This window comes from Lytechinus variegatus, chromosome 1 (genome assembly GCF_018143015.1).
Source record: "Lytechinus variegatus isolate NC3 chromosome 1, Lvar_3.0, whole genome shotgun sequence".
Lineage (NCBI taxonomy): Eukaryota > Metazoa > Echinodermata > Echinoidea > Temnopleuroida > Toxopneustidae > Lytechinus > Lytechinus variegatus.
Genome location: NC_054740.1, coordinates 17,534,295 through 17,606,383, shown reverse-complemented (window position 1 = coordinate 17,606,383; position 72,089 = coordinate 17,534,295). Strand labels below are relative to the sequence as shown.

At 36.5% G+C, this 72,089-nt stretch overlaps 2 protein-coding genes across 4 annotated transcripts in view; one reads left to right on the top strand and one right to left on the bottom strand.

Annotated features, from left to right (window-relative positions):
* LOC121406124 (methyltransferase-like protein 27) overlaps positions 1-4,788 on the top strand; it is a 14,284-nt gene extending 9,496 nt beyond the window's left edge. The window contains exons 4-6 of the mRNA XM_041597148.1: positions 1,559-1,697; positions 3,116-3,211; positions 4,091-4,788. Coding sequence (XP_041453082.1) covers positions 1,559-1,697; positions 3,116-3,211; positions 4,091-4,308 — 453 coding nt within the window. The 3' untranslated portion in view covers positions 4,309-4,788. The remainder of the gene's footprint in view (positions 1-1,558; positions 1,698-3,115; positions 3,212-4,090) is intronic.
* Positions 4,789-12,551: 7,763 nt separating this feature from the next.
* LOC121407665 (sodium- and chloride-dependent glycine transporter 1-like) lies at positions 12,552-66,095 on the bottom strand. Of its 3 annotated transcripts, none has more exons than XM_041598866.1 (15): positions 65,546-66,095; positions 37,275-37,353; positions 35,114-35,309; positions 33,305-33,436; positions 23,728-23,947; positions 20,097-20,232; positions 19,459-19,593; positions 18,841-18,944; positions 18,345-18,469; positions 17,884-17,996; positions 17,609-17,740; positions 16,473-16,572; positions 15,744-15,871; positions 14,982-15,155; positions 12,552-14,201 (listed from the first exon to the last, which is right to left on the bottom strand). In XM_041598866.1, exons 2-15 carry the CDS (start codon positions 37,284-37,286, stop codon positions 14,064-14,066), a joined length of 1,845 nt encoding a protein of 614 aa, XP_041454800.1. In that variant the 5' UTR covers positions 37,287-37,353; positions 65,546-66,095; the 3' UTR covers positions 12,552-14,063. The 3 variants fall into 3 exon arrangements, with proteins under 3 accessions (XP_041454800.1, XP_041454785.1, XP_041454791.1); XM_041598851.1 differs by lacking the exon at positions 65,546-66,095 and adding an exon at positions 44,332-45,912; XM_041598857.1 differs by lacking the exon at positions 65,546-66,095 and adding an exon at positions 41,998-43,235.
* Between the last annotated feature and the right edge of the window lie 5,994 nt (positions 66,096-72,089).

Sequence of the window (72,089 nt, the reverse complement as noted above, 5' to 3'; positions counted from 1 at the left end):
GAACATAATTTATGTTCGTCAGTCCGAAAAACGAAATAAGGCTCGTTGTTCCGAAGGTTCGATAATCAGAAAACGATTTGGTTCGTTGTTCCGAAGGTTCGTTAATCCTAAAACGAAACAAGGTTCATTGTTCCGAAGGTTCGTTAATACGAAAACAAAATAAGGTTCTTTATTCCGAATGTTTGTTAATCCGAAAAAAAAAATCAGTGGCGAAGCCGCGAAAACCGGGAGGCTAAGCGTGGTGGGGGGGGGGCACCGTTGCTTTTCAATCGAGGATGGGGAGGCAAAAAGAAGGGCGGTGGAGAAAAGTAGAGTAAAGTAAAGCACAGCCTTTTTAAAGTGATTTCTGATTATGGTAAAATACATATATAGGCTTTAGAGAGAATGTAACGAGCGAGCGGTTTGGAAATTTTTTCAAAGCTGATGCTGTAAAACTCCTTTGGAGGCACTAGCGTGAATCGAAAGCTCAAACTTTTGGACATTTCAAATGAAAATAAAAAATTCTGAGCATCATTAAAAAGAAGTGCATCTAACTGAAGAATTAACATGAGCGCGAAGTGCGAGCTGATAGGACTGCGTTTAGTGACTCATGAATAGGATACATCGAATAATGCGAGTGCGAAGCGCGAGCTAAAAAGATATTCCAACCTGAAAACAAGACATTCGAAGCCTTTTGTAACCAGAAACGGCGAGTACTTTACTAAACAATTACTCATAACAATTACCCCCAAATTGGGATTTTGTTATCTAAAATGTAAAAGCTTCGGAATTACGAATGCATGCGGTATCTTTCGTGCGCATTATTGTTGGTCCTGAAAAGGACCACCCAAAGTTGTGACATTTTAAGTTGCCTTATATTTCACGAACCAGTTACATGCATAACTCAGTGACATTCAAATTAAGAAGTCGATGATGTCCCTTACTCAGTTTTGTTTTTTATTGTTTCAATACAGTATTTCGATTTTTACAGATTAATGACCGAATGAAATGCTGAAACAATGATGGTTAATACCACATACCCAGGGGGGGGGGGGATAAAACTTTGTTTCACATGAAAATGAGTAGAAAGTTAGAATATTTCATATTTCATGTAAATTTTATTCATTCTTTCCTTTGTATTTTGCATGTCCGGAATCTATAATGTATAAACGTACCGTATTTGGGGGGGGTTCTTGGTTGATTTCATATAACTTTGCGAAAAAACGGTCAATTATTACAAACTGTTATTTTTCTTTCTTCCTCTCTCTCTTCCCTTTTCTTTCTTTCTTTCTTTCTTTCTTTCTTTATTCATTAAATTTATTTCAAATGTGGTTGTCATTATTGATTTTTCATTTCTTTATCAGATTAATTGATCTTATTTTATTTATTATCAATTTCATTGATTGATTGATTCATTCATTTTTTTCCATTTCCTTTCCCTGTACAATGCCATTTATGATTTAGGATGATTTGTTGATATATCTCCCCTTCCTTGATTTAGGATGATTTGTTGATATATCTCCCCTTCCTTGATTTAGGATGATTTGTCGATATATCTCCCCTTCCTTTTGTTCCATAGCTATTCAAGGAAGGATACCAAAATATCCATGGAGTGGATATGTCTGCTGGTATGCTGAAAATGTGCAAGAAGAAGAATGTCTACTCGAAGCTGGTTCGGGCCAGGTTTAGTCCAAGCGAACCTCTTGAGTACGTTAATGGTAAACATGTTAATAATAATATAAGTTTTCCCCGCTTAATTTCATATAGTAGTTTATTAATGTGCATTTAACTTCACGCGTTATCTTCTTCCGGGATATATTGGTCATTCACGATTTCATTTCGATTCCTTGCAACATTTTTATTCAGATTGCAACCATAATTATTTTTGTCTCGCCTGCATAGCAGAGCGAGACTATAGGAGCCGCTTTTCCGACGGCAACGGGGCGGCGTCGTCAACATTAAAATCTTAACAAAGGTTAAGTTTTGGGAATGTCATCATAATTTAGAAAGTATATGGACCTAGTTCGTGAAACTTGTACATAAGGATACTCAAATATTACCAAACTTCCTGCCTCATGCAGTTTCAGGTCTGAGGACTAAAAAGTCAAAGGTCATTTAGGGTCAATGAACTTAGACCATGTTGGGGGAATCAACTATCGAAATCTTATCCAAGGCTAAGTTTTTGAAATGTTGTCATAACTTCGAAAGTATATGAACCTAACTTCATAAAACTTAGACGCAAGGGTAATAGTGTACCACTGAAGATCCTGCCTGAGTTTCAGGTCACATGATTAAGGTCAAAGGTCACTTAGGGTCAACGAACTTTGGCCATGTTGGGGTTATTTGAGGGATTGTCATCATAACCGGTGTGACCGGTGTGTTGGCTCAGTTGGTAGAGCGTCCGTCTCACAACCGGGAGGTCGGGGGTTCAAACCCCGGCCGCTTCAGACCGAAAGACGTTAAAAGATGGGAGTTGCTGCTACCCTGTTTGGCGTTCAACGATTAAAGGGATAGAGCCTCGTCGATCTGGCGCTACACAGTGGCTGCCGGGCCCACGATCAATTTTCGGAGTATTTCATATCATGTCTATTTCGAACAATAAATAAATTATGGATGGATAACTTTGAAAATTTATGGATCTAGTTCATGAATCTTGGACATATAAGAGCAGCAATGTATCCCTGAATACCCTGTGTGCGTTTCAGGGATATGGCCAAGATCAAAGGTTATTTAAAGGTCAATGAACTCTGGCCGTGTTGGTAGTATAGTTGTGTTGAATTGGCATCATAACTTAGGAAGTTTCTGGATCTAACTCATGAATCATCGACATAAGGGTAATCAAGTATGAATGATTGTTATGCACATGTCTTATAGGTCACATGGTCATGGTCAAAGGTCGATCATTTTGGGTCAATGGACATAATGTTTTGTAATCATATTAGTGTTTTATCCTGTGAATAATTATTCATCAGCTGTTTTCAAAGGCAGCACTGCTGCTATATCGAATAGCGTATATAATGCAGGCGAGACTGCCAGAGACGTTCCGCCTGTTTGTATTCTCAGTCGTTTCTTTATCTAAATTTCTCCTCCTGACCACACATGGGTCACAATTTAATTCATATATTTTTCCATTCAGGCTATTTTGATGTAGTCATGTCCTGCGGAACATTCGTCCCCGGTGCTCATTTGAACCAGACATGTCTCCCAGAGATATTTCGCCTCCTAAAACCCGGTAAGGTCGATGAATTCATGTATCAAGGGCCTAAACGAAATACCATTCTTACAACACTTCCAAAAAATGATAATAACAGTGCTCTGTATTATCAGTTAAAATGAAAATTGTATCATAAATGATATCAGTTAGAATTTAGAGGCGCTGGAGGGTGGGACCTATTCTACAATATTCAACGTTTCCATTTCACCCGTACCCCCAGCCTCCCCGCCACCATCAGCACCTCACAACAAGACTTAAACTACAATAAGTTGATAAATGATTATTATTTGGTACAAATTATTTCATGCTAGTATTTTACTGATATATACTGGTTATCTAAAAGTAGGTGAAAAGTGTAAATGTGTATAGTTTGAATAAATAGATCAGTATAAGACTGAACTAGCTAACCACCAACCATTACCAAAAAAAAAATGAGATGAAAATTGCATCATTGGCGCTGAAAGAGTTCTGTGCCTGATTCTGACGATAAATATTAATATAATCCTAGCATGGGTCTAAAAAAAACTTGTTTGGCAACACAGGATATGAAAATATTTCATTTTTGGGTCTATTATTCAAATAAAATCAAATTGATCTTCGAACGTGCTCAAAATGCCCCAACTATAATCAAATATTTTCTGAATGTTTTTTGCTTACTAATCTATGATAATAAAATCAGTAAGGTAATGATATATATACGTATAACGCATACATTAAACACTGAAAAATAATTTTTAGGTTATATAATCCCGTGTGCCCCGGTAAATATGGAAATATATCAATAGATATACGGGTGTATAATTGATTATCAGAATAACGATAACTACAGTAAATGTTTAATTACACAGAGTTGTGTGTTTACTCTCCTCATATCCTTTGTGTATATAAATTCATTAGGTGGATACATGGTGATTGCGACTCGACAGAAAGCTTTTGAAGAAGAGCTTGGAGGCCTGGAACTAAAAAGTACTTTACCACATCTTGTCGAAGAGGGAGTTCTGGCAAAACTGTCGCATGATGTGATAAGATACACAACAGAAATTAACATTGATATTCCTGGCGTCATATTGTCATACATTTTACTACCAACAGAGAAAGAGAAAAATACCAAATGAGAGGTGCCAAAGGAGTTATTGACTACTCTTTCTACAATTATAACATATAGATAATATATGAATAGTTCATATGATTGATAATGATAGTAGTGCTGAATAGTACTTTATTTTATGAAAAAAATCACTTGGTAAGCCTGACTACTACTATATACCTCAAACAATAATTCTACCACTGCACATTTTAGATTGTCTAGCTGTATCACATAATATTGTCGACAGAATATCTTTTCATTATGTACAGAAAATGTCAGTAAAACAAAAATGATTAACGAAATTCATACAATTATAGAGTGAGTCAGAAAATATTGTGGACAGATGTTACTACTTCTTTCACAAATTGTTTAATTCTTCACCCAGCCATGCCGCCACTTGGCGCAACTTAGATTTGACTACCTTCCGTAGATTGTCTCGCCGCCAATCATACATGCACAGAACCATATGAGAACGGCACCAGAAAATAATGAAAGAACTGATGGTAAAATAATAATAATAATAATAACAATAATAATAATAGCTGGATTTATAAAGCGCTTTTTGCCAGAGGATACAAACCGCTGCTATTATTACCCCGGCTTTAGCTCGAGCTACCGTCACCGGCACTCATTGCATGCAATGAATTACTCCTCACCTGGATCGAGCGCAGCACAGTGTGGATAAATTTCTTGCTGAAGAAACCCATGACCTCTGTTTTAAAGGCAAGAGTCGGAACCACTAGACCACGACGCACCCACATCTACACTGTAAAAACTGAGGTGTTAAAACTGACACCAATTGGTGAAAATAGAGGACCACATCCTGAGGTGCTAAAATTACACGCTAGAGATTAAACATATCACTAAAGAGTTTAAATGTAACAACAAAGGGTGTTGTAATAACACCTATAGGTGTAAAACTAACACCACCAATTCAACACAGGTGTAAAATAACTGGTGTGGTCCTCTATGTACACCGCTTAACACAGTGCTGTGTAGCCGCACATATCAATAAGTCAATGATAACTTCATACAATAATGACTTCAAGCTGATATGAAATTATGGGATTCAGTGTATCAGACTTTTCTCTGTATGATGTGGCAATGTGAGACTAACCAGAGAATTATAATATATTATCTTTTAATATTCAGCGGACTTTTGGGATACGCAGTCATTGGAAACGACATTTTTTGGGAAGTATTATACGTCACTTTCCATAGTTATCTTAATGTTTGTACTAATTTTTATTTTCTTTCAATTTTCCTGACAGTTTCAACAATATCTGACAAGTAAAGAGAGAAACAAGTTGGAAGTTGCTTAAAAGGGGTCTAATGCACAAATCAAACAATTATTATATAGGGCCTACTTTATTAACTACATTTCCAAAATACTGTTATTCACTTTGTCCTATCAATGAAAATATTGGGGGGGCAAACATATCGTTTTGCCCCCCCAATAATTCCGCATGTGCTTAAAATAAAATAAGATTGTAATGTTACACAGATATCAGCAAGCGAGATTGAGATACACAACTCGTTCTTCGTCCAAAATCGTGCTCAAAATGTCCACTTTTCAGATTGGAATATCAAAAAATTTCAGCTCGCGCTTCGCGCTCGCATCATTTCTGAAACAAAAACCCATACTTTCCATGATTAAATAGGTGAATATGGTCCCGTTTTCAGTTCTAAACCTCAAAAGAACTCCCACTTCGATTTGCAATAATCTTTTGTTGGATATATATCTTGTTATCGTCCATTAAACTCATTTTTTTCATATCGAAATATCAAAATTTTCAGCTCGCGCTTCGCGCTCGCATTAATCTGCTGGTGAGATATATATATATGTGTGTGTGTGTGTGTATACATATATATATATGTACACATATATATATATATATATAGGCAGATGTGTGTGTGTGTGTGAGTTTATTTGTTTTGTGTGATCGAGCGCCTTAGGAAAATTGATTCATGATTTTGCCCCCCCAATCTGAAAATGGATCGACGCCCCTGCCCACCTCAAATCCGTGACGTCTTCTCATGGTTGTGGTGTTAAAAGCGTTGTGATTCCATAGGTATGTACACAGGACTTGATGATTTTTTATGCTTTTTAGATTAGGCATTTTACTTACTTCACGTATATAAGCACATACATAATTGTAAATATAAATATATTTGTCTCCAAGCTTGGATTGATGATTCTACAACTTTGGACTATTTCATTTCCCGCCTGTTCAGTGCGGCTTTCTTCCCTAAATTTGTATCCTGAAAAAAAAAATCGATTTCTTAATCTGGAAATGAAAAAAAATCTACGCAACCCCCCCCCCCCCACCACCATCATCATCATCGTCGTCGTTTTTTGTCATCTCTATCCCTACCCTCATCACCACCATCGTCTTCATCATCATCATATCATTATCACTATCATCATTATCACAATCATCATCGCCTTCATTGTCAAAATATTCTACCATGCACAACCAATATACTTGATCCGCTAAATGATATACAAATCTAGATTTGCTACACAATTTTTGTCTGAAGGACTTTTTATTGTTCAAAATGGCTTGACTTTCTTAACTACTATGCTCGTAATATTAAAGACAATCAGAACAAAAACAAAAAAGAAAACGTCAACAAAATCATAATAGAATATCATCAAAATATCAAAGCAATACACTACCTAAAACACATGTATAAATTGTCACTTGGAAAATAAAATGCGTTGTGTCAACTGGGTACAGAAACCCAAAACACGTATTTTGAGGCTGTCTATTACCTACTGGAAAAAAAAAAAGATTTATTTTGTTCACCACAAAAAAAAAAACGTCACAATATACATACAAGATAATCAACTTGTATATGGACGGCAACGTCGCTTATAAAGCGTTTAAATATGAAAAGCCCATCATGTATAAGTACTATCATATTTCTACGACCATTATCCCTTACAGTTGTCATTCTTTTAATAAGAAACAATAAGTAATAAAGATGTTTTTTATATAAAAGGCTGCTCCATATGGACTATTATAGTAACACAAAGGGTACAATTACGAGAAAAACTTGTCGAAACAAAATTACAACTCTGCATCCGACTATACTTCTCACAATCATATCATTTTGAATAAATCGATACTATTCATTCTATTTCAAATGATGGCGCTCTTACACTTATGAAATATCATTAAAATAGTACTTGTCACTATCCCTGGTTTTCAATAAGTTTGGTGCTCTTTTAGATAGTCTTACATCATTTTGATCAGATTGGGAAAGAATTCTAAAGACTGTCTAATGTAAAAATGTGATGGTAAAAATGAAGGTGGATATAAATGTGAATTGATTGTGAACAAGGGGCTTCGTCCTTCGTATGCCTTTAATAGATACATATTAATGACAAAAAAATGAAACATGGAAACACAACATAAATGGGGGTGGGTAACATATGACATTGGTAAGAGCAATAAACATAAAATAGAAGATCGGACTTTGGAAGAACACGCATATCTTGCCAACCAGTTCTAACATGGAATAAATCTAAATAAAAATCAACCTTTGGTTTCCGTTTACATTAGATATATTACTGAAATAAGCAAAGTACCGGTATTTGAAAATAAACTTTGAGGCGATGACAATTTGTCTATGTCTCATGTGCATGAGTCAGTGACAGTGTTGAAGCCTAAGAGTGAACTTTGCTATATCGACATAGAACCTAGACAAGGACCTTGTTATCATTCACAAGATGTCAGCAGCATTGGCATTGATGTGACCATCTATGGTCAGATCAACGAACGTAGAGGACCTCTACATTCGTTAGGTCAGATTAATACTAAAATGTGAAATGTTATGTAAGATTGATAGTCTGAGGCATGTCGAGTAAGCTGTGGTAAATAAATTCTACATCAAAGTTTGATCCAAATATTGTTTAAAGTGTTCAAAATTCAAGTCTAATTACTATCAAAGGTTAAAACAACAACGAAACTTGCTAAATTCATGGACATTCTTTACAACTATATAATGGTGAGAAAAATAAAATAAAAAGATAAGTATTATAGTTGATATTCTGCCTCCATTGCTCAAAACAAAATTAGAAATAATACATAGATTAAAAGATGAATTCTTATACAGCCTACGTCTTCTTGCTTATCCCCATCTGTAGCACAAACTTGTAGAAATATTTACAGAAAAACAAACAATATATGTAAAATATAATCATAATAATAATGGGCGTTTGCTCTACATCTTACAGGAAGAATGTTTCAAAGGAATCTAAAACTAAGTAGGTTGTTGATTACAAAGCAACAATTAAAAAAAAATTACTTCACGTGATCTCCAGGGAATTTGATTCTTTTTTATAAATTTCTCTCATTATACAATAGAGATCATCATCAATTAAATTTTCATCAAAATATACACAAAATATTCTACCATAAATATATGTAACAAAACAAAATCTGCATGTTCTAAAAGAAGGGTCATGAATTGTGATCAAGATGGGTCTTACCGTATACAATGGAATAGTTTATTTAAGCATAATATGAAAAATATACTGCATGTTAATGCAAAACAATGATACCATACATTGTGAAGAGCCAGGATGAGTAAATAATTCTATTAAATAAAACATAACGGGAATGGATTAACATATCAAAATACTTTGGATGCCCCGTGTTCATTATCAGGTTGAGTTACAATAAAAATTTATACAAGGGATTACTTTTATATGGGTGCATGAATTTAACTAGACAAAATTAAATCATAACTGTGATCATATTTTCAGAAGATGAAGTTCTTATAACACCATTAAGTCGCTAGACACCTTTGAAAATGCTTCCATTTACCGTTGGACAAGAGACTAATGATAATGCCCTAATCAAAGCACTAATCTCTTTCTTTGGCATTCCATATTATGTTATCTTGAAAGACAGTGACATGAAGTATATCAAGTACATTTCCAAATGGTCACATGTCATGCTGTTATATAAACATGTTGGCTTTCAAAATTAATTAAGTTGACATGACACTTGATCTTGAAATAATGAAGTATACCATCAAAGTCATATAAGGTGTCATTGTTACGAAATAGCTCGTGAACAAAATAATTGGTTCAAGTTTTATCACATTTTTCCCTTGCTGGGGGGGGGGGGTGGAATCTGAACTAGACCTATTTGAAACAAAAACCCAGCTTCTTACGGATTCTAACTTATTTCAGATCATTCATTCTCTACTTTGAGTAACATAATATAGATCCTATATCCTTGCACATCATTCAGCTTATCTAATTTCAAAGAATAAAAACTATTATTAAGTCTAGTCATTGCCATGCTTTGGCCATTGCAACCAGAGATTTCCAGTAAATAATAAAAGTCAAGAAATCATCATACACGACTTTTTCACTACACAAATTTACATTGATGGCACATCTTCATCTAAAAGCGCATATTCAATATCAAACAAATAACACTACTTTCTATCTTTTGACAAGTGATCACGACAGGCACGATTATAAGATACATCAAATAATTTAAAGACTTAAACAAGTAGGGGAGACCGGGGTTAGTTGGAACATGGGGTAAGTTGAAACATTGTGATTTTCTTTAACGCCTGTAAAATAAATTTATGCAATACTGCCCTCAATTTATTGCAATAATATTTCAACACTGTTGTATTAGCAATAAATTGAGGGCAGTATTGCATAAATTTATTTTACAGGCGTTAAAGAAAATTACAATGTTTCAACTTACCCCATGTTCCAACTAACCCCGGTCTCCCCTACTCTTTCTTACTTTTCATTTGCATAGAAACAAATGGAAATTTTCAGACTAGTGTTATTGAGAAAGGAGGAAAAATAAGAATCACACTCACAAAGACGTATTTTAGGGATGAAACAGAGTAAGGTGATAAAAGAAGTAATATCAGAACCTCTCCAAGAATTCTAATGTATGTCATGGATTAACAAAGTGACATGTCGACTGTGAATATGCTTTTTATGATGCATTTTGCTGCTGCCATAAATAGCAAAGTACTGATTTGAAAACTCAGATACAAATATGTATGGGGTGTATGTTTGAGACAAGAACCAGTCTACATTCACCCATTACATACTTTGAATAAAACTGGTTTAAAATCATCCTCCTTAATTCCCCTTTTCATTCTTGAAAATATGACATAAATGAAAATTTGACTTAAAAATTGATAGTACTACCCTGCATAAAAATTAAATCTATATTTACCAGCCTAAATCACCCTGTTTATCATTAATATTCCATTTTGTATATAAATCACCTTGTGATAACAAATCATATTACATAATCTGTTTACAATAGGGCTTTCTGAATGACAATATATCATAACATGATCACCAGTCTTATCATCAATAGAAGTGACAGAAATATCAGTTGCCCAAAAATAAAATATCTCTTTAAATAGAAATTGCTTCAGAGATTTGCGACTGTGTACGTAAAAAGATTTCTTCAAAATCACATAGTGATCATAATTTAAGAGTAATCTTTTCCCGTGAAATCTGCTCTTGGTTTTTTTTACCATTTTTCTTTATGTGAACGAGTACAAGACCATGATCTTGAGATCCAGAAGTTATATTGATTGAGCAATATTTTTCACTATAAACTAGAAGTGATATAAGAATGTGATATTGTAATAAATCATCTCGAGGTAGAAGCGAAAGCTCTATTACTTTAGTAAGCCATGTATAATTTCATAATTATGAACAATTACTGGAAGTTCATATTTATAAAATGTTTTCATGATTACTCTTCTTTGGTGTATCAATCTCCAATTTTAAAGAAAACAAGTAATATCATTTTTAAACTTATGTATCATTACTGTGGCACTTATCAATATATAACAATAAGTTCAGCAAAATCGAATTTCTAAAATAGAAGTTTCTGATTGCACAAGTTATTAGGTATCACAAAAGGCACCTACCAAAACAACTATTTACCTTATCATTACACACATTTTTAAAATGCATTTCTCAGGACATTCAGGATAAAAATCTCCTATGCTCATTGTAGAGTAATGCCACCCATACGTATGGTGGACATCTATTGGCAAAAAGTTCCCCCACTCATTACTACTAAAATTACTACTGCTTTAGTAAAAATTAATAATAGTAAAAAAAGTTTGCATAGAAACCAATGTTTCCACCTCATATGTTTTTACAAGATAACTGAGTTGTACATACGGTATTGTAGGCCTACATTGATTACAAAATGGGGAAGTCAGACAAAGTCAAAATAACAGCATAGTAAACAAATAAGTTTTTACATAACCTGATAAAATATACATATGGACAATAAATATAAAGCAATAATAACTTCTTGTTAATAATAGGGTACTAAATTTAAACCATGGTTTTATATATGTGGTTTAAAGTATGGAAAGCCATATGTGAAAATCTGTCTTGCTGTTATATTGGTATTTATTTACCTGTGGTGGTATTCTGAAAATTGTCTTAAATGTTCTTGTAACTCAGCAAGACAACAGCTCGCTAAAATTGTCTCTGATCAGTATTCTGAAAATTGTTTTATATCTGTAAGGACATCCCAAAGTTTATCTCTGACACACCCAATATTTTATCATCAACCAATCATAAAGCTTGTCATATGCTTAGATCAACCAATAGAAGCGTCTCTTCTGAAAAGTAATTGAGCGCATTGTTGATATGAGGCGTAATTTTCTTGCGCCCCTGATGCTTATGAGGTTCTGTGTTAAAAATAATTGTGGCTGTTCTCAAAGACATATGTTTTCTCTGAAAAGATTCATCATCTCGAATACTTAATGTAAATGCTGACAAGTCTACCAATCCATCGTTATAATGTCTTTGAAATGTCTCCTTTTGTAAAACATGATGTTCTTGCAGGATGCAGCAAGAAATTATCATTGTTGACTGAGAAATATCAATGCAACATTAAGTTACAATAGCCCCCTACCTCTTGTAATTTTTTTTTGTATTTTGCAAGGAAGTTAACAGACCGCAAAGATAAGAGAATTTTCAGAATACTTTTTATCTTGATATGTTATCTTGCACACAGATATATTTATGCGCCGTTTTTAACTTTACGCATAATTCTAGCTCTGACATCATACCCGCTCACCGAAAGACAAGAATTTTCAGAATACAGATTTCATTGTAACTCTGAAGATACAAGAATATTTATCTTAAAACAATTTTCAGAATACGACCCCAGATTTCTGGCTTTTATCAAAAAATATACACATAAATCAAATTTAGATCTAGGTATTTAATTTTTTTTAAAATGTAATCTATTTTAACTAGAAATATTATTTTGGTAATACATGGCTATCCATAGTTGAAGCGCAGATTCAAACCATGGTTGAACTAGTCTCTGAATGTATAAGTAGTGTGATAAGACATGAGTGGACTCAAATCAAACTTTAATGAGCCTTTGGTCAGAGTTAGTACTTTATCTCTCCCCTTATAACTCCATTCTCAATAGGTGATCTCAATCACGATTAATCCATTAATAAATATCCCCGGAAGAATCATTCTTTGTAATGGAAGTAGTGAAGAATAAAATAAAATATTTTTGTATCATGGCTCTATAATTGTACTGTATAACTGTCATATCCAAACATGAATAATTCAAATGAAAAACAAATCAAAACACTATCCCCCCCAAAAAAAAAATAGCCTGAACTCAAGTGTGGTAATATAGAATACATATATAACATTATGAAATTCTATACTATTATAAACAGAAGCTGTCTATCGAAATTGTCACAAATTGCCATGTATTTACAGTCAAAATAAATGTTGAGAACTTTCTCTCTATTCAATTATAGGAATCGTTCATTGCATTTCAACTCCTTTATTAGGATTTTACAGAAAAGTGGAGTGAGTGAAAAGCTAGTTTGACACAAGTCAGCAAAGAGTATATCTTTAATGTTGAACAAAACTCAAAGGCATTATTTTCCTCTTCTCATTTTTTCATCTATCTCTTATTACAAATTAAATCCTTTGAACCAATGACAGTTACATTACTCTTTATTATTTGTACCCTTCCCTAACATCTCAGTCATCAGGAGTAAAAGATCACTGTACCATTGTTCCTGAGAGCATTGATTTCTTACAACTTCTCAAAGACTACTTCAATTATTTCCCAGTTAGAAGTCTTTTCCCAAACACAACACAATAACATTCATTTCACCTTTTCATCACATAGCTTTTAAGCTGATCTGCTGCAAAGTTATCTCCACCTAATAAGAAACCAATCTTTGGCATGCAATATGGAGTAATTCATTCCTTGATATTTTGCAAAGCAGGAGTGCAAAGCTCCCATTCTATCCTTCAAAATTCCTTAAAAAGCTGATTCATACTCCGCATCTATATCTTAAAAATGAGAGATCAGTATGGTCCCTTTCTATTCTACTAACCGAGAGATTAGCATTCCCAGTTGATTATTTACAAATCGAGAGATAATAGCCTCCCTTGTATAATTACCAATCAAAGAGATTAAATACTCTTTTGTATAATTACATATGGCGAGATTAACATTCTCTTTCATATACAAACAGGCAAGATGAATTATTCCCATCTTGATATGATTTGAACGGAGACAATTCTCATTCCCTCTTCAAATCACTGCCACAAACGACAAAAAAAAAGAAGAAAAAATCCAAAGAGCATAACTTCAGCTTCTAAATTCTAACACACAAACAACATTCCTGTCTTTTCTTACAAGTCTCACTTTTAATCTTCTTCTAGGTATCGGCAAGAAGAAAGATACTACTCCTTTCATAGTCTTCTTACGCATACATCCCGTTGGTTTTGAGGGAGTCTAGCTCAACATCTTTCTCATATGCCAGTGGTAGATGGGTCTTGGCTTGAAACTGTTTCTCTTTGTTTTCCCATTCAGGTGTTGGCTTGAGAAGAAACAGAAAACGCTGCAAAAAGATGGGAAATTCGAACAAAAATGCCAACTTACAATATGATACATTTAGATATGCTTTATTTAGAGATTTATATTGTTGACATAAGATCTGCTGTTACATTTGACAAAAAGTTTCAAATGTAAATATCTTATGAAGTACAAATGAATATCCAACATATACATATTCAATTCCCATAGAAAAATAGTAAATTTACTTAAAGCGTTAAATATATATAATTAGATCACGCAAACCTTCAGACTTGAAAAATGGTAACAGAATTCTATTGTACTATATGATTACTTTGTAATTTCAAATGTGAAGAAAAGGTGTCTTGTATATCATCTTGCAATGTGCATGCCCATTTTTACTGATAACATTACAATCTTTAACATTACTTATGACTATGTTATCATTAATACTATCACTGCTATAATAATTACATTATCATCATCATTATGATAACTTGAATTTTGTTATCATCATTATCATATCAAATTACCTTTATCATCAGTATGTAATTGTAATATAAGTTGTAACAGAATCATAACAGAATGGTGGTGGTGGTAGTAGTAGTACTACCACTACTACTATCATTATCATCATTAGTAATATCATTATCATCAACATCATTTCATTGACTTCATATCACTGATCATTTTATTGGTATGATAAAAGTTTAATGCAAAAATCATGACGATTATTTTGTCATATCAGTTAAGGATAAATAGACTATTACTCTACAACCCCATCCATTACTGTGTTTTTTGAAAAATAGGAATGGCCATTTCTTACCTGAGCATAATTTTCTCCTTCTGAAGCAAAGCATAGCTTGATGACCATCACAAGCGGGATGGTCAGTAGAGGTACAACGGCCATTAGCCAGCCAAGCACCTCACTCCACTTAGGGTAGACATAGTCCCCAAAGTAGACAGGAACGTAGTTGATCATTCCAAACACTGTTATGAACTATGGAAGGTAGAATGAGAAGGGAAGGGAAGTTATTATACAAGAAAGATAAAACAATATTTATCATTTACCATCCAACAGTGCTTTTCAGGATGGTATCTGCACCATCATGCAATCTTTAACAAGATGTCGCTAAGGTAAGCACATAATACACCCACCTGTAACACGGAAAAATGGAGTTATTGGTCAAGCAAGAAAAGTGGAAGATGGCGACTTGACATTTGACCTTCTGACCTCAAAATCAAAGGCATTCCTCGGATCCATGCTAGTATCATACAGACCAAACTATATATGTCTAGGTTAAGTTAACCTGAAGTTTTCATGTTTACAAAGACTTCAGAAGGGTAAGATGACAGCATGTCACCATGACCTAGACCTCAAAAATCAATAAGCTTCCTGGGATTCATCCTAGTATCACACACCAAATTATATGAGCCATTAAAAGAATTAATCTTTTGATGGTGATAACTTCTTCAAATATTGCATCAATCATTTATAAAGCACAAACATGTTTCCAATCTGTCCATGTTGCATAAAGTTGAATCTTTCATGTTTTCTTTTTTCATTAGCTCTGAAAGGAATAGTTACCAGTATAATGGCAGGAGTAATGACGAGCCAACAACTTGAATACCAGTAAAGGAGTGGTGTCAGAACAGGTTGCATCCACTTGTACTCGGCAACCATACGTCTGATATCACCCATGAAACGACACACACCTAAAACATCCAAACATTATAGAGAAAATTGTGTTTCTTTCCAATAAAAAGGTTGATATAAAGATGATAAAACAAAATTTGAAAACATTGGTTACGAGGTGAAATTGATCAGGGGTGATCACAAGCCTATCAAACAAAAGTTAGGTGGCGAGTAGCCAGAAAAAAGGGACTTATAGAACTTGTGTGTTAGCAAAACCTACGTCATGAAAATAGGCAAAGTTGTTTCCAATATTTTAAAAACATTATATCACAATCGAAAACTGTGAATAAACAATTGTTCTTAATGTCTTATTGCTTCATTTGATGATATTTGGTAATGAGCAAGCTAAACTGGTTTTATTGGATTGCTGGGTCATGTATACACCAGCTCATTTTATATAAGAAGAATTGGACTAAAGAGTGCTAGTCAGTTGAAAGCGTCTCGCTTGTTTGGATTACTTTTCAGCACAGTCTGCTCGCCGGTAAATTTTCACTAGTCTTTTAAGGTAATTTTGATTTATAATACCAGTTTGTCAACTGTGACAAGCTTGTTTTTATTATGTCTGAGAACCACTAAATACTTACACTCTAATTTATGCAATGATCAAGAACAATAACCTACCATAGAAATAAACAACAGCCAAACACTCAAAACAGCCCACCAACATGAGGGATATCCAACAGCTGTACCAGTTTATCAACTCAAACATATAAATTCCACCCTAGATAAAAAGAGAGAGATAGAGATTATATTGTAAGTAAATGACAATGTCATTGTAATTACGGCCATTTTATTATGTTATGTTGGAAATGAAAATAAACAAATTTGAGAGAGAGAGAACAGTGTGATTACATTTTGTTCATCAAGGAGTTGAACAAAATCATTATATCAAACATGGTAAATTATTCATAATTCTGTTGAAGAAATAAAGAATTTCCTTACATTAATTTCCTAGAGTATCAGGTTGATTAGACATAGACATTTTCAATTATGAAATCCTTTCAGAGGACAAACAGGTACATTCATCTTGGTAATTGTCAAATGCAAATTGGAATGAATGCATCCTCTTGAAATAAGCAATTTTCACTAATTTTTAGCATGCTTCCTCCAATATGTTCAGACAAGGTGTTCTATAAACCAAGTAACAAACCTGATGTGTTTTCGCCTGCCCCCCCTCCCCATAAATTTCCCTGTAAAAGTCCCCCCCCCTTTCGGGAAAATCCAAGTGACTGACCACTTAGTTGTGGCTATTTCACAAAGACTTACCACCAAGGTAATTGCCATGGTAACAGGGATTAACAGCCAATCAAAATCAAGAAGGTTTCCATGGTTCTTACAATAATGGCAAGTTATGAAGCCATATGAAATTAGAGGGAAATTCTAAAATAGAAGCTGCTCAAGATTGAAAAATAATTTGTTGGCTTCCCTGGGTTTTTTTTTTTTCTGGATCATGAAAAAAGGTGTGTGTCATGCTAATGACTGTTACTAATGACTTATTCTATTGACCAGCCATGGTTTGAGATAAGGATGGTTTATCAAATAACAAAGATCCATATCAATATCTTATAAAACAAATAATTCACATCCTTTTGCTAGGGCATTAGAATATTAGAATAACAACCCAAATTGTTACCTTTGAAACCGTCCAAATTGCCCTTTACTATGCCTGAGGCATGTTGGAAGTGTTCCATAGGTACCTCAGGGTATATTTCTTACTAATGCCCCGGATGATGTGCAATATTTGTATTATACCATACCTGAGAAGCCATGGGAAGTCCAAGAAGAAAGAAGAACACACAGACTATAAGGGCCACTAAGGTGCCATGTTTTCTCAAATGATTCGGGAAGTAATCAACCAGTCCACTCACAACAGTCTCCACCATCCCGAACTGTTGACAAACAAAATAAAACAATTTAATGTAAATAACGCTCAGGCAATACAAAAATTCATCATCATGTGTTTTATAGTATATTACCTACATACCTGTACAAGTACACTTATATACACAAAACTGTGGCATAGTATTATTACCTGTGTATCAAGTCCGACAAGGAAGAACATGAAGAAGAAGAGAATAGCCCAGAGAGGGGCAACAGGCATCTGGGAAATTGCTTCCGGATAAGTCTCAAAAACAAGACCTGGACCTGAAAAACAAATGGTCACAATCAAAATCAAGTGATTTATATACTCATATCACTTTGTATTATGTTTGAATGAAAATGAAATAAAGAATTGAACTGAACTGTATTGCATTGTTTAATCAATTTTCTCCTAAATTGGCATCTAAATGAATTTGCTATTATATAGAGAGAAGTTTAAACAGTTCATATTTAATAATCTGCATTTTTGTCATGTCTAATTGAATTTAGGTGTTACAAGCTGATGCAAAAAAAAGTTGTGATGAAGTTGTTTACATGAAAATGGGGCACATCATTGAATCATACACGTTACATTGATCAATGCACATAAGATAAAATCAGGAGAACACTAACCTTTGACTGCGACTTGATCAATTGAGATGCCAGTCTTATAGGACATGAATCCCAGCGTTGAGAAGACTACGAATCCCGCATAAAAACTACTCAAACAGTTGATTATGGGGATACAGATTGCATCACTGTAGCGGAAAATTGGATTGTGGTTAAGATAGAAGCATTTATTTCAACCCAATAAATGTTGGTTTTTAAAGTATAACCATGTCATATACTGTTGATACCAAAAACTAAAACAAAAAATAATTGACTGTAAGAACAGATCAAATGACAATGAAATCTTTCTGATTATAGTTAAGATTAATTACAGTTTGAAGTTGTTTTGTCAGTAGCACATTTAAACAATAATATATTCAACAGTGCATATATAAGACAATTAGATATTGACTATATATAGATTGTTTCCAGATTCAAATTAATTCATTTCACATCCTTTAAAACAAAATAAAATATGCATAAAGAATAAAATAGATGGATGAGATTATAATAAACTTACACAATACAATTGTTGTTGAACTTGTTGTAGCTAGAGAAAGTAAGAACTCCACCCCAAGCAGGTCCAAGAGAGTAGAAGATCTGTGTTGCTGCTGCACCCCAAACCTTCAGAGAGGAGTGAGATGGAAATTATATATATAACACCTCTATAAACCATATAGTGCCCTACATTACTGTGTATATATTGTAGTTTCAATTTCTTTAATTTTTCTCAAAACTAATATTTTCTTTAAAAATCTACATACTTAAAAACACAACCTAACCTCTAAAACCAATTCACCACCTCTCCCAAAGCAATTATGAGCCAAGATTGAAGTCGTACTTTTATTGCAAAAAAAAAAGATATTTCAATGCATATAAAAATCTTTATTCTCCCCCTTAGTAACTGATCAGATCATTAGTCATTCCTATATTTAGAGGAGTTACTTATTGCTTTAATCTAGAAAGTATCCAGAATGTAGTCAACGTATCAAGAAATTATGAAAAAATATTTTAAAACTATAATCAAATAGTTGATACAATATACACACAGAGAAAGGAAAGACATCAATAAAACCAACTGAGAACTTCTAAAACAAATATCTACATGTAAAGAATTGTGCAAAATGGATGGACTTACTCGAGTCTCCTTGAGTTTCTCCCAGCGAGGTGATAGGTAGTAGTTGATACCAATATCTGCTCCTGGTAGAGTCACGCCTCGGATGAGAAGGATTGTGAGAATCACATAGGGAAAGGTTGCAGTAAAGTATACCACCTGTTATTAAAGGGGAATTGGAAAAGGGGAAAAAATAAATGTATCATTCTATATATTCAGTAATTTCATATGCAATATATATTTCAGTTTAAGTATGATTTTTGTGTGAAATAGTTTCATACATAGCCCAGTCTCCAAAATAGAATTCGGTATTTCAGTTTTGAAATTTAAAATAATTGCTTTTTTATGAATTCACAAAAGTCTGTTCATATATCTATTTATCTCTTCATTTATTCTCTAAAATCAGTAAATCTTGTACAGACAGAAAAAAATACAAATATGAAGTGAGATAATACATTGAAAAGGTGAATACCATACAACATAACTTTCATATCTAAATTGAAATCATGTCTCTTCTTACAGTATCACTTCTTGACATTTCAACACTCATCCAAACTCTCTTACTATTTCTTTCTTTTGTCCTTGTGCAACTTGGAATAGAACTTTCTACATATATGCCACCATATACATATTATCATTATTATTATGGGTTGAATCAGTACCTTGCCAGAGCTCTTCACACTTTTGCAGATGCAGCAGAAGATGACAATCCAGGAGAAGAGAAGGCATACAACAAGCTCCCATTTCATAGCGCCCATGTCATCTAGATTGTGACCATCAACACCTAATACATAGTTGCTGAAAGTAAAGCCAAACAAAATATAATTAATATATACCCATATTTACCAATTACTCTTTGTTTAACTAGATCAGCAGCTGACCCAGGATAATATTTTCATTTTCCTTCCATGTTTGGAAACTTTGAGTGCCTGGCTGCAATTACTTACTGCCTGTTATGCCTCCTGGCATGTAGGGCAGCGACAAAAGCTCTCCCGTCTGTCAGAGGTTAGACATTTCACCCTCCATTGGTCCTCCGCCTGGCTACAATAGACCCAAAACTAATCAGATCACAGCACTCCTCCTTTTTATGATACTTCTTCAAACAGATCTTAGGTTAAGAAACCAAACAAGAATAAGAAATTTTCAGCAGGTATATGATATGACCGCAGTGACCTTTAGGACCTAACTTTTTACCTCAATCAGTGTTGTTCTAAAACTAATCAGTTCACCGATCCTCCAATATGCAAGTTGATTCGTCATAAACTTTTTCAGTTATCACAAGGATAATTAACAAGAAAGAGTGTCGCTAGGGCAAGGACATAATACGCCCGCCTGTAATGCGGAAATTGGAGTTATTGGTGAAGCAAGAAAAGTGACAGCTGGCAACTTGACCTTTGATCTTTTGACCTAAAAATCAATAGGCTTCCTGGGACCCATGCTAGTACCATACAAACCAAATTATATGAGCCTAGGTTAAGTTATACTAAAGTATTCGCGTTTACAAGGACTTCAAAAGGGTAAGATGTAAACATGTCACTGTGACCTTCACCTTGACTTTTTGACCTCAAAATAAATAGGCTTCCTGGGATCCATGCTACACACAGTATCATTCACATGTAATTATATGAGCCTAGGTTTAGCTATACTGAAGTATTGGCATTTACAAGGACTGCAGAAGGATAAGATGAAAACATGTCAATGTGACCTTTGACCTTCTGACCTCAAAATAAGTAGGCTTCCTGGGATCCATGCTAGTATCATACACACCAAATTATATGAGCCTAGGTTAAGTCAAACTGAAGTTATCGCATTTACAAGGAAAAGTTAACGGACAAAGAGACAATAATAATACGTCCTGTCTAGGATGGGTGTATAATAAAAATAGGATGACCTCAAATCATAATGCTTCTTAGTCTAAACGAGTTTCCACTAAACTAGTTCCCAGTAAACCAGTTTTAGGAAGGTAGTGAGAACAGTGTCCTTCTACAATCAGGAGCAAAGCAAAGGCATGATAAATATGAACTAAAATTACATTAAGGTAATAAAATATCCCCAACCCCAGAGTGAATCAATCGTCAACCTTGCGCACCCAGGGTGAATAAAATGTCACGCTTGCACTATTGTTAACCGACCCGACAGCCGAGTTTGTACTCAATAAATCAGTTGCCTAAGCTTCTTCAAATCCATTTCATGTGAAAAATGGTGAAAATGATTTTTATCTCTTTCAGATTTTATCTTTCCTCATGTGGGAATTTCAGTTGATACATGTATATAGTTTACAACGATGCAAGAAATTCATGCATAGGATATGAAATACAGTAGCCGCTTTCAATCTTTCTATCTACAATACACGTCATTAAAATATTTGCATTTTAATTAAATTTACTGCACCAGCAGAATTCACATAAACAAGCTGGAGATAAGAATCACCTAAAAATGAACAAATTATTTCTATCATCCTCTCTTTCTGCATATATTTTTTTGGTCTCCGTTTCTCTCCTCTCAAGCTCTCCCCATGTAATCTTTGTAATCTCATCTTGTAAATCCTAAGTACCCCTGCATTGATTCATGTGCATCTTTTAGTCTGCAGGCACAGACCCTGATTGAAACTTTGACGAGCAAGTGTCTCCACAAAAGACTAGCACATACAAAACTTGCCGTTTCAATAATCAGCGAGAGGGCCTTGAAAGCATGAGTAGGCTGCACATTCAGACACTTAACTCGAGTGAAGGGTTTGCACAGCATCTTGCCTTACTGGTCTTCCTTTATCTCACTCTATCTGTTTCCCCATAGCCCTCCCTCAACCACATCCCGTGTGTCTCTCAAATATCTCTACCTTCTTCTTCTTCCGTCTCTCTATGTCTCTACTATCTCTGTCTGACTCTCATCTTATTCTATTTGTCTCTCACCTCTCTCTATCTCATCTTCTTCTATCTCTCTCATCTTTGCCTGTCTATCTGTATCCCTCCTCTCTCTTCTTCTTCTGTCTCTCTGATCTCTCTTCTTCTTTGTTGTCTACCTCATCTATGTTTATCTGCCTCTTTTCTCTCTGTCTATTCTTTTTCTATCTCTCTCATTTCTGCCTATATGTATGTTTTTCGTTTTATGTCCGAAATCATAAACAAGTGGAATGCCTCTGGCAGTCTCGCTTGCATAACGCAAATCGATATAGCAGCAGTGCTTATTTGAAAAACAGCTAATGAATAATTATTCACAGAAGAAAATACTAATATGATAAAGAAATATTATGTCCATTGACATGTGCAAAGCAATCATTCATACTTGATTACCCTTATGTCGATGTTTTATGAGCAAGTACCATAAACTTCCTAAGTTATGATACCAATTCAACACATACTCCAAACACAGCAAGAGTTTATTGACCTTTAAATGACCGTTGATCTTGGCCATGTTCCTGAAACACACACACAGGGTATTCAGGGATACATTGCTGCTCTTATGTCCAAGTTTCATGAACTAAATAAATAGACTTTTAAAGTAATAATGACAATTCCACAAATACCCCCCAACATTATCAAAGTTCGTTGACCCTAAATGACCTTTGACCTTGATCATGTGACCTGAATCTAGCACAAGATGTTCAAGGATAATTGATTGCTCTTATGTCCAAGTTTCATGAACTAGATCCATAAAACTTCAGTTATGATGATGATTCCTCAAATAACCCCAATATAGCCAAAGTTTGTTGACCCTAAGTGACCTTTGACCTTGATCATGTGACGTGAAACTGACGCAGAATGTTCAGTGATACACTATTACCCTTATGTTTAAGTTTTATGAACTAGGTCCATATACTTTCTAAGTTATGATGACATTTCAAAAACTTAACCTTAGGTTAAGATTTTAATGTTGACGAAGCCGCCGTCGCTGCCACCGTCGGAAAAGCGGCGCCTATCTCTGCTATGCCGGCGAGACAACAAACACATAAACAATAATTTAACAGCTCTGTTCTTCCGTGGGGTCCAATATAATGTCTTTCTCCTGTCTCTATTATGTCTATATGTCACTCCAAACTCTTTCTCTCTCCTCTTCTTCTTATTCTCTTGTCTATGTCTGCCTTTCTCATTTATCTTTCTCCTCTTGTCTATCGGTCTCTCCCATTTTCTTTTCTCTTCTAATTCTCTCTTATCATATCTGCTTGTCTATCTGTCTCCCTCATCTCTCTCTCTTCTCCTTCTGCATCTCTCATTTTTTTCGCCATCCCCTTCCCCTCACTCTATAAATATCTAAATGAAAAAAATATATATTACTCCTCCTCTTTTATTTACGTACTAGTAAAACTCCTGGGATGGGCGCTTGGTATCATTCAAACCCATATCCATGGCAACGGATGAGTTTTCCTGACATGCGTCCGTGTTCCACGTGTTGTTGCATGATTTCCATGGCACCTCAGATGTGAACGAACGCACGAAGAAAAGTGTAGTCCACGCCATGATGATGTTGTAGTAGATGGCCACCATGCCTGAGATCATCACCATAGCCCATCCGATACCTACAAAATGAGAAATTCAGAGTAATTATAATAACCTCCGATATTGCTTACAAAAATAGGTGTCACTGTCTAACATAGGCGGATCCAGGGGGGGGCCGCCCTCCCCCCCCTATTGGCAGAGCAAAAATAAAAAATAAAAAATGGGGACAGAAAAAGAAGGGGAAAGAGAAGATGAGGAAGACGAGTGAATAAAATAAGATTAGGGGAAACCCGGAAAATAATAAAAATTTCTTTCATGTTATCATATAAAATTTTCGCTCGCGCGTCGCGCTGGCATTGCCTTTAGATGTTTTACATATTTGGAAAAGGGAATTGCATCTTTTATCCGATGAACAAGATGCACTGGCCAAAAACTGGGGAAGTAGTTTGATCTACAAACATCTGAGATTTGGGCCATAATATGCGGCTACAATGGCAACATAATTTCTGACAAATGCGAGAAATATATCTTGCCCATCCTTGACTCAAGAATTAGTCCATTCATGAGAATAAGTTAAAAACTGAGGAAATAGTTTGAACCGCAAGATTTTCTCTTATTTTTGCCTGAAGTTGAAATACCGTTACATCACAACACAATTTCCGAAACATGCTGAGATGTGTCTTGCATATCTTTACCCCACTGAAGACCCATTTTAGTTCTAAATTACATGAGAATTGGTTAAAAACTGAGGTAGTAGTTCGAATGGCAAGATTTGCAACGGACTACCCGCCCGACCGACCACCTTATACTGGACGTTGATTCCTATATACCATGGACCTATCACAAATAGGTCCATGTATATACCTACCCCCTTCAAACTTCGTTTGGCGGGGTATAATTACTTAAAGAGAAGAACGAATTTTTCGGGCCATCTTTTTACGTGTCAGAGTATGTTCTGCATATTATGGATAGAAAAGGTGCATAATACTACCTTCTCCGGCTTCCCCTATGGGCAATTCCATAAAATGATGAACCTTTTTTTTTTACATCCGACCCCCATTTTTCTAAAGTCTTACTTCATTTAATAATGGTCATTTGACAGCATTACAGACTGTCAAAAGAACAAAAAAATCAGAGACAGAAAATCTCATGAAGGTCCCAACTATAGGGGGTCGGACGTAAATATTTTATGGAATTGCCCCTATGCATAGAAATACCTTACCATTTTAAGTCTACAGTCACCGCAAAATGTCATAAATATTTGATAACATCAATTTTCCCAGACAAATGAGCAAATTTATACAAGGCGTTGCAAAGATTGTGAGAATATTTATTGAAATAGAAAAAAAATGAAAGTTCCTTCTTGCTTCCAGTCGTGAGGAGAAATTGATTTCATGAATTTTAATGGACAGGATTGATATCAGTGGGCATTACCGATAAGAAAACAAGACAGCGTAACGAAGAACAGCAGAAATTGGGCGTGACAGTCATATCGGGAGGGGTGTTATTAAAACAATGAAAGAGAAAAGTTGTCAAATTTGGGGGAGCGTTTCATCAGCAATATTGTAATCTAACCAGTTGTCAGATGTGACAATTTCTCTTGGTTATGATTTACCGAGAAGCATCGTAAGTGTCGGATATAAATAATACGTCCTTTCACGAAACGCTTCCTTGATCATAATGTGTTTTATCTACTTGTGTATATTACGAAAAATTCGTGACTGATAGACAGCAGGACTAGACCGATTTAACATCGGTCATTGCCATGACCTGATATGATGCCATGCGGCAAATTGTCTAAAGGCCTGGTCACACCGCCCGAGCGTTGTTGGAGCGGTCGTGGAGCGGTAGGGAAAGAGGATCGAATTTCGCTCTAAAAATTGGGGAAAAAATCGAAAACAAAAAAACAACAATCGAAATCGAAAATGGTAAACGGTAGCGAGCGGTGATGATTTTTTTTCTCTCCGCTCCACGACCGCTCCAACAACGCTCGGGCGGTGTGACCATGCCTTAAAGGCCTGGTCACACCGCCCGAGCGTTGTTGTAGGGAAAGAGGGTCGAATTTCGCTCTCAAAATTGGGCGGAAAATCGAAAACAAAAAAACAATCGAAATCGAAAATGGTGAAAGGTAGCGAGCGGTGATGATTTTTTTCTCTCCGCTCCACGACCGCTCCAACAACGCTCGGGCGGTGTGACCAAGCCTTAACAAAATTACGGAAGGCAGGAGATTTATCGTTAGGGCAGCAATTCAAAGAACAGATTTAAATCAGGATAAGAACGGGGGGGGGGGGGTGATGTTATAGGTTTGTAATTTTTTTTTAATTATTATTTATGGTTAGCTTTTAGATTGGAGGGACATCGCCGGAGCAAATGTTATGGAACGCCAGATATAACCTGGACTATAGAAAACTTTTGTTGGCTCCAAACCTACAATAGGTTTTGAATTATTATTATCGAGATGAATCGCTATTTAGTCTCAATCTTTCAAATTTGCAAGGGATATTTATAAATGAATGATCTTTGAAGAAAATCAACCTTATTGTTGACGATTAGTTTAATATTTCTGTCACAATATTATTGTTATCAATACAGCAACACTTTCAGAAACATCAGTTTTGAGGGAAAAGTCGGGGTATTTCGTTTGGCCCTTTAAAACTCGAGTCGTTTGTTATGTCAAGTGTATGCCTAACATTAGGATCACTTTTACCATGGACCTATTAGGTCCATGCTTTTACTCACATTTGTGAATAAACTTAGCACTGTCGTGTATTACGATCCAAGTTAGGAATCAGCTTAGTGAAACAGACCCTGGGGTCATTTCATAATTCTGTTCTTAAGTCACGAATAACTTAGGCTGCGTTTATGCGACCTCGACCCAGAATCGTGATTTGAATCACCATTTGAATCATGATTCAAAACAGCAGCATGAATCACGATCCGACAGAATCAGCGTTTATACGACCATCTTTCTAACGCTGTTTCTCCCTGAATTCGGGCCGATCCAGTGCGCATCACAGTGCGCAGTTTGACCCAGGAAGTATAGGTCAACATTTTCGCACGTGTTTCTAACTTCACGTCGGCTGCTAGATTTTTGCTGCCGCCGGAGCTAACGCGCGATCGTTTGTGCAAGTGCAACGCTTACTCGGCTTCCGAAGTAAAAATTCTTTTACTTCCAGAATTCCGTGTATTGTACCTCGTATTGTTTTTGATCGGGAACCAGAAGGGGTCTTCATCCTCCCTCCCACCTCCCGATCGATTTTTCTTGTCTATGATGGTCCTGTACTGGGCACGAATTCTGTTAATTTTGTCTCGACAGGCGGTGCCACATCTCCGTTGAAATCCCTCCCTCGCAAGCGCCGCTGAAAGGGATCGTCTTATTTCTGTGAATCCCGGTAAGGGATGCTTGTGCTTCAGGCTGAGCCCAAAGCACAAGCAGAGCCCCGAGTTCATCGTCAGTCCAATTTGTACCTTTGGAACTTGAAGAAATGATGGATGAAAACAATGAAATATACAAATGACGCTACAGTACAACCCCGGGGTACAATACACAGAATGATAATTCCTAAATGCTGGCAATACTGCTACACGAAAATTAACCTGCACGAAACACAGCGCGCGCCTTTGAGTCGAACCCGGAAGCACGACACAATGACGTCATAGAATCATGATTCAAATCACGATATCGTTCATACGACCTTTTTCGTTCGTGATTCTACAGAAACGTCTTTCCAAACGCCCCTTTTTTCGTGTTTCATGTTTGTGATTCTAATCATGATTATATTCAATTTCGACTAAACGCAATCGTGATTCTGCAGAATCGTGATTTGAATCATGATTCTAATCATGATTCTAGGGTAAAAAAGTGTCGAATAAACGCACCCTTAGTCTAGTTTTCAAATGAATTCTATTATCCGTAGTATCGTAATATGACGGAGAATAGAATTTGTGTCAATTGAAATCGTCTAGGGGTGCGTTTATTCGACACTTTTTTACCCTAGAATCATGATTAGAATCATGATTCAAATCACGATTCTGCAGAATCACGATTGCGTTTAGTCGAAAGTGGAAATAAACGTCTTTCAAATCACAAACATGAAACACGGAAAAAGGGGCGTTTGGAAAGACGTTTCTGTAGAATCACGAACGAAAAGGGTCGTATAAACGATATCGTGATTTGAATCATGATTCTATGACGTCATTGTGTCGTGCTTCTTCCGGGTTCGACTCAAAGGCGCGCGCTGTGTTTCGTGCAGGTTAATTTTCGTGTAGCAGATTGCCAGTGTACTAGTACCGGTATATGCCAATTGTCATGTGCATTTAGGAATTATCATTCTGTGTATTGTACCCCGGGGTTGTACTGTAGCGTCATTTGTATATTTCACTCAGGGTGACCAGATTTCACAAAATGAAATACGGGACAATTGACAAACGAAGATCAACAAAGATTCTGAGAATCCATAGTATAATTATAAGACTTTTGAAAAAAATATAAAGAATTAGAAGGGAAGGTGAACGAAAGAATGAAGGAGAGAAAGAAAAGAGATGATTGGGAAGGAAAGAAAATAAAGGAAAACAGAAAAAATAACAGAAAGTTAGAATAAAAGGATGAAAGAAATAATAAAAGAGATAAAAAAAAGGTTTCCGTCATTCTTTGAAATGAATATAGAAAGAAAGAAAGGAAGGAAGGGAAGATTAATAAATGTCTCGCAAAATAAAGGAGATAATTAAAGGGGAAAGGTGAGAAAAAGAAGGAGGAAAGAAAGAATGAAGGAAATAAACATGTTTCCTTCATTCTTTGAAAGAAAGAAACAAAAGAAAGAAAATAAAAATAAGGGAAAAGAATAAGAAGGGAAAAATGAAGAAAGGAATAAAGAATGGAAGGGAAGAATGAAGGGGAAGAGAACGAAAAAATAGAAAATAATGGAAGGAGAGAAAGAACGAAAAGAAACAGGAGACGAAGAGAGAAGGAAGCCAAGGTAATTATAAGGAAAGAAAGAATGAAGGAAATAAAAAAGTATATTGGATAAAGAAGGAAAGAAAGAAAAATGAACAGAGAGAGAGAGAAAAGAAAATGTCGAGGAAAGAAAGATAGGAAATAAAGATAGATGGAACAAAAAAGGGCAAGCAGAAAGGATAGGGTATATATAAAATAAAGAAAAGGGAAAAGTTCAAACTTCAAGTAAACAAAAAATCCAATCATCTAATAAAAATTTTATTTTAACTTTATTTGGTGTTTTTTTAAATGTATTTTTAAAATTTTAAACATAAAATGTTTTAGAAATGAATAAAATTTCAAAGTGAAACATATTGTCAAACTTAAAAATTAGATGAAACATCGCGGCATCGTGCACACCAAGACTCAAAACGAAAGCTGAAACAACTAGATCTATGAAAAGTCAATAACATTTTCCTCCGATTACATCTCCAAATCATTAAACTGAGAATCCATAAGAATTTCCCGCCGATTTTGTGATTATTTTGGTGGAAAAACTGTTTATCATGTGAGGTGTTTGCACCATTGAGAATTTGCTTCGATCATCCATGCCTAGCTAGTAGCCTGCCACACACAGGCAGGAGGCCAGTTCGTTTGCAATGTATTAGCAAGAAATCATCGCAGAACTTGCAAAAGTTTACAGTTATCGATTTAATTGTTGTCCCTGCTTCGTCAGCTGTTGGTTATTTAATGAAAATTCGTCACTTTTAAATGTATTAACTACATTTTGTTCAATATTCTGAAATACGGGACAATCCCGGGAAATACGGGCGTCTGGTCACCTGATTTCACTGTTTTCATCAATCATGTCTTCAAGTTCCAAAGGCACAAATTGGACTGACGACGCACTCAGGGCTCTGCTTGTGCTTTGGGCTCAGCCTGAAGCACAAGCATCCCTTACCGGGATTCACAGAAATATAAGACGATCTACGAGTCCCTTTCAGCGGCGCTTGCGAGGGAGGGATTTCAACGGAGATGTGGCACCGCCTGTCGAGACAAAATTAACAGAATTCGTGCCCAGTACTACGGCTACCGAACACCATTTTTGATGAACCGACAAGATTGAATACAAGTAAACAAAAACAATACGAGGTACAATACACGGAATTCTGGAAGTAAAAGATTTATTTTTCGGAAGCCGAGTTGCACTTGCACAAACGATCGCGCGTTAGCTCCGGTGGCAGCAAAAATCTAGCAGCCGACGTGAAGTTAGAAACACGCGCGAAAATGTTGACCTATACTTCCTGGGTCAAACTGCGCACTGTGATGCGCACTGGATCGGCCCGAATTCAGGGTGAAACAGCGTTAGAAAGATGGTCGTATAAACGCTGATTCTGTCGGATCGTGATTCATGTTGCTGTTTTGAATCATGATTCAAATCGTGATTCCAATCATGATTCTGGGTTGAGGTCGCATAAACGCAGCCTAGAACTACTACGAAAAACTTTACGAATGACCGGTGATTGTTTCCGGCCCGGCTAAGATGTACCAGTCGTACGTACACAGTCGCTCGTAACTTACGAATAGCTTTATGAAACACCCGTTGCATAAAATGACTATTATGATATCTTTATCATCCAATGGTAACTACCATAGGAACAATGATCAACAACCAATCAAAATCAAGATTCCATGCAAGTTACCATTGCATGGAAAAGTTACCATAAAAAAGTTACCATAATGGAAAAAGTTACCATAATGGTAATATGCAACGAGTCCATGGTGTGATCGGTGTGAATTAATGTCGTGTTAAACGGCCAACTTTAGGATCAGAGTTATGAAACAGACCCCGAGTGATGTGACATGATAGCGATATCAAAAGATAGGGCTTAACTTTAGGATCGATTTTATGAAAAAGACCACTGTATCGATAGCCTCGGCATTGTCGATTTTATGTACCACCGCGACCTGATTCAACATCGGGTATGTTCAGAGAGAGGAAGTTATCAATTTATTCATAACATCTCACATTTCCGTTGGATTAATGTCCACGGACCTATTTCAATAATAAAAATACACGTCTCGTGTAAATGTGTGTCTCTGTAGCAGTTAGGGAGAAATTATTTTCAGACGCAGACCGAAAGAAAATCTGAAAGGTCGATCAACCCTAAACTACATCTCAAGTTCTGTTGTATTGATGACATTTACCTTGTGATAGGTGTGATGATTGGGGATAGTGATGATGATGATTTGCCTAGCTAAAGTTATGAGCATCCTGACTGTGTATGAGTTCAATAACTCATTACCGTTACATAAGCATTATTTTTATCATTATGCTCATCGTCTCATCATCCTCGTCGTCTTCACCGTCATCATCAAATCTATCTTAGGAGAAAATTAGGACGGCGATAATAATTTGCAAAATAAAGAAGTATGAACATTACAAAAACACCGCACGGTGGCTTCAACATCCATCTTTTCAATCTATTGTGATTGGTGTGTGTGTGTGTGAGGGTGTGTGTGTGGCCAGTGTGTGTGTGTGTGTGTGAGGGTGTGTGTGTATGTGAGTAAATTGGTGTGTCTAACTGAAAGGTCAGCTTCTCAAATGCTTCAAAATTGCATGTCCTCGCTTCATTAATAGGATCGATAATACAATAAGTACCACATCACACCATCTCTACTCATGAATAGATGCGAGCGTGGTGAACACTTATCGATCACTTTCTCTCTAAACATGGTCGATTAACGAGATTTAATGTTCCTGTTGGAGAATGTACTTGTTCTTGACCGAATCCATTCGGCCGACGGAACCATGGTTAAAATCAGCTAATAATAACAAATATAACAATAAAATAATTTGGAGAAACTTCCGAGTTGTGATCCGATACCAAATTAAATTTAAAAAATGAAATAAATATGAGCTCACTTTCTTTTCAAACGAGTTATCATGTTTTAGTGCTAAAGGAACAATGAATGAAACATAGAAGATAATCAGTAAATTCACCATAGGACACCCCACTATGACACATCGTTATATCGAAATAATGAACACTTGAGTAACAATAACAACTGACATATGATTGTAAAAATCGCAAACATTATTTGTTTAAGGTTGAAACGACAATCAAATCAAACATGCACACAATCATCCCTGATTTATAATCATTGTAAAGCCATGATATAGAAAAGCATACTCAGCAAATCTACAACAATTAATGTGTTTCATCCTCTTTAAAATCCACTTACATCTCTGCTTCAGACATGTTGATCACATTTAACAAAGTACAATGTTTACCACAGTACAATATTTGCGGTCTACGATTACAAACAAACATGCATAATATATATCACAATCTTGCCCCAATCAATGTCTGTAGGCGGAATTTAATTCACAATGAATATATATCTTGGCGTGTCAGAAACTGTCCTAATAAATACAAACCCTTAAGTTATTTCATTTGTCAAAAATGTTAGCGTTAATTCCAGAAATAAACCAGCCTCACATGTCAAAACGATAATAGTTATCGAATCGTAATCGAATTACGATTTGTTATATCGAAGATTCTACGCTCTGAAGATTCATTGGTGACGTTTAAAATCCGAAATTTTGTTATTCCGAAAATGAAGTAAGGATCGATATTCTGAGGTTCATTGATAAATAAAAACAACGAAATAACATTCGCTATTCAGAAGGGCTCGACAGTCCGAAATGTACGGTTAGGTTCGCATAGTTTTTTTGACACAAATTTTTTGTCATTTTAGGACTATCGAACATTTGGAATAAGACGCTTTATTTAATTCTCGCATTAACAAATCTTCGAGACTTAACCCGTGGAATGTAGTCATTCTTAGGCTCATTAACGATCCAGTTTCCATTTTCATACTAACGAACATCTTGCTAAACGGCTTTAGGCCTGCACGGTTTGCATTTTTCGGAATAAAGAAATTTCGGATTTGACGAACGTTCCGGAAACGAATCTTCTGAACAACGAACGTGTACGTCAATAAACCCAAGGGAAATTTGGGATTTATTATTATTATTTCATTCGGCATAAAAACAAACATACCTCATTCGTTTGACAAAAATATATTTATACTTATACTTATATAGCTTTTTAAATGAAACCATGCTGCTCGCATTTGATTACTAATTACAAATTTGCAAAGACATTTTGCTTCTGTTGATGTTAAGCTTCTTCAATAGTTGGTTTAACTCTCTAAGTCCCCTTAGGATGGCTATTCCATAAAACTGTTCGTAAGAGCGACTTTAAGAACGACTGGTGATCCTTTTTTTGTGGTAAATGATATTCAACATTAAATGCTCATTGGTGATTATTTAGAGCGTAAGAAAGAATCACCAGTCTTTCTTAAAGTCACTCTAAACTTACGAACAGTTTTATGAAACAGCTCCCTAATATTTGTAACCTATGTCACTTCTCGTAGGGATGGTAACCCCCAAACCTCAAATTTACATGTCGTCGTATTTCACGCTGTATGGACTCACCTGCGAAAAGGGGACATGCTTTCCAGATGGTGATTGGTCCTTCGCCTCCATACTGACCGAAGGCTAACTCCAAGAACATGAGAGGCATACCGGCCAGAAACAGCATCAAAAAGTAGGGGATCAGGAATACACCTAGACAGAATAAGAAAACATATTAAGATAAGATTAAGATAAGGTACGGTGTGGAATATCACCAATTAATCATCTTTTTTTTCTCAATCAAATCATCCATAAATCTAATAAAGGAAAGAAACCAAGTATAGCACAGGAAAACATAACAAATCCGAAAATCTACTTGAGTGCTTTAGGAAGTAGAATAAAAACAAATTGCTTATGTTTAAAGGCAATAAATCCACGTTTGAAAGGTTCAAGGGATCTTGAGTAATATAAAAGGTTAGTTTTCTTTTCCTCTGTGATTTCCTCTCGATTTCCAATTGCATGCTTTGTCCAAGCAAGATGTTGATTTACAAGTAACCACTCTCCACACATGGGTTGTTTCATAAAAAACTTCTTATAATATCAAGAAAAGTTTACAGCTTCTTGTTCTCTTCATTCATGTTTTTCGCAACATATTTCGATACAAGAGTTGCTAAAGCTGTTGAAAATGTATAATATTCAGTACTACAGTACCAAATAATTAAAATTTACACAAGGTCGTACAAGATTTTTCAAGAGTGATTTACTGATCCATTTTTTTTAACAGAGTAAACTTTACTCTGTTAAACCAATGGATCTCGTCGATAAAAACACCGAACGTGGGGACAAAATAGATCCGATATTACCGTCATCGAAAATTAAAGGGAGTGGAGTGCGCACCAAGCGAACCCGTGGATCTCTAAAAAAAAAACAGTCGAGTACTAGACTCAGGTTTTTTTTTTACTCGTGAAACAATTGAATACATTGATACATATCTGTTATTTTGTTTACCATTTTACTCTCTAGTGTTTTGAATTTTTTTCTTTTACTATTGAAACAAATTTGACATTGCGCAAAATAACCAAAGGCTAGAAAATTAATAAGAAGACTCTATATTTGTGCCCTTTTGTAATTTCGTAACTGGAATTCATAGATAATCCATAAAACATCGGAATATAGATAGCATTATTTCCCTCCCCGCGTAAAACAAAATTGTGTTGATTCTACTATTTATGAGGTCAAATGGGCAATTTATGGTCATTAAGCACTCTAAATATCACCAGCGTAGGGAGGTATCAAACGAATAACAAAACTGAAAATTCGAAGTACCTGAAAACGGTTGTGTGAATCTAAAGCTGGTATAAACTATGAATCTAAAATATTTCTGCAATGTTCACTTATAATCAGAAGTTATAGAATGCTCATTAATGAGTGCATTCACACTCTGAAAGTACACATGCTTACATAAGCTGGGTAAGAAAAGGATGAGAAGTAACACCGATGATTATGGCACAGCTAGTCGTATTCAATCACTTCATGTCCCAGTCAGAGCACTGTAGTTGATACTTTGATCCTAAACTGGGCATCGTTTTTGCATTGGGCATATATATATTTATATCTATTATTGTTTCCTATATCTACATGTAGTACTAGCAATCAATTTTAATTTAAAAATATGAAGTTAAACATGCCTGAAAGTGCTCGAATTCCTCGAAATGTTCCATAAAACAAAATTATATGCCTTCAACTGCTCGAAAAGAAAAATCATAAGCCCGACAAACATTTTACAAAAAATAAACATGACTTAAAATTGTCCGCAGGAAGAATGTTGTCAAGTAAATAAACTCAGTTTATATTTTGCTTTGTTTGGTTTATATCATAACTGAAACTTACCTCCCCCATGGGTATAACAGAGGTAAGGAAAGCGCCAGATATTTCCCAACCCAACGGCATAGCCGATACAGACCAGGAGGAAATCCAGCTTCTTTCCCCATCCTTCTCGGTCGGGAGCGGCCGCCTTCGGGTCTTTAACTCCGAGGTCTTTCCCGACATCGTTTGCTCCGCCTCCTGGCACTACTTTGTAGTCGCCCTGGAACAGGAAAATAAAACCAACGTGATCACGCATGATCTCGACAAGGAAACAGATTAACATATAATGGTGAGGGTAATTCTGGAAGATGTCAAGGTTTTGAATTCACGTTCGGCTATTAACATCGTGAAATATCGCATCTTTGAACAAACTTGACTTAATGTGGACCGTAATAAAATAGTTGAAATGTCGGGTGATATATTAAACTTGACAATATTATGTGGGTGGTATAAGGACCCTATTACGTTTCATATTATAACACTGATTTGACGTCATCATTCATTTTGACCACATTTATTATTTATTAATGATATTACAGATTGTTTGAAATATTGTTCATGTAATATTTTTGCTGACGATGTAGTTATATACTTCTCTCACAAAAGTGTTGACAAAGCCATAGATACACTACAAAATGATTTAATCTCACTTACCTCTTGGTACCATGATAATAAATTATGTATAAATATCGATAAGACCAAAGTAATGTCGTTAAGTCCAAGATCTTCTTTTCATATTAATATATTCATAGATAATAAGAAAATAGAACAGGTGAATAATATTCGATATCTTGGAGTAACGATCGATAATAAGTTAAATTGGAATTTTCATGTTCAAAATCTTGCCAAGTTACTTGCAAAAAAACTTTTTGCTCTGCGCAAAATGAGCTTTTATTTGGATTTGAATGCTTTGAATCTAATATATCAAACAATTATTCAACCCAACTTTGACTATTCATGCTCAGTATGGGGTAATTGCTCAGCGAAAAATAAACAGATACTTACACGGTTACAAAAAAGAGCTGCAAGGATCGTATAAAAAAAATTTGATTATGAAAATTCAAATGGTCTAGATCTAATTAAGTCATTGAAATGGCAAACTTTTGAACAAAGAAGGGATTATTTCTTAGCATTACTGATGTATAAATGTATTCATGGATTTGCTCCCACTAGAATGTGCAATAATATTGAAATGACCTTTGATAGACATGGTTTTAATACAAGATCTGCCGATTCTCTTAATGTAATCATGCCAAAACCTAATCTAGAATGTTTCAAACATGGTTTTGTGTATACGGGAGGTAAACTTTGGAACACCTTGCCATACGCCACAAAAACTTCAACATCTGTACTATCTTTTAAACATTTGTATAAGAAAGCATTTTTTCACTAAGTGTTGCCTTATGTGTATTTTTACCAATGTAAACGTCCAGCTGCATTTATTTTTAGTCTCTTTTAAACCTTTTGTGCAATCATTTATATTGAGTGGGGACCTGGACATTGCAAGCTTCGTTTTCTTTTTACAATCAGTGAATGAGTCGTGTGTGGATTGTTTTTATTCATGTGTATGTGTTGTAGCAGGGTGATCTGTCTACCATGATTGTTTGAGAGTTTATGAATTAATCTGGGTGGGACTGACTGATTGTGATTAATTGTGGGTGAATGTGTTTTGGGTGATAGGATGGATGGATGGGTGCGTAGTGTGTAGGCTTACTCTTTAAATGGATCACGAGGTTTGCAAACGGTTCCTGGTTCCTCTTTTCTTTCTCATTTTAACTTGTAAATACTGATTCTCAATAAAATTGCGTAATACGAACTGCCATAGTCATTCTTTTTTTTTTAGCTTATTATATGCAGCTGGTCGTATTCTTATATCAGCTTTGAATTTTGATGTAACTTTTTAACCTTTTCAGGACATTGATGTAAAACAGTGTTTTTATACTGATCTTGTGTTTTCCTGAATACATATATTTCAATAAAATAAAAATAAAATAAATAAATTATATAACAATATTGTCTCAGCACAATATTTTGTATATTGGTATAAGCAGCTCACAATGAAGCAAATATTGTTTCGAAGGGATGTATTGATATTTTAAATGCCTTTCCACTACCACTGTGGATATCAATAAAATGGTGTAATTCAACCGGAGATAAATGAGAAGGGGTTGAAACTATATCTTACCTTTCCACTCATGGCGGAGATCGCTTCGCTAGAAGTTAAAACTTTGGGTGTTAAGACTTGATCTTCAAGCTTCCTCGTTCTGAAATGATAAGAAAACAAAGGTTCAGATAACACAATCCTGATCATACCAGTATGATTATGGGTCAGCGGATAAGTCCTTCCCGAGACTGCAAACCAGGTCCAGGGTTCAAATCTCTCATTGAGAGCTGAATGTTTTCGAACGTAGTGAATTTGAAATTTCGCCAGGGATCGGAAAACGTTGCAAGAAAATGGAAAAACAGTTTCACTTTTCAATTATACTTTTGACACTTCACGAACTATCTTGCAACCGTTATACGAACATTTACAACCCTTTCACGAACTCGGGCGACGAAATCCGGGGTTCGTCTAATAATTGTGTTTGCGACTGCTTTTCAGCCAAAGTCGTCATCATAAAGCCAATAACTGGTAGTTATGCCAATTGAAATTATTCACATCTCTCGTGACTAAATACACTTCCATTTTCACAGTCTAAGGAAGATGAAAGGAACTAAAATATGTTTAGATTTCATGGCCATATGAAGCTGGAGGGGGGAGGTGCTTCAGCACCCCGGGGGGGGGGCACTCGACCAAAAAAGTGGTGGGGGTGTGCCGCGGGCGAGACAAAAAACGGGGCCTTGGAGCGGGCTTATACTCTAAAAAGGAGGGTCCTCGGAACGGGCTTCGGAACGACAAATGTTTGTGAAAACGGGGGTCCTTGGAACGGATCGCCAGCGTGTGAGTGCGTATGCATCTCTATGGAACGGTCATGCGTGCATGATGCAGCTAGCGCGGCCTCCGCCGGGGAGCTCTGCGGCCGCTTTTCACCAAAATTGCAGCTCATTCAATGCGATCGGAGCGGCGTAACGAAAAATATGCGAAGCTTTGGAGCGGATTTCTCTCTTCTTTTTTCTCGATAAGAATAAAATGCTATGCCTTGGAGCGGCTTTCTTTGTTCTTTTTCTCAACAAGGCAAAAATGCTATGCCTTGGAACGGAAATTTGAGTGCGAAAATGGGGGTCCCCTCCGCGGCACATACCCACTATGCATTATATACTGAGTGCCCCCCCCCCCCCGGGTTCAGCACCCCCAAGAATTTCCTAGGGTGCCGCAATCCGCAATCCTTACGACTGGTCCATTATCCGATTTTGAAACAAAACGCATTTTGCTAATTTTCTGAAAACTTAAATGAAAAGTTTCTTTTTATTTGAGATTCAAAATACCTGAAAGAATATTAATACAACAATGTTGGATTATTGCAAGCCTTTATTTTGGAGTAAAGGTCAATTGAGTTAAAAATCGTAGCCAATCGTACTATTGCTATGACGTCATTACTAGATATTAAATTTGCTTTTATTCCAATGAGAATGATAGCATCGCAAATTATGTATTCGTACGATGATTTAGAACATAACATTACCATGTCTCAATATTAGCATTAAATTATACGTTTTATTTCAAATTCCGGTAGCAGACCAATCATACGGAGCGCACCTCTCGGACAAAAATACCAAATAGACCAGTTCGTAGTTACTTCATGGACAATTTTGGTCAAATGACCTTTCATTTCTTTCATTATGATAGGCAGATTTCAAAGCAAGATATTACGTAAGCTTGCCTTACATAGCAGGCGGGATAACAGGATGAAGAGATTGAATAGACCAGGTGCCTAGAATAGCACACCAATGAACACTTTATGAAGCTATTTGTTGCATTCCTACTTTGGATGCAGATCATAGCATGTTGCACAATGTACTTGGCAAACTGTGAAATACCAGTCGTTCGTGGACGCATTACTGTTTTTTGTGGATGTAAATGAAAACTACAATTCAAAAGAATATGTGAATAATCAAGACATCAAAGTTGGTGCTTATCTCATTAAATTTTAAACCACCATGTCGCTTTAGTACAAATGACCTTCCTCTGATCATGCGTAGAATATTTTGATCATGCTCAGAAAGGAACTACGAACTGGCTTATTCGCCACGATTTATGGAAACAATGGCCCACAATTTTACACGACCTATATCTATTACTAATTTCAGCTCGTTTTACTTATCATTACAAAAGCTCGTGATCAAGACAACAGCTCTTTGAAGCTGATCAAACCAAGGATTCCATTGAAATTCTCATAAATGAAAACTGTCAGTGATGACGGTTGACAAATTTCATGAAACGACCAGAACCACTCTTGTATAGACCGGTTCGTCGTTACTTCATGGAAAATTTCGGTCAAAATGACCTTTCATTTCTTTCATTGTGATAGGCAGATTTTAAAGCAAGACAGTACTACGTAAGCATGCCTTACATAGCAGGATGAAGAAATTGAATAGACCAGGTGACTAGAATAGCACATCAATGAACACTATATGAAGGTATTTATTGCATTTCTACTTTGATATTCATGTTGTACAATGTACTTGGCAAACTGTGAAATACCAGTCGTTCATGCATGGACGCATTGTTGTTTTTGTGGATGTAAATGACAAACACAATATTCAAAAGAATATATGAATAATCAAGACATCAAAGTTGGTGCTTATCATTAAATTTTAAACCACTTTTAAACCACTTTAAACCACAGGTCGCTTTAGTACCAATGACCTTCCACTGATCATGCGCAGAGTACGAACAGGCTTATTCCTGTCTTCGCTTTATAAAAAGCGAACGACAGGATCCTAGTCACACTTATTGGATGGACTATACAAACGTCCTACTCACATTTTTTAGAAAGTGACAGAAAGGCTAAATACTATGTCTGATTGATGTAGGCCTACATGTAAGCCTATAACACGTTATACCTTGGTCACATATGCTCTACGGCGGCCGTAGATACATGAATTCGAGAGATTTCTGCGGCGGCCGCAGAAAATCTGCGGTGGCCGCAGGGTCGACGTACGGCGGATTCCTACTTTTTACAGGCCGTAGGGGTGGCCGTAGAATTTTAACTCGGAGTTATAACATTTTTTTTCTTTTCTACGCTCGCCGTAGAAATTAGACTAGCCGTAGGCATGGCGTAGAACGGTCTACGGCGGCCGTACGTTGAGCGTACGGTGGCCGTGCGGCTGACCTCGTGTTTTTCTTTCCTCCTTTCCCCTTCTCCTATTGTGTTATCTGCTCGGAAGCCACCAGGCGCATATTCAGAATTTTGCACCTCGGGGGCCCGCCCTATAATTTTGGCCCATATGCATGTGTACTTTTCGGAAAAAAATGGTGACCCCTCCTCGTCAGGCAAACAGGTGCCTTAAATGCATGTTGAACTATCTTATTTCATAATCACATGAAAAGGACGACAACTGCAGACAACTTTTTAATTATGACTTAATAAAAAGCAAACTATCCATGAATATGATATACTGTAATACCACTTAAAAAAAAACAAATGTGACCAGGAAGCACAGATATTGCCCTTTCACTAGCGGCTAACTTGGGTAAAATATCATGGGGAGTTAAATGCTGATTTTTGTTGTTGTTTCCTAGGGTGTAGTTCTTACTTAAGACTAACGTGTTTATTAACATCTTAACTTTATTCATACAAACAAGTTAACATGGTTATAGGTCCAAATAAATAATGCGAACGCGATTTTTGATAGCTTGTGTATAGACCTGAAAATAGAATATTCTGAGAAGTTTTGTAAGCATGAGCAGGATGGGTATCTATCTATCTGTCAGGGCGAGCTGATGATTGTCTATATTCCAAAATGACCCAAAGTTTGGAAATTCTAAGCATTATTGGTAATCATGATCAGGATAAGCACTTAAAAATTATTCGATTATATTCCGTTCCAAAACTAGACATTCTACGCAATTGAGGTAATCATTAGGTAATCATTAACATGATGTCATCTAACTAATCATTCGATGCGAGCGCGAATCACTACAAAGGTCGAATTGCCCCCCCCCCCTTCCTAGGTCGAACATATAATATTCAGATCAGTATCAAGCATTAATTTGGCGACCCCCTTCCTAAGTCGAACATCAATTTGGCGCCCCAGCACTTTTATTACTCCTCCCCTTTCCCCTTTTCTCTTCTCTCCTTTTCCCTTCTTGTTTCATTCTCTCTTTCTTTTCTCCCTTTTCTCTTTCTCTTATTTCCCCCTCCTTTTTATCTCCCTTTTCTTTCCCTTTCTTTCCTCCCTCTTTATGGCGCCCCCTTTTCGCCTACCCGAGGCCCAGGCCCCGAACCCAAACTCCCTCCCGCCCAGAATACGCGCATGGGAATGGTGCGACACTTTGAAAACTTTCTGAAATGAAATGTCTAATGTAAAATATCATGATGGTATTTCTCACTGTATAGTCCCCCTGCGGCCGCCGTGAGGGCGCCTTGCGGCCACCTTGCGTCTGCCGTAGTATTTGTCAAAAACCTACGGCCAGCGCAGGGTCGCCCTAGGGCGACCGTACGTCATGATTTCAAGGGCTACGTCAGCCGCAGATTTCTTTTCTCCATAAATTAAAAAATACGCCGTGCGGCGACCGTAACATATGTGACCGCTAGAGTAAGTGGCCGTGGAAATTCTGAGGCGACCGTAGAATTGCTACTCGCCGTAGAAATTTTAGAATCTACGGCGGCCGTAGCAAATGTGACCATGGTATTACATGGACTGTTTAATCCTAATTACGTAAACATATGCCCTAAAATCAAAGAAATATCAAGAGATCACAGTTCATTTTGTCTTTGCCAAAGAAACCTACAGGACAAACTTACTCTTTCTGAGTCAGCCCCTTGCTGGGACCGTGTCCCTTATCTTCCTGAGCAATAGCATATACAAGAAGTCCAGCATGGCCTCTGGGTAGGCCTATCTCCACTAAATCTTCCTTAGATGCCAAACTCAGACTCCTCATCGAATCGTACCCATGTCTCGACAACCGATTGCGACAATTCTCAAGGTCAACGCCAATTAGAAGGTCTTCGACCGACTTCGAGATATGTTGCTTCATTAACTGTGAATCTTTAGGTTTCTCTTCGTCGTCGATGTCAACGGGGATTTGGTTAACCTCTCCCATGTCGTCGTCTTCAGGGATAACCATATTTTCCCTATCGGTGGACACGACTACCGCCATTATGGAAAAGTGTTCAATAGACCTTGAGAATATCGTCCTTTGAAAATGTGATGTAACCCACTATAAAAGTCTTGGTCTCAGATCCCTCAATTTTTAACGATATACGTGAAGATTCCTTACAGGTCTAAATGACAACCGGTTAGGGCAGAGTGACGAAAGTGACGAAAACGATCATCAGAGATTATAACGTCTTTTTAAAGAATTATTCTTAAATTCTCAGGAAAGCAAAGGGAGTGTATCCAAAGACCATCAGAATTGATAATCCAGTGGTTACTTTGATACACTGGGACCTCCTCGTTCATGGCAGATTAATAAATACCCAGACGACTATAGCGTGAGAATATTTACCCTTCATTGTTCATTCTGTGCATTAGAACTCATTGGCCTGCATCAATTCATATTCCAAAGATTAAATATATCGTCATAACTATATTCTTCAAAGAATTCAAAGGTTTTCTTTCATCTTTGTAATTCCCCAAACAGGGCTACGGTAAGTTGGGTTTTCGGATATTTTAATACAAACAGAAGAAATTGGGTTGAAGGGCGGACGACCTAAATTTTTGTGCAAGTTTTTCATCTAAGCGGAAAGGAAATAATACCGCTTTCTTCTCAAAGTCGTCATCACAACCCTGCATTGAATAGGAGTTAAGAGTCAATACTCCGTCAACTGGTATATGTCAAATATAATACATATACCTATATGCATTTGTCATCTGTATAGAATCGTCTCTGTATCAGGATTTATTGATCTTTATGATCCAAGAGGAATATCTTTTAAAATACATTCTTTCGAAGTTTCAAAGGGTTTCTTTTCATCTCTTCAATTCCCCGCACAGATATTATTCATACCAAACCCACGGTAAATTGGGTATTGACCAAATCAATGCAAATAAAATATAGAAGCAGGGCGCATCAAAGCTTTCGCAAATAGGGGGGGGGGGGGTGATTTTTTTTCACACATACTTTCCCCGATCGGCCGCTCAAAGTTGATTTTAGTTTGTTTCTTTGAAGGGGTAGTCCCGAGAGTCACTTTTTTTTGTTATAAAACAATCGTTATAAAACAACATATGTATGTTTTTTTTCCAAGCCTTCCCTCACCTTATTTTATTCACTTGTCTTTCTCCTTTTTTTTTTCATCCGCCCTTTCCCCTTCTTTTTCTCCCCCCCCTTTTTGGTTTTACTCCGCCAAAGGGGGGGGGGCTTGATCCGTGTATGTAGAAGTAACATGATTTGGATTGATGACGCCAGTGGTTTGACTGAGCAGGCTCCAAACATGCAGAACGGAACATACCATCGCTCTCTTCTTGAATACTCCCATAAGATGATTGAAAAACATTTTGTTCCTATTGAGTGTGGTTTTCATGGCAAAATATGACTTTTAAAAAATGGCAAAAAGTCCACATTTCGTTGGAGTTTGTCGAGTCTTCAAAAATTCTCGATCAGTTCCCATGAATATCTCACGATTTTTTTTTTTGTGTGTGACAATTTCGTGTTAAGGCCCACCGTTGATTAATTACAGCAGTCGACATCCACGAACAATACGCAAACACAGTGCGAATAACCAGGGCCCTGGGAACGATTTTCTGGGTAGCGGTGCTGAAGTTGATTTGATATATAAAAAAAAGGGGGGGGGTCACTCAAAATTTGCAGGTCGTTTTGGTACCAGAAATTACAATTGCGCTATTTCCCGGTGGCCTCGTCTGGACTCGAACTTTCGAAAGATCCGATGTGCGGCAAAACCCGAAAGGTGCAAAGTTGTACCCTTTCAAATTTGGCGCATATATACAATTACCTCAAAAGGGTTCAAAATTGCAGCTTTCCGAGTATTTCTGCACATAGCACCTTTTCGCCAAGGATTGCATGGTTTTGCGCCACTTGTGCACCTTTGTTTTTAAGTGTGTACAATCAGAATTAACAATTTCACATTGTACATAATTGTCCTTGACAAAAGGATTCAAAGATCTAGGGCTAAACTTACTCTATCTGAGTCAGGCCCTTGCCGGGACCGTGTCCTTTATCTTCCTGAGCAATAGCATATACAAGAAGTCCAGCATGGCCTCTGGGTAGGCCTATCTCCACTAAATCTTCCTTAGATGCCAATCTCAAACTCCTCATCGAATCGTATCCATGTCTCGATAACCTATTACGACAATTCTCTAGGTCGGCACTAATCAGGAGATCTTCGACCGACTTAGAGATATGTGGCTTCATTGAGCTGGTGATCGACGGTGCGATCGAGACGTCGGGATACTGGGGTAAGACAGAGTCTGGTAAGGATGACGACACGCTGATGAGGTCAGATGCAGTGAGTCGAGACTTCCTCGACGGCGACACCCTGAGCCTCTCCTCGTCTTCGATGTCAATAGGGATTGGGTTGACCTCTCCCATAGCATCTTCAGAAAGATCAACATCATCCGTATCGGTTGATACGACTACCTCCATGCTGGAATTGATCATTGTGTTCAATTGCTCTTGTGGATACTATCCTTTGAAAAGAATGCCCTATAGTTAGCACAGTGCAGCAGAATTCCGAGTTACAGACCTCAAATCATTTATAGTAATGTTCCACAAAGCGAGCCGGCAAAAATCGTTAGCTATTTCAAAATGTATACACTATTTCAATTCACTATCAAAATGTAAACCTCTCATACTTTGGAACAGAACTATAGGGTGGAGAAATGGCAAGAAACTAGGCAAAGGGCTTGTTGACAGGTCTCCAACAGTCGACATTCCAAGTTGAGATTCCTTTTAGGTACAAACATCAACCAGATATCGCAAATTTGAAGTGGCAAAACTTCGAACTCTTTGTCACGAGTTAAATCAAAATCTCTGTGAAGAATTTGGAGACTAGCCCCAGATCATCACATCGTCCAGTGGTTACTTTGATGTAGTAGTTCTTTGATATCCTTACAGACAGATGAATAATAAATCGTACGAATTATATTCCTCGATACCTTCAATGCACCTCAAATCATGAAGATTTCAATCCAAATGACCTTTATTCTTGATGAAAAATCTTCCAAGCATTTCAAAAGTGTCATTTTCGTCCATACAATTCTCCTAGTTTTATAAATTGGGTTTGAGCCGTTTAATACAAACAGAAGTAACCGGGTATGGGAAGGACAATTCAAATTATTTGTCCGAGTACTCCACCTCCAACCTAGTAGAATGGAAATAATTTTCCCATCTGTTCTCAAAATCGTCATCATAACTTTAGTTGGATAGGAGTTAATAATAGTCAATACTCCATCATCTCTTTCTGCTGATGATACATAATCCTAGACTTTTTACCAGTCGCGATGTTCAATCTAACATCCTACTCTCGAGAGAGTCAATATAAGTTAATGCTCCGCGGAACTTTCCGTCTACTTTTAATTAATAAACGTTACAGTACACGCCTTACAGTGTATCTTTTGACGATTTAATTCTTCAGGAGATGATTCATAAATGGTGAACAGTAACCACAAAGGGTTTATTTTTAAGCGGGAAGTAATAAGTTAAAACGACTGTCTCGTTTATCATCAGAGTCTAAAGCCACGTTATACCATTGCCGTGTCAGTCGTGCTTGACGCAGAATAATGGTAATCAATATCATAGAGTACCCTTTAACATACTCCGAAATAATGGCATTGTTACGTAACACGCAGGCGGTAATTAAAATGCTAAATTATGTATCGGAAAGATAAATATTATACTGAAAGTATCTAATATGTAAGTAAGGAATATTTTGTAATTATTCAGAGTGACACTTAATGGAACATTTACCTATCATATTTTGCTTATCATGTCCTGTCTGTGTTCCCCTTTCACTTTTCGAGATGAAAATGATATTCTTGTTACGATAATAATATGAGTTCAAACAACTGACATAACAGCTTTGTTGTCATTTGTTCATTCCAATTACCTGTCACCATACAAACTTCCATACGTCAAGGGCCAGGAATAAACGCGTAAGAAAAGAGAACATTAATCATTTTAATATCTAAATAAGGCCTAAGGGTAAAGGCAAATTGTTACATTCAACAAAAGTGATGTTTCGCACCGTGCCCATTATTGACGAGCAAAATTAAAGCTTGTAATGAAGGCATACGCCTTTTAAAAATCGATATATCACATCTGTACAATAATTGAACAAAACTTTGATGGATATAGCACCAATAACGGTCTTTGGAGTTTATGTTCAATGAGTGATGGCGTGATTACGGGGGAGGGGGTACAGGGCATGGCTACCACTTTGGAGTTTGGACGTCTCTGCTATTCATAGGCCTACTATACGTGGAGACCCTTTCCTCAAACTAGGTGAAATAAATACACGTATTGTTTATCACATTTGCCTAGCTAATCTTTATTATCTGCGAAATGATAGCGTAATCAATCAATATATAAGATCCAAATCATCCAATCCAAGCCAAATTCGAGAGTATACGATGACGAAGCAGAAATATAATTGTGCTACAACTTGCCAGCTTGTTTTTTCTTGAATTACCGCCCCCCCCCCGCTCCCCCTCTCTCTCCTCTTATTCGATACATCGTTTCTTTATTCGTCCCGTTCCACTTATCTTCACCCCTTCAAACTTTCTTCTTTACTTTCTTTCTCTTACATTTTTTCGGGTATGTTTTTCTTCTCAATTTCATCATTTTTTTTGGTATTATAACCACTGCACTCTTCACAACGATGTGGTGTACGCTTGTTATCATTTACATTTTCAAGATTGGCATTATTCTGGCAGTTCTAGGCATGTCTTCATGAATATTCATTAAGTGTGCTGATGATGTAATATCCCCATTTTTTCTTTTGTATTTTATTGTTCAAAATTAGGTTGTTTTTTTTACCAAGAACTAAAATATACGGCAATTGAATTGACAACTGATCAGGTACATTAGTTATTTCTTGCTGCAACTTATTTCATGATAGAGACAAATCATTTGCACATTTATGAATAAACAATTGTAATTTCATGTAATAACATTTTAAAAACGGAAAGTGGGGATGTGACATCATCAGCCCACCATATGAATATCCATGAAGACATGCCTGAACTGTTTCAACAGAGCAATGCAAATCTTTAAAATTCAATAACTTTGTTACTCGATTTTGATGAAATTTTCAGCATTTTGCTCTATGAATTTATAAATCTATTTATATCTTCAGCCCAAATAATCCCTTTAATGAAGAAGTTCGAGCCCTGTTCACGCCTTCATTGGCCACAGACTTTAAAGAGCATACTAGTCAGCAAAGCCCACCTCAAGACCTGATTTATTCATATCTGGCCATGTTCATTACCCATAATGCCTCTTTCTCAACCGTGTAGTCTTGTAATATAGGCTCACTTGAATGATAACACACGAAGTCACTAAATTCACATTCATATCGCAATAATTATGGTACCATGCAACACAGATAGGCCACATTCTCACTAAAACAAAACTCCAGTTTATACACTACTGGCTGATTTATGATTATCCTATGCATTACTAATAAGTATCTCAAAGGGTATTCTAAAACGTTCATAGCACACAGTCAATATGAGAAAACACATAGTGTTCTTGGCTAGTTTACTTTCCCTTTCATAATCATTTCTGATTGATACACGTCCGTAAATCACACACATACTCATCACACACTAGTACAGGTTTCTATTTCAACTTTCTTTTCATTTCCCTTTCCTGTAGCCTTTTCTTATCATTTTCTCATTCCTGTAATCGATAGTTTTAATTTATAACCATTGTCATTAGACTCGTTATCATCCCAATTAATTTCGAATAACATCAATCCTAACACTCTTAATCATCTGTTCAGTTATTTCATTATTAATTTAGGTTTCTTTCATTTTCCTTTCTACATTTTTAAGAGGACCGGGCACACACACCCTCACAAATGGATCAATCACTGACTGCTGCGTGGGATAGGACTGTACAAAATCAGGAGTACAAAAAGATGCACGTCATAGAAAGATCAATAAAATCAACCATGTAGGTTGTATCGCACTGTGACCTGTGTCATTAATTGACATTTATCTTTGTTACGGTTTATGATTGGCCCCTCACCAGTTGTGCTTTGTGCCTGGACATCGGAATAAGAGCTCGGGGAAATGAGAGACAGAAGTCCGAGGTGAGAAAGTGGACAAACTGTTAACATCAAAAGAGCGCCACCACGAGTTTGATTATAGGAAATAAACAAAGAGTAGCCAGTGTCAGTGATCTGGTATACGTATCAGTGGCCTGGACAGGTCAAAGATCAGGAACGGAATTCATCCTGATGCAATTGCACTTCCTAAACTAAATATGATTGGATGACCTTGATATTAAGAGTTCATTTTAACTGTTAAACTTAGGAAACTTGGATTGTTTCTCATAATGTAAATGGTCTTGGAACATTGTGCCATCGAATATGGGTCCATTATGTTTAATGAGTAATTTAATTCAATAACCCAAGTAATTTCTGTCTAAAAGGCTTATTGCAGGCCTATATGGCGTACCTATACCCGGATTTGAATTATTATTTAAAAATCTTTCAATTGTATTTTAATTATTATTTGTATTACGCATGGATGCTTTGGGGCTTAAACCTACACCTCACTGGAAAAAAAAACATAACAAGCAAGTTTTTTTTCTCAGGGAAAAAAAAGAGAAACGTTCCAGAATTTTCCACACGCGAAAACCGTTTGACTTCAATTCATCTTGAACAAAACAGCTTGGGGATCGGGGGTGGTGGATAACCGTATAATGCGAGACTTTAAGGTTACGTTCTTCTTCGAGAAATAGAATCTTATAAATACATGTAGATATTCCAAATGGGTATTTATCTTGAGACTGCTCCTCCGCACATTCTTAAAGATTGGCCTCTCACCTTCCTCAGCTATAAAGTGATTGGAGTCTTGTCGAAGGGAAGTGAAACGAGGATATATCACTTTGCGTTCATATTGAAAGAGCATGAATGATTAACCTAACCATATGGTGCGAGTGTTTACATCATTTAAATCATTTGTGAGGAATTATGCACGCTTGAACAGCAAACGACTTTCATTAAGAAACGACATATACAAAATAAATTGTTTTGAAATCTTGCTGCTTTGCGTTGTAAACATTTCATTTCATTTAATTTCGTTTATTTCCATTTTCAACAATTACAGTTTCTTTTGTACATTTTGACATATATAAATAACAAAAGATATTTAAAATATTCCTGTACAAAAAATTATATACAAGATTATCAGGTTGGAAATGGAGGAGGCTGCTAAAAAGCGGAGCTTGTAGAGTGCAGCCTCCTGATAAAATGCAGTGATTCATATCAAGAATGTGATGATTGGTATCAAGAAGAGATTTAAGGAGAATACGCTGTAGTCATCGCTCTCTCGGTCTATAGGCCCTATAGCATGAATAGTTTCTGCGAGAAGCTCCTTGGTTTTTACATTTTACCAAATTCATGTGTGAACTTCACCCGATTAGAATTATTATGTAAAAGGTCAGTGTCAAGCGGTTAGGAAAATCCGAAGAGGAAAGGTGGTACATGACCTACAAAACAAAGATTTAATGTATACAATTGTGTACTTTAGTTTTAGAGACAGCTGGGAAAATAGACACAGTTTATAATTGTTTAGAGAAGGAAAAGAGAATAACACTACCTACATGACCTTCTCTATACTCTCCCATGCAGACACCTACAGAAATTAAATGCGAGTAGAAAACCATATTACGAAATATGTAGGCTTTAAACTAAGTTTAAGTTGGCAACAATTCCCGATTTTTTTCTATTTTAAATACAAATATTATTCATGTTGGTGAATTATTCACCAACATGTATTTCATGACATTGCGAAGATCATCAAAGACTAGTCGAACTGAGAATCGAATATAACCGGTGCCGCGGAACTATTTTAAAAGTAGGGGGACTGACCCGAAGGGGGGGTGACCACTTGACCATGCAAGAAATCGGCCCCTTTAAAATATTGTACTGGGTCCACTGTGTCGTACGGTACGGAACTCAGAAATGTTCCGAACACACGTAACATTTTCACCTCTAATTCATCCGTGCATTGATATGATAACATATTGGGTTGTCATTACCACAAAACAAATTGAAGTTTCTCGTTTGTTTGGACAGTAGATTGATAAGTGTTGCGAAAATGGCTGATTTTTTGTAGCATAAATCACACATGGATATAGAGTGCAAATGCTAATTACTTATTATTCTTTATACATGTAAACATTTTCCATTTGGTCGGTTAAAAAGTAAAATGGGCAGGATAATAGGGATGCCACCCCCGGCAACAATTAATATCCATGCGTAGACAGAACGTATAGTATGTGCATAACATCTAGTTGATTAATTTAGTTTCAATTCTATCATACAGAATACAGGGACAGAAACAGACCTTGACCATCACAAAGTTTGGACAGGAAGAGATTGTAACAAGGTAAAGGTAACTTCAGAAGAAAAACAATCATTCGGATTTCGGAAGGAATGGCGACAGTAGAAAGTACACTATTTTGATTTAATCCCCTACAGAAATTTTCAAGCTTGCGGCAAGCATGCGACTAGCATGCAAGCGAGCGCCCTGCTAGTCGCATGCTAGTTAATAGCACGCGGCACGCTTAAATTTTTGTAGGGGATGCACCACCTGGAATTAACATCAATTTGAAATACTATGCATTTGAGTTTTAGAAACTAGGTTCGTTGTCATTTTTTCATACTTGAGACAGGTTTATCATCTTCTGATGCGAATCGTGAACGTTTGCAGAGTTTAGATTATTCATTCTCTTCACAATTAATCAATTAATTAATCACTTTTTACTAAATTAATAATCTAATCTTCTAATAATATATTTATATAATTATGCTTTTTATGGGGGCGGGCTCATATTGCTGGATCCAAATATCGTACACTTACTTGATACACAGCATAAACTGTGGTGTTAACCGGTGTACATAGAGGACCATACCAGTTATTTTACACCGGCGTTAAATTGGTGGTGTTAGTTTTACACCTATAGGCCTAGGTGTTATGACAACACCTTTTGTTGTTACATTTACACTCTTTGGTGTTATGTTTAATCTCTAGGGTGTAATTTTAACACCTCAGGGTGTGGTCCTCTATTAACACCAATTGGTATCAGTTTTAACACCGCAGTTTTTACAGTGTAGAGAAAGGTGCACTTTTTTGTCAATCGAATATGCGCTATAAATAATAGCTCACGGAGTTGAGAAAACAAAATGATCACCTTCACTCGCTCCTGATAATCAAATGTCAGATTTGAATCAAAATTGAGTATTTCTTTTTAACCTTTTATAAGGCATTTCATAATTATGCACAGTTCAAGCTTCCATACAGCTGCATCAATCTCAAATGTCAAAAGGCCTCTTATTGTAAAGGAAAAGATTGCTCATGTTAATGAGCACAAGAAAGGGTCATGGCTAAATTTTCGATAATCACAAAAACATGTGTACAAGTCACTTCCTATTGTTTTGTCTTGCATCAATAACATCCACTTAACATTTAATTGCCGAATTAGTTTAAAAGAATCATTTCCTATTATGTTGCGATATCTGCCAACTATATGGAATTTTATGCCAACGATACCACCAAAAGCTAGTACTCCTACTGCACTCTCTTACTTCCTTTTTTTTATAATCAGAATGCTATCAAGAAAAAGATGTTTTGGGCTACTTGAAAATATAGATCACTAAGTAGAAAGAGCGAAGATTGTTGGAGTTTTAATTTTGAATATGAAATTCAATTTTTTGTGACAGAAGTCCAGAATACTGATTTTGAAATGATATTCATCAGAAAATGACAATCCTATCCTTAATTTGATTCATTTCCTTCTCCTTTTTTTTCCTGATTTTCGTAAAACTTTTGGGGTTCAATAACCAAAGCCAAAATCAATACGCCAGTGTAAAATAAAAATAAACGAAAGAAAAGAGATGTTAATATTACGTACAATGTTTAACAAAATGAGAAGTTGCAAATGGCATAAAGATAAACAGCGAATTGTCAAGATTCCCATAGATAAAACATAAAGTGAACATTATTATGATCACTAATTTTCGTTATTGCTAGTCCATGCATGCATGGGTCTGCTACCGTAGGAAGTTATTGGAGGTCAACTGGTCCGATTAGGTGAGGGGCCAGAAGCCAAAAAGTGGCTTATTTCTTGACTTTAACCCCCCCCCCCCCGGCTGGATCAATTAAAGCAAATTCATACATCAAATTAAAGGAATTTTTCTTAATTTTTCGGAATTGGGCATTAAAAAATGCCGTAATGTGTAGCATCACAATGGAATCGAGTCTTGAATAAGCCACGTCCATTTTAAATACTTATTGAATATTTATAGTAACTATTGATTTTTTACTCATTAATTTAAATTATCAGGTATTTTTTCTTATTTTTAAAGGATAGATCCACTATATATTGTAAGAAGAATTACTGAAAAACAACTTAGCGAGCGGAAAATTTTAAGCTACGTATGGCTTTAAAACATTAAAATGTAACTAGGGGCCCGTTGCAGAAAGAGTTGCGTTTAAACGCAAGCCAAAAAATCAATCACAAGTTCTAAATGCGCGCTGTTGATTGGTTGAAAATCAAGTTGCGCGTGATTTTTAGAGTTGCGATTGATTGCAACTCTTTCTGCAACGGGCCCCTGAATAATGAATATCATGAATATTGATAGTTTCCCGAACCTTTCCTGGAAAAAGTCAAAATTTCCTGAAATTTCCCAAATTTCGGGATGAGTGGAAACACTGAATGAATCTCACGTGTTACTAGAGAGTAGCACACAATGTACATGTAGCCAGCCACACAACCCACTAGTAAATTCTCTACTGGCTACGCGAACGAAGCTTGGCTAAACTCTGGCAGAAATCTCTCACAGAACTCAAAATTCACGGTTCACACTCATGAAAGGCTCTTATAATTATTATTTCCTAAAAATTGGAGTAACTCTGCCATTTGTTAGCAGTAAAATGAGAAATTTTCACTTCTGTTTGGTTCGAACATATCTGGTTTCGGGTGATATCGTCTGAATACATAATTAGCCCCACATATGCATTTATGTGTGTGTTGATACACTTGATTTCTGACTTTCTTTCGTAGCTATTTTAATTGAGGCAAAAAGAAACTGATAAATTATTTATGATAGTTTTAGCTTTCTTCCTATCTTTCTTTCCTTCTTTCTTTTCAATATTTCTTTGTTTCTTCCCTCTCTTCTTTCATTTTTTTTGTTACTGTTTTTTTTCCCCCCTTTTTTTCTTTAATTCGTTCGTTCTTTCTATCCTTCTAAAAAATATTTTTCTCTATTTCTTTTTTCTCTTTCTTTCTTTCTTCCTTCCTTCCTTTTTTGATATTTTTCTTTCTTTAATTCTTGAGTTCATCCATCCTATATTCGTCTCTTCTTCCTTTCTTTCTTTCCTTCTTTTTACCCTTTTCTTTCCTTCATTCTTCATTACTTTCTTTCTGCCTTCCATCCATCATTTACCCTTTGGTGTTTTTTTTTATTTCTTCCTTCTTTCAGCCCCCTCTTTCTTTCATTCATTCCTTCCTTCTATCTGTCTTGTTCTTTCCTTTTTCCCTTTGTTAAATCTATCCTTTTACCTTTCCTTTTTTTTTGACTGCTTGCTTCCTTTCTCTCCTTTATTCTTTCATTCCTTCCTTCGTCTGTCTTTCTTTTTTTCCTTCTTTTCATCTATTTTACCTTTTCTTTTTTTATATTGCTTGCTTCTTTCCTTCCTTTATTTCTTTCATTTTGTCTATCATTTTATCTTTCCTTTATTTCTTCCTTAATTCCTTCTTTCAATCCTTCCTTCCTCTCTTTCTTTCTTTTGACCTTTTTTCCATCTCTCCTTTTACCCTTTCTTTTTTATTGCTTCTTAATTTCTTTCCTTTACTACTTTCTGGATTTGTTCTTTCTTTCTGTATTGCTTGCTTCATTTCTTTTTTCTTTTATTTTTGTTCCTTCTTTATTCCTTCCTTCGTTTCCTTCTTTAGTTCTTTCTTTTTTCCTTTCTTCACATCTATAATTTCTTTACCTTTTTTCTTCCTTCCTTTCTTTTCTTTCTTTCTTTGCCTTCTTTTCCTTCCTTCCTTTCTTTCCTTCTTCGTTTCTGTCTTGCTTTCTTTTTGTCCTTCATTTTATTTGGAGGTGGGATAACGAAAGGCTAGAAAAATAAACTTTTTTTTAATGTTTTCTTTATTTTTGGGGACCAGTAGATTTTAGGTTCGGACCAGTAAAACTTTGAAAAACTGTATCTACTGGTCCGACATGTAGAAAAAATGGGTTAGTGTGGAGCCCATCGTTCAACAAACTATTTTATAGCTTCCGTGGAGACAAATGTGTTGACTAGAAACAATATTCCCTAGCAACGACTGTGTTACCACTCTTCATCTCGGTCAAATGTGCTTCGACACATGAACCACATGATGCCCTTCAAATACCAACCCCGAGATCTTTGCCAATATGTCTCCGCCATCATAGATTTCAATCTTGCTTTAAAAAAAGAAGTTTCTTGTATTGTAGATGACCATATAAAAGCTTTATGCTGTTCAATATACACGTAGACCTACTCCATCATATGATAAATACACGCGCTGATGTATGGGCGTTAGATTTATTTTCTTATTAGTGAACTATAACACGTAATCCATCAAACCTTTATAATTTGAATATGTCGGACTACAGCCACTCAAGATTGAGTTCAATACTATAGAAATTACTTCGGTTGTAGTGTTACCATATTATAGGCTACACCTGGAACATGTCCTCGTTATGTTCAGTGGGCATGTGAGCAGACTTTCTCATGTAAATTCAAAATGAAAAATAAGTTAAGATGATCTTATTTTTGCAAGGTGCAGATCCGTGTGTAAAAGTGTCTTCACGTGTTATCGCATGCACCATCTCACATATTTTTTTTCTTGCTCTGTTCTCATCAAATTTACATTCTCTCTCTCTCTTTTTTTTTGCTTCTCTGTTCTAGACTTCAACCATGGAGTTAGATTTGATTTACAGGAGTCTGTAATTCCGTGATTTAAGCCTGATTTGTTTTAAAATAAATAATCGAATGTAAATAGGACTGATTGAAGAATTGCAGACATAATTTAAGGATTTAGTTAATTTGTCGTGTCTGTGGGATTTGTGGTGCCTGTATGGCTGCTTTAGCATATATAATTAAGACACAAGACAAACATTAAGGTATGCAATATCAATCATCAACAGTATGGCTTGCAATACATTCTCAGCATTGCATTCGAGTCCATGATTCGAGAGACCAATTGTGGCCGTGCCATTCGCAGCCTTACGTTTTCTGAAACACAAGGTGATAATTTTAGTGGATTTTCATAGCTTCGTCTAAACAAAATTAAAGGACAAGTCCACCGCAACAAAATTGATTTGAATGTAAAGAGAAAAATCCAACAAGCATTACACTGAAAATTTCATCAAAATCGGATGTAAAATAAGTTTATGACATTTTAAACTTTAAGATTCGCTTAATTCACAAAAAAGTTACATGCACATCCTGGTTGGTAATGCAAATGCGGAGACTAATGACGTCACCCACTCACTATATCTTTTTATTTTATTATGTGAAACATGAAATATTCTGATTTTCTCCTCATTGTCAAGTGAAACAGTGATTAATTCCTCCTTGAACATGTGGAATTAGCATTGTTTAATACTATATGATTCAGTCAAGTCGGTGCCGATGGTCAAATCTGTAAAAAATGAAATATTGTATAATTCAAACAATAAAAAAACAAAAGAAATGGTGAGTGATAGACATCATCGACTGACTCATTTTCATGCCACTGATTTATGCATTTCACTGTTTTGTGAAAAATAAGCGAAACTTTAATATGCCATAACTTTCTTATTTTACATCCGATTTTGATGAAATTTTCTGTGTTATGCTAGTTTGATTTTTCTCTATTTATTCAAATCAACATTTTGCTGGAAGGGACTTGACCTTTAACACAACATGTATAATCATCACTTCTCGGGCGAAATAGATCTTTAACATAAAAATTTACTATTTTCTATTTTTTAGCCATGTACTGCTTGTGTGGGATGTTCAGACATCAGGAACACCATGAATCAGTTATCGATATTAGATATGACAGAATATAGCTCTACCGTCCTTCATCATGACTGTATAGTTAACGACAGATACATCTTGCTTACAGGTATTGTGATGATGTTAAAATGTGCTTTCCAGATCATTATGTTGATGTTGATTGTTGACACATTATTAATATCATACACCTCAATCTTGTGTGGGACGATATCATACGCTACACAAATTAATAATAAATGTTGTTTTATTGCAATTAACCAAGTCTTAGAAACTGATATCGACAAAATAAGCAGGTAGGCCTACATTGACATAGACTGTATTAATGTGCATAACTGCATACCGAAACTAGAACAGTCTCAACGCATATCATAAAACTGATAGCATGGCTGAAAGATAGGACTATAATTAGCACTTTTCATCCTTGAACGGTTTTATCTGAAACGCAGTTATCGTTTGAAAGGAAAGGGATGTAATGTGTCGCATCACCCCCCCCCCCTCCCCATTTTCAAGATGTCGTATATGATGTTTCAATTGATGAAATAGAGTTAAAATTACCATTAAACGATAAGTTCTCCCAAGCAAAAACTTTATATGAATAAAAAGAGAAAAATCCAACAATCATAAGACTAAAAACTTCTTTAAAATTTCATCAAAATCGGGTGTAAAATAAAGTTAAGACATGTTTCATTTTCGCTTATTTCACAAAACAGTTATATGCACATCCTGGTGTGTATGCTGGTGTGTTTTTTATCCGAAATGTAAAATTTCTATTTTTTCCCCTCATTGTCCTGTTCAACAAATTTTATTCCTCCCTGAACATGCGGAATAACCACTTGTTAAAACACTTTATGGTTCAGTCAAGTTGGTCCTAATTGTCGAATCTGCAAAATTTCAAACATTTAAATATAGTGAGTGGGGGACATTATCAGTCATACGTCAGTCACCCCCCCCCCCCCATACGTATAGAGTAGGCTCCTCATAAATCAAACTGTGATTAAAATAATGTGGACTTCATAGGCATGACATCTTGCCCACCAAAGACTGGTAAATTTTATTATCATAACATCTGTCACGGTCATGGTGAGATTTTCCAGTATGATTTGGATTTTGGAAACATCATCGTATGAGGTTACGGCTCAGTATGAGATATCAAGCAACGCCCATCGTTTAAACATAATTTGGTAAGATACACCCCCCCCCCTTCCATTCCACCACGGACAATGTCACGATCATTCCCTCGCTTTTTGTTGCTAACTTAAACTTAATTACCTATCCAGGCTTGACATGAACTCTGGATATGTCGTAATTCGATAACTCTGGTCGACGCACTTTATTAATTTATTTCATCTACATGTATTCATGTTTCATTTACAGACGATAAAAAACGTTGGAGGGTTAAAGAAAACTACTTCACAAAAACTACTTATAACATTTCTGAGCCCCATTTTTTTCTCTCGAAAAGATACCACTACCCTGTTTTATACTTATCAAATTCTAACGTGAGCTTTAGACAGGTCTTTTTTTTCTGAAAAAATCTGTAACATTTTTCTTCATTTCTTTGCATACCTTTTTTTTTGTTTGGCTCATGCTCATCGACGCCGACTAAACGGTTTTCCAACCATCTTTTCGACAAATTTGATCAAAAGTCACGCTACCTCCTCGGCGCACTAAATTGGTAAAGCAGCAATCTCATATTTGGCATTATGTAGAGCAAATACCATGACGTCAGTCTGAGTCAAGCTACAAGTACAGTACCTATGCAATGGTGCGGCTATCTCAACACTGACGATCGCATCGACATAACACTGAACTTTCCTGCCCCAATCCCTTGCTTCAATTATTCCACGGTGAACCTCATGCACAGGCTACGTGAAACCGGGACGTGGAAACCTGCTGTGAATATGACGTCATCACTTCAGTGTCCAGTACATTTATTATAATCAATTCTGAAGATACAATGTGAATGGATGGTGTTCTTTTCATGCGCTAATTATAGAAACTCCCATCTCATTGGACCTGTACTATACGCTGCTTCGTTATCTCTCCATTCTTGTTAAAGCATTTAAGAATTGATGCACAAGGTTTTATTATGAAGAGTCGAAACTCTTTGCTTACAATATACCCCCAAATTACCGTTCCCCTCTATTATGATGTAAATAAAAATCAATTAATTCGATTAAGCATAGATAAAAGATAGATGAGTATTACTGACCCAAGTGTGTTAGGACCTTTTGTCCCTCTTCCACACTACTTCAATGCGTTTCTTCTATCACCAAGAACCGCTTAGTTCCTTTTGCCATGGACCCTGCATATAACATATAGACCTATTATAGGTCCATGCTTATAAAAAATTACTTTAATAAAAATAACCAGTCGACCCATGTTTGTCTCCTTTATTTTTTCGACGTATCCCAAGGGTTCACAAAATTAGGTAGAGAGACAAGATTCCAAACAGTATCATCTCATCTATGATTGGATGATTTGGGGGGAACTGTCTTCAATCTACGCTTGATTAAAGAATCTCATCACAGAATCATATAATGCACACTCCTTTTTTTTTAGAGGAAATGTACTATATTTTGATTGTATTGCCAATTAAATCGCAGTCTGTCTTTTCGGTATTTACTTCATGTGGTTATGTTGTGCATAGATTTATTGCTGTACTTCAAAGAGATGGGTGACTGCTACTCATAAAGATGTACATGTACGATGCTACTTCAATCATGAGGGGCTAGACATAATTATGGAGCAAAATTTATAACGAGCTGTGAGCGAGCGAGCAAAAATTCTGTTTTATATAGAATTTGACATAGCATTCTGAAAATAGTATCATGATTATTTTAATTTGCCACTCTCGACCCAGGTGCTAAATGGGTACCCGGTAGGATGCGAAAGATATTGTATGTTTGATTTTGCCAGCGCCATAATGAGGCTGCGATGAATGCAAGGAATGCTCCCCAGGGAGTGGAAATTGTGCACTTTCGTGCGGGATTGAAATGAATCCAATGACCAGGGTAATAATATGCTGTAACGCGCTTTGAGCCATTCTGGGAAAAGCGCTTTATAAAAATTGGGTATTATTATTATTATTTACTTTCCTTTCCATTTTTCCTCGTTTTCTTCTTATACCCCCTTTACAACAGACGAAGTTCCCACTACGTTCTTGAAGTTCAGAAGAAACCCTGGGACGTGGCGCCAACTTTGTTTGAATTTTTCGAAAGATGTGAAATTGTCACGTGCGTGCTACGTCCGCATCACGTCAATGTGACGTTTATGCTGCGTGTGTAGTGTGCCCACAAAGTTCATTCTGCGCGCAGAGCCGGTCCATGCTGCGTCGATACGGTTCCCGCTACGTTCCGACTCTGTTCCGACTACATCCAGCAGATTGCGCGACTTTCTGTACCTTCGTCTATTTGGACGTAGAGCTAACCGAGTTTACGTGGTGGCCGCGTGGTGGCAGTACAGTAGACATGGACAGAGTTGTTGCCACGTTCTTTCGGTGTCCGCTACGTCTATGAAGGTGTTGGTAGGTCTTTAATGCGTCATTACTGCGCTCGGTTTAGACAGCGCTTCCGCTACGCGGACTTTGGACATGTTCCAAGTCCACGTAGCGGAAAATTTGTTTTCGGAGATCATGCAGACTTTGCCACGTCCATAACAGTTCTCTCTACGCTCTCAGTACGCTGCAGCAGTTCCCACTGCGTCATGACAATTTTTCTTTGACGTAGCGAGGAACTGCATGGACGTAGCGTTGGTGTACTGGGGGCATTAGTCGTGGTATTTTTTTTTTTTGGGGGGGGGGGTAATGATCCGTTCATCCCCATCCTCTCCAAATTATGTACACTAGTGGCTACTTTCTTGTAAAGCACGCCCTCTCTCATGAAGTTGAGTCACGCGAATCGTGCGACAGGTGTGTATCATATAATAGAGGTGGATAGAATACCAACTCTATGGTGTATAGGTATCTTTTGATTTATCAATAGCCTACATGGTATGCATGTAGAATGATTTGGTTATCATAATAACATGATTCAAAATAACCAGATACGCCAGCTCGACTTGCCAGGGAACAAGGTATCTCATAATCATGAAGCATGCGCTCTCTACAGTGCACCTTTACAATTTGTCTTGTTTTTAATAGGCCTATAGGTTTATAAAAACTGATGCCTAAATAAACTGTAACACAATTGTATATACTATGACCAAATAGGGGAATGCAAGTCCCGAATCATGGAGATGTTCTCTATGGGGAATTGAATATTTGCAATTTTCAAAGGCTTAAATGCTAACATAATTTATGATAATCAATTCTGTCCATCCGTGGTCTGACCAAGCACGAGTTTGACCAAATTCGTCATTTACTTTGGGTTTTCAAAGTTCTAAACAATCCACAAATTCTAGACTCTTGACAATTCAAGTCCAGTTTGGTTAAGCATGCTTTTCACAAACCAATTCTGGTCGAAGATCAAATAAATCATCAAATTTGAATATCTATTTTCTCCTAATTATACTGATTGAATCACCAATTTGCATTCACCGTTTTAGCTTGAAGCTCTATTCGTTCAGAGGAAGCAATCTTTGTAATTTGTATTTTCTAATTTTAATCAGTGATCTATCGTTTCATTCCATCAGCCTAATGCTAAGTTTTCTTTGTTTTTCAAAATCCGCTTCTGTTGACATGGTCTTGAAAATCAGCTTTACTCGTGTGTTGTTTTTTTTTATTGAGAATCGAAACACTAAATGCTAATACACGTACAGCGCACCTGTAATCAGTTTCTTGATCACAAAATCACAAAACCAAACGATTCTTCCTATTTGGACAAGACAGGCCTATTACTCGTATAGCGTTATTTCTTAGTAACTCTGTTCTGTAGAGGGCTTATGGAAGATAAGGCTTATTCTAACTATAGAGATAGGTTATTCAAACACAATTGTCAATAGACAAATTAGCTAAAATTGCTCGATGGGCACACATCAACAGATTAAGACGAAAATAATACAAAATGATGTGATAAGTTATTTGTTTGGTGCATGGTGTTGACAATCGCGACAAAAACACATCGGTGAGCTTCATGAGTCAAACATGGAGCAGCTCAAATAATAAACTATGATACAAATGCATCTTATCCAGCTAATAAAATATCATAAGCGAAAGCCCAAAATTATGAAATTTGAAGACATCTAAGTTTTATTAAGGCTCTACTTTGTCTGCGAAATTCAGACTCAAATCAGAGATTCATTCATTTTTATAAAGAATTTTGATATACAAATTTTATTGTGCTAATTTTGAAATCATAATGAATGAATCTGCCCTTTTCCGATCAAGCCAGTGTATAAAATATCAGCTCGCGCTTCGCGCTTGCATTATTTAATTAGGGCTGATACGAAATCATTTTTATAATATGGGTGTATAGGTATATCTATTATATTTAGCTGTATTTAATAAGACAAAATCAAAGCCCCGTATACACCAAATTTATTGACGTGTAAAGGGATGCTCCGGGCTGGGAGTAATCATTTAAACAGATTATGAATAAAATCAGACCCCCCCCCCAAAAAAAAAAAAAAAAAAACACTGAAAATTTGATCAAAATCTGACTAAGAATAACAAAGTCATGACATTTTAAAAATTTGCATCATTCCGGTGATATAGTTCTAGACAAGTCCTCATGAATATTCAATGGTTAACTTGATGATGGCGTATCCCCAGTCTCGTTCTTTTGTGTTTATATGAAATTAGGTTTATTAAATTCTTTTCTAACAAGAACTGAAAAATTGGATCGATAACTGATTTAGAGCATTAGATATCCATTGCTGCAACTTATTTCATTATAAACGAGAGTAGGAGACACATTATTCACACAAGTATGAACAAAAACGAAACAATCATGATTTCATGTAATAACATAAGAAAAAAAGAAAATGGGGATGTGACATCATCAGCCCACCTAATGAATATTCATGATGATGTGCAATTGTGCATATAACTATTTTCACAAAATATTGTTTAACTTTATTTGTTATCCGATTTTGATGAAATTTTCAGCATTTTGCCCTGTGAATTTTACTCAATTTATTTAGAGACATTTTCAGCCCGGAATACTCCCTTAATACAAGCATTGCGATATTTTGAATAGTGTGTAATCATGAATGCCACTCTACCAACAACATGAGCCCTTGCAACTTTTCAATTAATCAGTCACAATGTCAATTAATGCGCTCTCATAATCATTTAAGGTATTTATTGAGCTTTCGCATGAAACTAATTTTATGACAAAACCTCTCCCGTTTAAATGAGATATATGACCGTATAAATTGAAGCTAATGGAATTAGAACACGAAAAGTGGGACAAGTTCAAAACATATGTTCAATTGTCCATCAGTATATAATGTACCTATACCTAGTACAAATGGGGAATGAGAAGGGGATGGAGACCCTAACAACAAAATGTCACCATTTTATTTCATCATATTAATTTTATATAAAAGAAACAAATAACCATACAGATCGAACCATGAAATGTTAAAACAATGGTAATTAATTCCACATGTTGAGAAAGGAATATATTTTTTTTTTCACAGCTAGGACAATGAGAAAATTGAAATATTTAATATTTAATATAATAAAATACTAAAAATAGAAAATAAAAAGTGAGTGGGTGGCCTCATCAGTCCCCTCATTTACATGAAAAAGTGATCAGGACGTGTATAGGCCTATAAACTGTTTCGTGAAATAATAAGGGAAGTTCACCTCGAAGAAAAGTTTTTTTGTAAAAATAGCAGAAAAAATAATAAAAAATATTGGTTAAAGTTTGAAAATCCAAATAAAGATTTTTTTTTAAATCTTTAAAGTTTGGGATTTGTGACGTCATAAACGAGCAGCTTCTCCACTAAAATGCATGAATTTCAATTTCTAAATGGTTCGTGATTACTTTTTTTCCCTTTTAGTAACGTGTGTGAAATGATTTTCTATTGATATACTGAAAGTACAGTAAAAAAAAAATTCTCAAATTCCGAGAAAATGAAATTTCGTTGATTTTTTTTACCATAGGATATGTGAGAAAAGCTGCAAATGTCAAATAATTAAAATTCTAAGAATTTTTTAAAGTCTTTGATGGATTTTTCTCAAAACCTTTGGCTATATTTGTTCTTATTTTTTTGTTGTTGTTGCTAGTTTTACAACAAAACAGATGTCCAACCAGATTACATACATTTGCAGATCAGTTCGCTATATTATCAATTGCGCAATATTGGCTTCATAGGAAAATACCTCACTCGCTCAGCAACAGAGAAACTGGTACATTCACTCATTTCTTCACGATCCCATTTTGGTAATAGCCTCCTTTATATTACAACTTAACAGATTCTCAACTTGGAAAATTGCAAAGGTTGCAAAATGCAGCTGCGCGTATTGTAACTATCTAGCAAGCAAGCGCAGCCATGCACATCACCCCTATATTGAAAACTCTTCACTGGTTGCCCCTGAAGGAACGCATAGTCTTTAAAAATCCTTCTTTTGATTTTTCATATAGTCAATGGAACTTCACCCAGTTACAACAGGTCTTTGATGCATTACCAACCTTCAAGAAATTACGATCCTCATCATCTAATCTCTTACAAATTCCAGTTGCTAAGAAATCATGCGGGGGAATGGGCCTTTACTCATGCAGGGCCTAGCCTGTGGAATTCTCTCCCACACAATTTGAAAACCCAGGCTTCATTGACCACCTTCAAGGGCAACCTGAAAACATACCTGTGTAAGAGTGTTTTTTTTTATAGACTTTTATTGACTTATTGTTCAGACATTAGTATAGGCCTATATCTCTATGATAATATGTCAATTGTTTTTGTTGTTCTGCTCTAAAGCGCCTTGGGCATAATCAAGATGGAAAGTGCGCTATAAGTCTACAAATCTCATATATTATCATTATTATATAACTTTCTTATTTAACATTCAATTTTTAAAGACATTTTCAGTGTTACGTGTTGGATTTTTTTTTTCGTTTTAATAAAGTCAAAATTTTGTTGGGGTTGATTGTCCTTTAAGATCTGTTTTCAACTACAAGACCATGCATATATAGCTCCCATAATAACAGAAACATAAACTCCCTCTTTATAGCGAAACTTTAAATCTATAGACTATATAACTTTTTTTATTTTACATTCGATTGAATTTTATGAAATTTCTCAGTGTTATGCTTGTTGGATTTTTTTTTTCGTTTTGATCAAATCAAATTTTTTTTGTAGGGGTTACCCTTTAAGATCTGGTTTTCAACAAACAGACCAAGGAGATACCATGCGTAGCTCCCACACATACCGTACCGACCGGGAGCATCATTCACCGGCTCCGTATCGCCTTCTGCAAAGATAGTTGAATGATGACGCATTGTGTGATCTCCTCCCCACCCCAATTCCCCCACCATGCCCTCTTCAGGACTATGTAGATCTCTCTTTGAAGTTTGATTCACCCCTTCTAACTATCACTTCTTCATGGCCAATTTGCCATTTCAGCCACTGCCAACTCGTCCACTCACCCCCTTTAATGCCATCCGTCCATCAACGATTCCATATATTCGTCTACCAGATTTGGTCCAATCATCACTTCGTCTAATCACCCGTTCGTCTATTACAATTTCGTCTCATAACCAGTTAGTCTACTAATATATTAGTTTTATTTTCATTCATATTGCCCAATTAACACTTATCATGCTAATTGACCAACTGCTTATTAAACAAAATTGTGAGTGGATGAAATACAAATGATAGTAGACGAATTGACCACTGCATAATTCTAATATTGCATACATGACGATGATTAAAAAATATTAAACTAGTAATAGTATACTGAAACGTATAAACCGACCCACGTGGAAATAGGCAACATACACGAGGCGAGGAAAGTCCCCATTCAATTTCTTTGTCATGTTCAGTCTCCGGCCGTCATATTCACCCTTCCTTTTCTTCCTTCCTCTTTTCTTTACCAATTCACCCTATTTTTTCTCTCTTTCTCTCTCCATCTCTTTCTCCTTTACAGACACACTAACTCAAATCAAACAGTACGTAATCATGGAGAAAAAGTACAATTCATTATTATTGAACATGAAATCATGAAACGAATACACTTACCGTTTTTCTACTGTCTAAACTGGAAAATTTTAACAGGATTTCCTCAACTTCGCCGTGGAGAATGATGTTCAACTAACTGTGCATGCTTGCTTGCGCACGATCTCGTTGTCCAACCGAAGTATATAAAATGTGCACAGCATATACCGGCATGCGCTATGCCAGAGCAGCGCATACACACACACATATCACACACTGACACAAAAGGCAGGTTATAAAATTGTGGTGGATTTCCAATTCCACGCGGGAGAGATTAAAGACACACAGATCTTTGCGTACTTCGTCGGTGGTGATGAAGGTTCCGTCGACGCTTTTCGACGAGGATGGATGTACTACAGGGCGAGAGAGAGTGGCAGAAGTGTGTGCACGCTCGTGCGTGGAAACGATTTCGGAGATTGCGCGAAAGTCTTTTCGTGCAGTGTTTACATCAGGCCCATCTTGTGTCCAAAATAGAGGCATCAGTAAAGGATGGAGGCAGGACAATACAGTGGGACTCCGTGATGTAAAACTATTCTTCGTGAACAATCGACGAAAAAAAAGTGTAAAGTTAAAAAAAGTAAATAACCCGGGGAAATAGTGGCCAAAACACATTTTGCAAATATCCTGAGCATCAAATTTCAAAGACCTAATCAATACCAGAAGATCAGAAGTTATTGTTAGACTACCCATCCAGGCTACCCATGAAAGAATGATATTGATCGGATTAATTTTGATCAATATGTGCGATTTCATCGACCAAGAAACAGGTCACGATGCCCCCCATTCATGCCATTTCACCTTCATGCGCATAAACGGTCAGCCATATTCTGTGAAGGGGATAGGGCTCGGAGAGAAGTAATTTCCTTGTCTAACGCTCCCCCCCCCCCTCTTTTTCTTTCAGCCGGGGAGGGGGGGGGTAAATAAAGTTCCAGTTGGCCTACCAAATATGTGATAAAGCTATAAAATTAATTAACTTGAGTTTTTTAGGGGGAGGGGGCGTTGTTGAGTCATTTACGTGAGCGCTTATAAGAAAATGGCTATTTAACGTCATTATTCGATTGGTAAGATAAGCATCATAATGAGTGACTAAATGCAGTCCGCTTTAATAGATTTTTTTCTGGTTAGTATATTAAAATTTTCATCTCGCGCTACGTGCTCGGGTTGATTTTTAAAAGTTAGATACACATCCTTTTCATGATTACAAAGACTGCTCGGAATGTTTGATTTTCATGTCTTATTACATGAAATATCAAAAAGTTTGAGCTCGCGATTCGCGCTCGCAACATCTCGCAAGGATGCCCTTTTCACGGTAATTATACAGCGCCATAATTGACCAATAGGCGAGTTTTACAACTTCATCCGAGATATTCTTTCTGAAATTTTCCGCAGAATGATAATTTCTTCTTGTAGAGCCTGCATGTACACATAATCACCACCTATTCCTGATTGTGCATAGACCTAATTGGCCCCTAATTAGCATTGGGAATCCGTGTATGTGTTTTGCTAAGAACCAATGAATAAAATCGGACAAAGAATAAAGAAAATATGACTTTCTTGAACGAAATTAATGAGGCAAATCCCTTTCATTTGTAACTTGGTGATTAGATAATGACCCGGGGATTATGACAATTGGGTCTGTGCCTTTCTTATTCTTTGTCCGATTTCTGTCTAATGTGTTCACCATGCTTTCATGTTTTCACGCATAATCATAGGTTGCTCCACACATGCACATTAAGTTTTCGATGCCTCGACCATGTCGACCATGTCGACCAAGATGTTTTCTGTTCTAATTTATCGTCATGACTATCGCTCTTCATGATTGCTACATAATTTTATGAGTCACAGAAAAAAAGGAAAACCCATCATGAAGCTTTAAAAACGATTGGTTTTTGTTGAAGTATCGTATTGTTTCAAAATGCGTTGCTTTACGATAGTATTTTAGTATTTTTGCAGAAAATAGAATTTGAGTCTGCTTTACTTTTCAGAATAATGGGACGTTAAAGGCGCCATTAAATATTTGTTAAGCCAAATAGATTTAAGCCTATTAGGTTGTTATTACAAGAATATAACTTGCTAAGTCAGTCGTACTATTACGTTTGTCTCTTTTGTTTTGTTATGCAAATGGGTAAAATCCTTACCCATGTTATGCATGATAACATGGGTAAAATCCCTATTCTTAATAATATTATTAGCTATTAACGCGTTTCACAAGGGCAGTGGGCCGGGCAGTGGATGCATTAACCCAAGGACACCATTATTCTGCATTAGGCCTATATAGACTCTGAAACGGCTCCATTCCCCTTTATATACTTAATATCTGCACTATTAATCATGCACCATATCTTTCTTTTCAGTGGCGTAGCTACGGGGTCCTGGGGGCACGTGCCCCCCTGAGATTTGGTGTGCCCCCCAGGTGCCCCCCAGAAAAAATTGGCAGAGCAAAAAAAAAAAAGGAGAAAGAAAAAGGAAAAGAAGAAGAAAGACAGAAGAAAAAAGAAGAGGAGGAAGACGAGTGAATGAAATAATGTGAGGGGAAGACTTGCAAATTAAAAAAAAAAATCTTTTCATGTTAATACTATGTAAAATTTTTGCTGGCGCTTTGCGCCGTAATTGCCTGTTCGATGGGATGCATATCTTGCTCAATAGGCTGATGTGGAGCAAGTTTTGAAGTCAATATGCAAAACATATTTTAGCTGGGACATCGAGCTTTCATTTTTTTTCATTTACAAATTTAAGTGCTCTGTAAAATGTCTGTTTTATAGTCTACATATCAGCATTTTAAGCTCACGCTGCGTGGTCACATTGTTTGATTTGCCAAGTTCATATTGTCTACGTGTATTCCATAATGTTCCATTAAACAAATGTATTCAGAATGCCCAGATTTTATGTCTAAATATAAAACATGCGCGATAGCGTGCATGTTCTTTATCTAAAATGTATTTAAACTATCCAGTTTTACATCAGAATATCAATAATTGTCTGCTCATGCACGCTTCACGATCGCATTATTAATGATACCCAACTGACTATATCCTATTTATGACTTACAAAATATGAATAGAGTGTCCCGCTTTTAGGTCTAAATCTCAATTTTCTTCCTCTCGCGCTTCGCGCTCGCATCAATTGTTTAGTTACGTACCTATCCCATTAATTAATACAAAAAGTGCTTAGAATGACCATTTTTTTAAGGTCGAAATGTAAAAAAATTTGCTCGCGCTTCGCGCTCGCATTATTGAAATATATACCGTCTTCGTGGGTAACTGTAAGCAGTCCTTAACAGGTCCCTTTTCGATAATGCTAGAACAGTTGATAAAAATTTATGTTAGCGCTTGGGGGTACATACGAATCTTGTTCAGGATCACACATAACATTGCCCAGAAAATTAAATTTCAGGAAAAAAAATACATTAAGGTAAAAAAATAAATCGCTCGCGCTTCGCGCTCGCACTTTTTATAAGGCTTATGAGATTATTTTATGTTTATGTTGTTTTATAAGAATAAAACTAACAAGTGACTGATATAGGTGAAGATAAATTCGGGCCCCGTCCCCTATTGGCGAAAGTCGGATCCGCCCTTGTGGACACATATATACACACACACCGGAAAAAAATGGCCGGTGCCCCCCCCCCCTGAAAAAGCAAGGACCCCCTCAGTGCCCCCCCCCCGGGAAAAAAATCCTAGCTACGCCACGGTTTCTTTTGTCTCTTTTGTTTCTTGTATTATGCTTCAAAGTATTCGACATTTATTCTGCACTCTGAATCTCACATGATTGGTTTATTTTCAGTGGTGCATTCAGATGTTTTATATCATGCAGGTAACCTAGCAGGTAAATGAAATGCTACAGTCTCTTTGTAATAAAGTTATAGATAAAACCTTGTGGCTATGAAGATATTCTTATGAAAATACAATTACTTTAATTTTGGAACGAATTATATCACAATAAAGGAATACATTAGATTATTACATCGAGGCAGCTTCACAGGCAGCTTGCCTAAACCCCCATCAGTGATTTGCCGATTGGTCTAACACACACTCTTCGTCTATTCTGATTTGGTTTCATTCTTAATATACTTCGTCGAGAACCAGTTGGTCTTCTAACACTGCCTGCCGGTCTAATACCATTTAGTCAATTACCTATTTTATCTAATTTCCAGTCAGGGTTACATCCAATTCCTCTAATACCCACTTGATCTAACATCACTTATTACATATTTCCAATATCATGAATATAGTGCATACTAAATGGAGATTAGACCCCATGCAGGAATTAGACGAAAACACTGTAGGACTATAGTGTAGACTAAACGGTAATTACACTAAATTGGTAGTGGGCAAAATAGACTATCAGACTTTCTGAAAAATATTCTTACTGCTTATAGATCAAAAGCTAACCCATTTATCATACATGGAGTATCAACCCTTACCCCCGGGGGGGCACTCGACCAAAAAAGTGGTGGAGGTGTGCCGCGGGCGAGACAAAAAACGGGGGCCTTGGAGCGGGCTTATTGTAAAAAGGAGGGTCCTCGGAACGGACTTCGGAACGACAAATGTTTGTGAAACCGGGGGTCCTTGGAACGGATCGCCAGCGTGTGAGCGCGTATGCCTCCCTATGGAACGGTCATGCGTGCATGATGCAGCTAGCGCGGCCTCCGCCAGGGAGCTCTGCGGCCGCTTTTCACCAAAATTGCAGCTCATTCAACGCGATCGGAGCGGCGTAACGAAAAATATGCGAAGCTTTGGAGCGGATTTCTCTCTTCTTTTTTCTCGATAAGAAGAAAATGCTATGCCTTGGAGCGGCTTTCTTTGTCCTTTTTCTCAACAAGGCAAAAATGCTATGCCTTGGAACGGAAATTTGAGTGTAAAAATGGGGGTCCCCTCCGCGGCACATACCACTATGCATTATATACTGAGTGCCCCCCCCCGGGCCCTTACCCCTTACCCCCACATGGGCGTTGTCGCGTGCGCCTGTAATCCAAGCTGTGGGGAGGTTACAAATTGATGCAGAGGTTCGAGGCCTGAACGTCTTTCGGATATAAATAAATCTTATCTGATTGATTATACGTCTGACAAAACCCAAATACACACACCTCATCCGCCGTGCGTGGTAAAGATGCTGTGCAAACCCTTCACTCGAGTTAAGGGTCAGAATGTGCAGCCTACTCATGCCTTGTGTACTGAAGGCCCTCTCGCTCAGAAATGAAACAGCAGGTTTTGTATGTGCTAGTCTTTGCGTGACCCAGGGGCGGATCCAGCTTTCGCCAATGGGGGGGGGGGGCTGGAAAAATATTTTCATCAAAATTTTTCTCGATTTGCGGCTATAATCTGATTTTTTTTTTGTTGGGGGGGGGGGGTTCAGGGGGTAATCCTAACTAAAGACTGAAGTCTTAATATGTAAGTTTTTATTGTTATAAACAAGATAAGGTATCTCATGTGGTCTTAATATAAGCCGAACGCGAAGGGCGAGCTAAAATTCTTTGATATTTTATGTCCTTAGAACTGAAGATTCTGAGCAGTTTTTATAATCATGAACAAAGATAAGTATCCAACTAAACAATGCGAGCGCGAAGCGCGAGCCGAAATTTTATTATAGTAACGTGAAAAGGGACTCAATTATGAATGTTTTTTTGTGATTAATGAAGAGGATACAAGCATCACCAATAAAATATTGATAGTGCGAAGCGCGAGCTCAAACTTTTTGATATTCCGACCTGAAAACTGGACAGTCTAAGCGCGTTTTTCTTTAAATAAACAACAAGCTGTGTGTCTCAAACAATTAAATGCGAGCGCTAAGCACGAGCTTAATTCTTTTTTATACTGACATAATAAAGAAGCATTTTGACAAATTTTGGCAAGAATTTCCAAACAGGATAAGTATCTCACAAATCAAAGAATGCGAGCGCGCAGCGCGAGCTGAAAATTTTGATAACAATTTGTGTAAATCAAAATAATGAAATCTTGATGTGCGAGATAAAATATTGTGTGCAAATTGATTTCAGAACTGGATATATGAAGTGCCATTTAATCCTCTTAAATGGGATTCATTACACAGGCAATGCGAGCGCGAATCACGAGCGAAAATTTTAATATTAAGTCTATTTTTCAATTCTTTCCCTCATCTTTTTCTTGTTTCCTTTCGGGGTCGGGCCGGCCGTTACGAGGCTGTAAATTGCACATCATGGGTATAATGCCTCTTTCTTACTTTTCTTTCTGTTTTTCGAAGTTACTATTAAGATAAAGAGTACACTTTTTTCTGCAGGTTGTCAAAAAATAGGGGGCGGGGCCGGCTCGGCCCCCTCCTGGATCCGCACCTGCGTGTAGACCCACATGCAGGGTCTGTGCCTGGGTGCCAGGTAAAAATGGCAGAGGTAAAAATGGCAGAGGTAAAGATGATTAAAATAGGCTACATTATGATTATCATCCATGACCGGACTCTTGTCGACGAAATGGGCTATAAAAACTGATTAAACATGTTGTTTTTCGTCAATTAAGATCTAAACTCTGTCATTTATATGACTAAACTCAAGCATTTTCTTGCCAAAATGATTGTAATTAGTGACTGCATGATGAAA

Bases quoted from the DNA above. Each gene is read 5' to 3' on its own strand.
- LOC121407665 (XM_041598851.1), bottom strand. From the start codon at position 44,810: ATGATCAATTCCAGCATGGAGGTAGTCGTATCAACCGATACGGATGAT. The intron at 35,310-37,274 runs GTAAGATATAGT...TTCCTGTTCCAG, and splicing joins TCTCCGCCATGAGTGGAAAG to GGCGACTACAAAGTAGTGCC. The intron at 18,470-18,840 runs GTAAGTTTATTA...TTTCCGCTACAG, and splicing joins TTCAACAACAATTGTATTGT to TGATGCAATCTGTATCCCCA.